The sequence below is a fragment of the Triticum aestivum genome, chromosome 4B (genome assembly GCF_018294505.1).
Source record: "Triticum aestivum cultivar Chinese Spring chromosome 4B, IWGSC CS RefSeq v2.1, whole genome shotgun sequence".
Lineage (NCBI taxonomy): Eukaryota > Viridiplantae > Streptophyta > Magnoliopsida > Poales > Poaceae > Triticum > Triticum aestivum.
In genome coordinates, this window is record NC_057804.1 from 35,637,770 (window position 1) to 35,709,858 (window position 72,089).

The 72,089-nt window shown below is 45.6% G+C and overlaps 2 protein-coding genes across 2 annotated transcripts; one reads left to right on the plus strand and one right to left on the minus strand.

Moving 5' to 3' along the window:
* Positions 1-1,250: 1,250 nt before the first annotated feature.
* On the plus strand, positions 1,251-3,251 carry LOC123090848 (zinc finger protein CONSTANS-LIKE 16). The gene is made up of 2 exons (XM_044512201.1): positions 1,251-2,333; positions 2,441-3,251. The coding sequence occupies exons 1-2, from the start codon at positions 1,371-1,373 to the stop codon at positions 2,711-2,713; spliced, it is 1,236 nt and encodes a 411-aa protein (XP_044368136.1). The 5' UTR covers positions 1,251-1,370; the 3' UTR covers positions 2,714-3,251.
* Positions 3,252-8,373: 5,122 nt separating this feature from the next.
* Positions 8,374-31,382, minus strand: LOC123090849 (phosphatidylinositol 4-kinase alpha 1). Its single transcript, XM_044512202.1, has 26 exons — positions 30,462-31,382; positions 29,986-30,327; positions 29,735-29,896; positions 28,033-28,203; positions 27,759-27,917; positions 27,534-27,661; positions 26,397-26,697; positions 25,710-25,878; positions 20,552-20,763; positions 19,663-19,821; positions 19,398-19,580; positions 18,364-18,840; positions 17,929-18,288; positions 16,362-16,576; positions 15,530-15,698; positions 14,908-15,044; positions 14,663-14,816; positions 13,342-13,608; positions 13,030-13,107; positions 12,827-12,874; positions 11,957-12,129; positions 11,641-11,836; positions 10,187-10,327; positions 9,843-10,051; positions 9,604-9,765; positions 8,374-8,910 (listed from the first exon to the last, which is right to left on the minus strand). Exons 1-26 carry the CDS (start codon positions 31,200-31,202, stop codon positions 8,652-8,654), a joined length of 5,772 nt encoding a protein of 1,923 aa, XP_044368137.1. The 5' UTR covers positions 31,203-31,382; the 3' UTR covers positions 8,374-8,651.
* Positions 31,383-72,089: the final 40,707 nt, after the last annotated feature.

Sequence of the window (72,089 nt, forward strand, 5' to 3'; positions counted from 1 at the left end):
TTCTCTACCTTAAATCCTTCTTTTAAACCACCATTGCATTTAAACCACCATTGCATTTAAACCACCATTATACTTCTTGAAAAATAGGAGGATAAACATTTGTCTCTGCATCAATCATGCATGTCCATTAATAAAACCATTATATATTAATTTTGTGTGAAGGATGATTTGCTAGCTAATTGTCTTTTGGTGATAATTTAGGCTTGTTTTTTTTGCGAATAATAATTTAGGCTTGGTTGTAAGCGTGAAACTCCGAATGCCTGATTTTCCAAGATTGTGTTTCTCTTGCATTAAAGGGTTCACGTGGTTTGTAGGATTTTTGCACTATTCCTATAGGATTTCTTGCTGCGGGATTTTTACCTTTGTGCGGCGTTCATTTTATGGGAATGGAGGCACTATATTTCTTTTTTTTATTTTGCTTTTTTTTATCTATTGACCTAAAGCATCATAGCTCAATTTCAAATATGAAGTTGCTTTCTTAGGATTATGTCCAAAACTGTGGCTTCTGTGACTTAGGTCCAGTTCTTTTGGTAGCCTTTTTAGGTTTATAGAATAAGTTGCCTCCTACCCAGCTTATTCTATAAGCCTAACAAAAAATATTTTTTAAAGCCTACTAGTTAAGTCTTAATTAGTAGGCTTCTAAACAATTAAATTTAGTTAGGCTTCAAGAATAAAGTGGGTAGGGAGTAGTTTATTCTAGAAGCCAGCAAAAGAACTGGCCTTAGCGTGTGAGTGTAATCTCGTGCACTCTCCTTCGCTTCACAAAGAGTCTTATGTATCAACTTGTCGAGTCAAGCTAACTGTACCTTGGCGCCCTAACAAGTTTGAAACTTGTTCGAAAAAGATTCCAAAAAAGGGCTCATTTCAAAAGAGAAAAAGATCATGATTCTACGCGGGTTGATGATGAGTCACCAGCGATCAGCACCATCACAAGCTGCAGCCCCATGGTCGTCGCCCATCCCCCACGGGGCCCGCCGGAAATCCAAACGGCGTGACAGCTCGCCCAATAGAATTCATCCTCTCCGGATTCCGCGCGCCCGCCAGCCAATCAGCTTCGAGATAACCACCTCCCTGGGTCCCGCCCCTCCCCTCCAGCCCACTCCCGTCGGGCCACGTCGTCGAAAAGGCCCTGCCAGGCCCACCGGCCCGCCCTTTTACCCGAATCACCCACACACGAACCCACGGGCGCTGCAGCGTGGGCCAGGGGTCGCCGTCCGGGCTCGCGGTTTAATAGAGGAAAAGGGCTCCGACCTCTCACCCCACACTGCTCTGGGTTAAGCGCTCGCTTAACTCTACTGAGCTAGTGTCAGCGGGGCAGGCGCGAGGGTGCGTAGCTAGCTCGGTCGCTCGTGTCTGACCTGACGAGATCGATGGCGAGCGCCGGCGCGGCGATCGGAGCGCGCGCGGCCCGCGCCTGCGACGGCTGCATGCGGCGGCGGGCGCGGTGGCACTGCGCCGCGGACGACGCCTACCTGTGCCAGGCGTGCGACGCCTCCGTCCACTCGGCCAACCCGCTCGCGCGGCGCCACCACCGGGTGCGCCTCCCCTCCTCGTCCTCGCCGGCGGCCACCTCCTCCCTCCAGCACGCCGACCCCGACGAGCCCGCGTGGCTGCACGGGCTCAAGCGCCGGCCGCGCACGCCGCGGTCCAAGCCCGGGACGGTGGGCAAGCACGGCGCGCCCGCCGCCGCGAAGGCCGCGGCTGCCTCGGCGGTCCCCGATCTCGAGGCGGAGGACTCCGGCTCCGGCATCGTGGGTGACAACGACGACGTCCACGGCGTGGAGGTCGACGACGAGGATCTCCTGTACCGCGTCCCGGTGTTCGACCCCATGCTCGCCGAGCTCTACAACCCCATGCCGGTCGACGAGTTCCGGGAGCCTCTCGAGCAGAAGCCCGCCGTCTGCTGCTTCTCGTCGCTTGCCAAGCAGCCGTCGTCGGAGTACGCCTCGGGCGTGGCCGGGGCGGCAGACGGGTTCACCGGTTTCGACGTCGTGCCGGACATGGAGCTCGCCAGCTTCGCCGCGGACATGGAGAGCCTGCTCATGGGAGGAGTAGAAGAGGGGTTCGACGACCTGCGGTTCTTGGACGAAGAGAAGCCCCAGCTGAACCTTGACTTCGACATGGCGGACTTCGATGATCAGAGCACCGCGGCGCCGGCGCCGGAGCAAGAGTCGTTAGAGGACAGGAAAAGGAAGCGGTCGGACTCGGGGATGATACTTAAGCTCGACTACGAGAGGGTCATCGACTCCTGGGCCCATGACGGCGGCTCGCCGTGGTTCTACGGCGAGCGCCCCCACATCGACCCCAGTGATGATTCCTGGCTGGAGTTACCGGTAAGCACTTGTCCTTGCTCCTAACATGTGATCTATGCACTTATTTCACTTCTGTACACATAAACTTGTCGTCTAATCAAGCTCGATCTGTTGCTTGGCATGGACAGGCGGGGAGCCGGGGGTTCGGGCTCGGCGCAGCGGTGACGGCGGTGACCGGCGGCGAGCGGGAGGCGCGGGTGTCGCGGTACCGGGAGAAGCGGCGGACGCGGCTGTTCGCCAAGAAGATCCGGTACGAGGTGCGCAAGCTCAACGCCGAGAAGCGGCCGCGGATGAAGGGCCGGTTCGTGAAGCGCACCGCGCTGCCACCGCTGCCGCCGCGGCCGCCGATGGTGCTCGCGGGCCACGGCCACGGCGGCGCGCACGGGCGCTTCCGTTTTTGAAAGCAAGCGCTCGACCGTTCGTCCGTGGATGCAGATGCATGCATGCATGCATGCCTGTGCATGCTCGAACGATAATCCGCTAATAAAATACTACTTCACCTACGTAGCTCTCGTTTTTTCTTGCTAGTTTTGAGCAGAAACCTCACCACGTACGTACGACTGAATATACACTTGTAGAATTTCATGTGCAAAGTATAGTAGCTATGTACCACAAGTCTTTGTATATACGCTCAATGGTTTAGGGTTGTTGTTGTTACTTTCGTCGTTTTTGTAAGGAATGTGTACTGATTACAACGGTTGTACTGTAGATGTTGATCTCAAAACGTAGGAGATACATTCATGGTACGATAGAGTTAGGGTAAGGGCTTGTAACTGAGAATGGTAGAGAGGAAGATCAAGCCTAGTTCGTGTATGTCAATGCATGCCTTCAAGCCTTCCATTCCTGATGTGTTGGGTAGCCTCGAACCAGGGCACAATCTATGAATCACAATCACAATGTGCTTATTTACAAGTCTACATATATATATGGTGTTTTCTACTGGTGTAAAGGTTGCATGACTTTTTTTTCCTCGATCGAAGGCTTGTACCATTATTTGGATCTAAACGTCTTGACACTTTGTATGTAGATATATATGAAATTTTTCGCTAGCTTTGCATCTAGTAGCTATAGACTGAAGAGCATGCCACTCACATATCTTAACGCCTCTTGGATTCAAACAATTTCTAAGGGCTCATTCGGTTTATAGGATTTCCGATCATAGAAACAGGAAAAGTAATGATTAGGGTGGCCTCTGTTCCTTAGGCTTTGGTTCAATAATGGTAAACACAACCGTAATCGGAATGGGATTGCGTAGGATGTACTTCACATATTTGTCGGAAATCCTCAGCGTAATTTATAATCTCCACATATTTATTTTGCTGTGACAATGCATCGAAAACTGCTAAACCAGCTCTTTGGATCGTCTCTTTGAAATTCACGGAAATTTGAAGAGAGATGAGGTTCATGCAACCAATCTCGTGTTACAATTCTTTCAAAATTCCTCCGGTTTGAGTTATCCAGTAGGATGTCTATTTATACAACCTGATTCATATGGTCATAGGGGTATCCATAAGAAAAATTCTAATGAATTAAAATCCTAACCCTTTGCTTCAACAAGTACATGGTCATAGGGGTATCCATAAGAAAATTTCTAATGAATTAAAATCCTAACCTTTGCTTCAACAAGTAAATTCAGATCATGTTACCAATCAACTTCTGCGATGTGGTGTATAGGTTATTTCAAAAATGGTTGATGCTCGCTTGAAGATAATTCTATCAGATATCATCAGCCCAACTCAGAGTGCTTTTGTGCCTAGAAGAATGATTACAGAAAATATTTTAGTGGCAAATGAGTGTTCCCACACAATAAAGAAGAAAAGGGCGGGTAAAGAAGGCTTGTGTGCTATCAAACTGGACATGCACAAAGCATATGGCCGAGTGGAATGGTGCTTTTTGAAGGAAAATTTGTTGAAACTGAGATTCGAAGAAAATTGGGTGGATTTGTGTACCTCTGTGGAGTACCGAGTTCGTTTTAATGTTGAAGAGACTGAGAGTTTTAAACCTACTAGAGGATTGAGGCAGGGGGGGTCCTCTCTATCCCTACTTGTTCTTGTTATGTACGGAGGGCTTGACCTCCCTCTTAGCTAACACGGAGAAGGGTGATATTTCCGGTATTAAGGTTAGCCGAGACGCCCCTTCAATTTCCAATCTGATCTTTGCCGATGACTCTTTGATCCTTATGCGAGCCAACACCATGAATGTGGAGGCTTTGAGCTTAGTTATGGATTCTTATTGTGCCGCCTCTGGGCAAATGGTAAGTGTCAAAAAATCTAACATATTTTTAGCCCCAATGCAAACGTGGAAGACAAGGCGCAAATTTGTACTATTTTGAATATTCTCACTGAAGCACTCAATGATAAATATTTGGGTTTGCCTGCCAATGTGGGTATGGACAAAAGTGGTTGTTTTATTTTCCTGGTTGATAAATTATTATGAAAAATAGTGCATGGAAAGAAAAAGTATTATCTCCTGAGGGAGGGAAATTTTGCTCAAACCTGTTGTACAAGCTATTCCCACCTATGCCATTTTTGTCTTTAAAGTTCCTACAAAAATTTGCAAAGGAATCATTGATGCGATGTCGCAATTTTGGTGGGGTGACGAGGACAATCAAAAAAGGATGCATTGGATGGCGTGGTGAAAGATGTGTGTTCCAAAAGACCAAGGATATATGGGCTTTAGAGATATAAATTGTTTTAATCTGGCATTGTTAGCTAAACAAGCTTGACGTCGTTTGGATAATCCTGATTCCTTAGGTGCAGAAATCTTGAGAGCCAAGTATTTCCCTGAGGGTGCTTTGATGAACGCAAGTTTAAGAAAGGGCTCCTCTTTCACGTGGCAAACATTATGGTGCGAGTCAACTCTCTCAGAAATGGTTATATATGGTGAGTTAGAAATGGACAAACTATTGATATTTGGCGAAATGCTTAGGTCCCGAATTGTGCAAATAGGAAAATTATTACTCCTAGACGAGGGCACCTTCTGCCAAAGGTTTATTATGATCCTATTGATCCCGTCATGAATTTTTGAGATGAAGATTTGATGAGACAAACGTTGTGGCCAATTGATGCTCAACGAGTCCTTGTGATTCCCCTCCCTATGCATAATATGCCGGATTTCATTGCTTGAATACAAAAAAATGGTTTATTCACTGCTCGATCAGCTTATTCGAAGGAATGGAAACAACAACACGGGAGGAAATTGCAATACACAAATGGTATGGGTAGAAGCAAGGTCAATCCTATTTGGGGTAAGATCTGGAAATTAGCTTGTCCAGCAAAGGTAAAAATATTTATTTGGTGTACAAATCCTCGCATGTCGTGTTATGCTTGCCAATGGACACATGAAAGTTTTGCCCATTTGCCCATCATGCTCGAATGGGCCAAAGGATATAAAACATGTTGTTTTTGTGTCGGAAGGCAAAAAAAGTGTGGGATAAGTTGGGGATGTACAAGGCGATTAAGAAAGCTTGTGCTATTGATCATGCGGGAGAGGCAGTACTTGAATTACTACTCATGTCACAGCAAGAACTATCTATTTTGGGCCTTAATGCGCGTGAATTGATCGCTATAACTTCTTGGCATTTATGATGTGATAGATGTAAGTTGGTTCATGAGGGTGAGTTTCAAGAGGGGCGTACGAAACCTCGATGGGGATTCAAGTTATAACAGCAAACTATGTAACTGCCCACTCCCCTAATACTACTAGGAGAAATGGAGGATGGAGCAGACCTCCTAAGGGGTTTGTTAAGCTGAATGTGGATGCTCATGATTTGCTTAGGGGCACAATCGGTGATGTAATCAGGGATAACAAAGGAAAATTCATTGTTGAAGGAAATTGGAAGATTGATTGGTGTGCTGATGTTCTGACAGCGGAAGCGTTGGCGCTTAGGTTTGACTTATTATGGCACAAAAGGCAGGCTGCAATCGTCTCATGATTAACTCTGATAACATGGAAGTTATTGACACGATGAAGAACAGAGGACATTCTGCAGGAGTGGCGACGGCAGTTTTTGATGATTGTTGTTTTATGGCAGGTGATTTTTCTCTTACTAGTTTTGAACGTTGTAATAGGGAAGCGAATAAAGTAGCTCATGAATGGACGTGAAGTATCTGCTCCCGAGCTCAAATGCACCCTGATGAATAGTAAAAGAAAAGTAAAATAATTCAAAATATTCTGAAATTATTTTGTGGTAAATTTTGACAAAAAATTTGTATGCTTGCAAAATTTCAAACACGAAAGCACATTCGAGGAAGTCATGAAAAAAGCGATGCTCCAAACATGCTAGTTTTGAAAACATTTTGGAGTACTTTTTGTTTGCCACAACTTCCACGAATGTCATTTCATGCTGAAATTTGTTAAACATACAAAACATTTTTAAAATTTTATCATCATTTTTTTAGAATTTTTTCTATATATTTTTTATTTTCTTGTGGTGCATTTGAGCTCGAGATCAGAATAGGACTTTCGCTCATGAACTTGCTAGGTTCGTGAAATGTTCCATGACAAGGGATTGGTTCGAAAAGCCTATGAAAATATTGTACCTTTTCTTATAGACAATGTAACCATTGTTTCTAATTAATAGAGGTGTTGTTTTTCAAAAAAAAAAGATCATGTTACCACGCATTCACTTCCATGATGTAGACTTGTACGATTCCCATGGTTATATCAGTATAGCACACACTACTGATATGGAGGAGAAAAGAACGACCATCATATTCCCTTTAACGAAGAGAGCGAGAGAAAGCCCAGCAACGAAAGTGGTTATGCCCCTAAAACTAGGATAACAGAGCCACCAAAAATGAACGCGAGAAAGGCAATATATATTCTTAATGGCATCTCTGGATGAGATGTAGGTACATCAAATAAGACACAGGTGCGATATTTATGTCAAAGCACAAACGAAATTTTGGTTCGCTCAGCACTCTCCAGCCTGTCTTGCTAGTAAAGCTAAATTGAAGATCTCCATGTCACGGAAGCCAAGACCCCCAAGATGCTTTCGTCTCACCATGATATCCCATGCAATCCAACTCGGCTTCCATTTTCCCACTTTACTTCCCCACCAGAATTGGCGGATGATGGATGTGATGTTCTCACGGAGACCTTGGGTTAACCTGAAACAAGCCATGGAAAACACTGGCAGAGCTTGGACAACGGCCTTGATCAATATCTCTTTACCAACAGAGGATAAGAGTTTCTCCATCCATCCCTTGACTTTCTCCCGGACTCGATCTCTAAGGTATTTAAATGTGCCCATCTTGGACTGCCCTACATTCGTAGGCATTCCCAAATATCGTTCACTCGATGTACTTGATATTTTGCCTCTTCTGTTGTGGACACCCTTTGCTGAAAAAGATTGATGACTTATCTTGATTTATTCTTTGACCAGAAGCGTTGCAATAAATATCCAATAGGTTTGATACCATTGTAGCCCCCTCTTCACTTGCCCTGAATAGCAACAGGCTATCGTCTGCAAAGAGAAGGTGGTTCACAGTCGAAGCTGTCGGCACCACCTTAATTCCACTGAGCACTGACGATTGAGAACTGAGTTTTAAGAGGCACGAAAGGCCCTCTGCCGCTATCAAAAACAAGTAAGGGGAGGTAAGGGGATATCGGATCTCCTTGTCGAATACTACATGTTGGTTTAAAAGATTCCAACTTCTCTCCATTAAACAGGACTCAACCGAAGTATAGCACACACTACTGATATGGAGGAGAAAAGAACGACCATCATATTCCCTTTAACAAAGACAGCGAGAGAAAGCCCAGCACCGAAAGTTCTTATGCCCCTAAAACTAGGATAACAGGGCCACCAAAAATGAACGCGAGAAAGGCAATATATATTCTTAGTGGCATCTCTGGATGAGATGTAGGTACATCAAATAAGACACAGGTGCAATATTTATGTCAAAGCGCAAATGAAATTGTGGTATTTTGTCAAAAAAAAAATCTTACACTACTTCTGGACGGGGAGAAAAATGACATACCAAATCCTTCTCAAACAAAACAAAAAGTGACAGATGAAATTGCACAACCTCATCCAGAGAATATGTCGACGACGTGATAAAATCAAGAAACAAATATATGGACTGCAGAAGACAAAGAATTGAATCTGCTGCTCTGTTACAAAAAGACCCGGTGAACTGATGATACTATTGGGCTTACTTACTAGGAGTAGCTAGACTGTCTTTCAATAGGAAAATACATCACACCTCTGTTAAACATACATTCTCAGTTCTCTCGGTACAAAGGAACTGCTCAATATAACTCTACATGCTGGAGTTAGTGTGCTACATACAATTGATGTACACGACCCATACCATTTACAAAATGGGAAATTAACTATTTCTCAATACCTTGCTGCAAGTATTGAATCAAATCGTACCCAGCGGTGGTCCATTTGTTGTAGGCATCGACACATGTCCGTACCATGAAATTGGCTGCCTCGCGCTCATTCATCTCTGGATGAAACCGCTTCCGAAGATTAGCAATGGGCTCTCCCCTGCTAAAGCAAGGGAGTCCACTGTCCACCATCAACTGTACTGTAGTTACAATGCCATTCATGTGTCTCCTTCCCGCTAGGTATCCCTTGACACACAGTCTGGACAGACAACATTGTAATCAGAACAATGCAGTGCAAGGTGAAGGTCAATGCAGTCCATGGATTCTTACAAACTACGCTTCATATAGTGTTCAGTATCGTTTTCCAAACAACATAGAAAGTTTGCAGACGGACAATCTCCCTCCACAAATTCATACTGAGAGGGATAGCTACAGTTTGCATAACTTTATGTACAAAAGGTCGCCCAACTTTGTTTCCCTCCCCTTACATTTTCTAGGCATAATTTTCTCTACAAAATGTCTCAACCTATAGTTTCTATGCATAATTTTATCTACATAGGTCATGACTTTCTTGCCTAGCTCCCTCACCCTCGTGGTGGAAAAAGTGTATCAAACTTGCATAAATTGCAAAGACATGATGTGCTGGCCCTTAACCTATACTCCCCCCGTTCCTAAATACTCCCTCCATCCCATAATATAAGAACGTTTTTGACACTAATGTAGTGTTAAAAACGTTCTTATATTTTGGGACAGAGGGAGTATATCTTTTTAGAGATTTCAATTGAGACTATATACGGATGTATATAGACATATTTTAGTGTAGATTCACTCATTTTGCTCCGTATGTAGTCCGCACTGGAATCTCTAAAAAGACTTATATATAGGAACAGAGGGAGTATTAAAGAGTCACTCCCAATTACAGTTTGCTAGAACTGTGAAAAAAATTGCATACCTGAGAAACTGATTCCAGGTGTCACTCTTCATAGTTCCAGATGGATCAAGCAATTGAGTCATCTCATGGCTTAGCTTGAAATGTGCACTCTCAAACCCCATGTTACCTCCAGGGGAAATCTCCAAAATAAATCCGAAATCAATATGAACTAGTCTCCCCTGGCTGCATAAGCAAGGTGATGGTTAAGTGATAATTCCAGCTTTACGCGGTCAATTAATTATATAGGACTAAGTTAGAACCTATCAAAGAGAAGATTGCCATTATGCCGATCCTTCGGTTGAAGAAGCAGGCTGGCAACAGCATATCCAGCACTACTAACAATAAACATTTGACGTGCAGCTTCAAAAGAAGGTGACCCTACAGGGCCATAATCTTGCTGAAATATTTCTAATAAACCACCATCAGTTGTTTCACCCATTTGATTTCTACTCCGAGTATTTGGGACAACCTGCAGCATGCTCAGGTTAAGATGTATGAACCATACAGGAAAGCAAGAACAACAGCCAATAACTCTTTCCAAGACCACTAGTTGGTTCCGTAGTCCATAGGGTGAAAAATGAAACAATTGCAGGTCTATGCTGACCTCAATTATGCCTCGTTCAGGGCCAGTGGGCAAAACACCATAGGGAAAGAGATACAGGTTTAATCCGACTGCTTCAAATATGTCCCTTAATAGGGCAATAACTTGAAGGGCCAGCACATCCTGCCTACAGTCATCACCAACCTGACATAGCATAAAAAGTTGCTTGTAAGAACTGTCAAGCACAGTGAACAATATAAGATTACCAGGATCGGATGAAAAATTAAGACATTATCGGAAAGACGTCGTAGACATACTACCTTTTCAAAGTCCTGAACTACAAGTCAACTAAAATGAACTTGACCTCACTTTTAATTAGTTTACACTCGACCGAAGTAATTTGTGTACCTTTATCATTATGCCTACAATATTGTTTATGGTGTAAATCATAATGACGCAATTAATCAAGGTCATTTTAGTATTTCACCATGTTACCTATAGTCCACATGATAACAATATTGTGGCAATGATAAAAGTGTATTTACTAACTGTCATGTCAAAGGAACTATTACGGTCTGTTGCCAGCAAAATCAGAATGAGAAATGAGCCATGTTGATAGCTACTCCCTCCGCTCGGAATTACTTGTCGCGAAAATGGATGTATCTAGACGTATTTTAGTTCTAGATACATCCATTTTCGAGACAAGTAATTCCGAACGGAGGGAGTAGCTTTTAGTTGCACAAAACCACGACAGCAGCACAGAAAGGCTGTAATCAAGCCTAAAAAATAAATTGTGTACAACTGCACCCAGAAAGCATATGTTTGTTTCAGTAGGGCATGCACGCGCGTGTGCATGGGTGTGGTGGTGTGAGTGTCTGCAGTCTGCACTTGTAACTTGTTTAGAGAACATGCGATAAGTAGTTGCATATCACGTATAAGTACCCAGGTGACAATGAAATGAAACTAATAATGAGATTATCAGCAGTGAACAATGTGACTGAAACATGGTGGGAACTTTCAGTGGTAACTTTGTAAAATTGCCCACCCGATTTTGCAGAGGTGAAGATATTTCTCAGGTCAAGGTTCCTACCACAATTGATGTACCTCAACAAATTTAGCACTCTTTTTTTCCTAACCTCAAGCTGTACGTTTTTGTATCAAGAGGATGCAAGACACCAAAAAAACACTGTACAGTTCCCATGGGAGCCTCTGATCATACTTGAGAAGACTGTTCCCAACTGCCGCAGGTTGTACAGTGGTTTCAATTATGCTGGTCATCAGCTTATGACATGATTTGAAAATCAACACTAAGCTTTCCAGGTCCTTGCTATATAGGCACACATCGGTAAAACCTTGGTATGGAGTCAGCAATCTCATTGTCCTTCCAAAGACGGAAATGTGAGCTGAGGTTTATGTTCCCATAATAATAGATAAATACACATGACCCAGAATTATAGGTTTACGCCCATGAAAGAAATTAGTTGCGCAGATTTCATTGCGACAAAAGAATTATTTACCTTAAAAATGCAAGCCTGTGGCATTACATCATTTGGGTTCCCGTCACGATCAATCACGTTAAAAGTAATCATTATTGGAACTTTTGCAGCAGACTGGAGAGGAATACCACTGTCCAGCTGTATGCCCCGTACTAACTTGTTTGTTGCAGTAGGTAGATAGAGGTCGTCACCTGGAATAGTAATCTTCTCCAGCTCCCTGCATGAAGAATTCAAAATGATGAGTTCACTAGCACAAATTTCCAGATGAGAAGAAGTTCTCTTGGTAGTAGGGTCTTAGTTCTTCAACAAAACACAAGAATGAAATTTCTATAAATACCTTTTAATACCAGCTCTTCGCTCTTCCTTGGGGAGAGGGAAAAGAACACCAGAAATCGAGGTGACCTTGTCAAAAAAATCAAACTCTCTTTCAAACATGTCCCGAGCTTCCTGAGTGAAACCGTCAACAATTTTCTCCCTAACAGCAGGAAGCAAGGACTGGAATGCATTGGGCTGAAAAAAAGAAGAAATGTTTAACATTATACACATTACCTTCAAAGCTTGCAATGTGCTTTGGCAAAACAGCACACATTACTATGACTAAGTTACAAGATAAGAAATGACCAAGACAAGATTTTACTCAGAAAATGTTGTGCACTAGGCTAGAAGAGGCACTTGGCCTTGGAAGCAAGTTAGATATATAGAGATCACGGGGATCCTCTCACTAACTTGGTGCTGGGTGGGCCATATACAGTACGTACAAAACAGAAAAGCATCAGACTAACAGGGCGACTGACATACAAGACATAGAGTCCTATGTTCATGCCTACTGTAAGTCTGAATATAATATGGATTCTTCCCATTCAAAATAACATTGCACGACTTAACTGTTCAATCCATCATTTATTCACCACTACAACAGCTTTACTTGCAAAAATGATGGAAGTTAATTTCATGAAGCGCATGAGTCAAAAGTAAACAAACATTTCATAAAATCTTTCAGGTGCCTTATCAAATAAGCATAATCCTGATTACAAACTAACATTCTTGCTGTCCCTCAAGCTTATTAATTTATGGGGAACCAACCGTTACAAGGAACTTCCATAAAGGGGCTGTAATGGATTTTTTGGGTAATGCAACAGGATACTTTGAAACCCAAAGGACAATGAAAGGAAGATTCCAGCTATAGAAAGATGACAAGGTGTTGTACCTTTGGGGCAGCTCCTTCCTTTTCATTGTCATCTTCCTCACATTCCCCCTGGAATTTCCAGTTTGCAAATGAACAATAAAGTCAGCGAAGAATTTCCCAGTAGGAATATGTTAGAGAATAAAATAAAATTTATATCTTCATTTGAACAAACACAAGTTCCCATAATTTTAGAAATATAGAAAATACAAACTAAATAATTTCACCTGCAGATGCCATATTAAGATGTGAGCAAATATATTACTTCTTCGAGCAGCTCCAAGCAAGTATCCTTCAACTAATTTCTGATGAGATAAAAGGCAAGGAAAAAAAGAGAAGCACATTATTATTTTTAAGAAGGTGGCATGTCTTCTACAAGGAATAATAAATCAAAATGCAGATTTAATTGTTACTACCTCCGATCCAAAATAAGTGTCGAGTTAGTTCAAAACTCAAAACAACGACACTTATTTTGGATCGGAGGGGGTAGTATTTTTTTCTGGTCTGCACTGATAGAAACACATGGAAGAAATTCTCACCCCATCATCGTATCTGAGAGACTGTACCAACTGTGGCATAAAAAAGGTGACAGTCTCAGGTGGATAAGTCTCCATGACACGAAGAACATATGCCATAACACGGGGATGTCCTTTATAAGGAGAGGTAAAAAACTCCAATGCCTGCGTAACAGAACACGGAGCCCAGTGTGGAAGTTGCTGTAACAGTGCTGAGTTTTCGTCCACTGCCTTTGGAGTGATGAAAAACGGTAATGCTTCAGGAATTGTACGGAGCTCCAGTATGTGTGTCTGCAAAGACAAAAAAAATGATATGGCAATTCACCCTTATCCCTGAAACTGAACAGTTGGTAGGGCTAAAAGATGCTCAATATAGAATGAAGCACTTATTTTTAAACACGGATGAAGCACATTAGACGCTTCATTTAATGGTCACATGCATTGAAGCATAAGCTTAATAATGTGAGAGCATCCACTAGTTACAAACTTCCAGTATTGAAGTATAATCATTGAAACTGAGTCTGATCGACGGTCTTCCTAGCAAACCAGACCAGACAGTACTTCGGCTCTGGTTGAACCGGTCTGGTTCGGTTTTAATGACTATGGTTAAAGGTAAGGGGAAAGTAATCTAGAAAAATGTAAGATAATGACAAGAAAATAAAAGGCTGAAAATGCTGAGTGCAAGCATCACACAGTGCACTTATCCTCAGATAAGATTTTTCTCATGCCATTTAAATATCCAGATGTCACGCCCAAAAGAAACTGAAACCATAATAGCCCAAGCCAGCAGTATGTTACATTAGGTATCATGATTAACAAGACATAACTGCCAGTTCGTCATTTTACCACAATATGAATTTTACCTCCATAGGTAAGGCAGCCAACATAACATTGTCACATATCTATCCTTGTACTTATACATTTTTCTGTAGTTGATACATTCAAGATACCCTAACTAATTCATTTCTGATTTGCCATTTGACTACATACTAATAAGACATAATGCATGGGGGCAAACAGATCACAGCAATGCCCTTAAAATAGTGGCAACTCTGGTTAGGCAGTGATTAACATTATTGCATGTTATTCTAAATTAAGTATATTCATGACTACATTTCACTGACTAATTTACAAATCTTTAAGAGTAGATAAGTATGAAAGATGACATCTTCAGCTAACATCAAGTTGCGAAATGCAACAAGAGATAAATATTACATTTCCTGTGAATGAATGCCTGCAGTATAGATGAAATGCGGAGATATTCCAAAAAATAACTTAAATGTGAAGAAAGGGACACAATGGAGAACTATATCTGAAAGGCAGCAGCTATAGGCAAGAACCATACCTGTACCAACTGAGTAATTTCAGACTGCAATGTTGCATTTGTCGGAAACCTCATAGGCATAGAGAGTGCAATTCGAGGATCAACAGCAAAAGCAGTTCTGCAGTGATCAATCCATTTGTCTGAGCTAATTTTGCCACGAAATGTTGATGTGTCTCTGCCCAGAATATAATATGCAACACATGTGAGTTTAAACTCATAACACAAATAAGAAACAATAGATAACATAATATCACAGTAGTAGTTACTTTGTGTTTATTGGTTGTGCCCAGACTTCAAGCCTGTCCGCCTCATTCTGAGAAAGCATCAAAAGTAATTGCTTACGCTTTTCTTTCGCAGTTGCATAGTTATCCACAGAACCCCACACTGGGTGGATCTGATCCGCCTGCCACCAAGAGAAAACAAGAGAAATGTTAAGCTTTTCACATAGATAATAGAAGTGAATGCCACAGCACCCCAATGGGCACATGCATGCAAGGAGGGCAGCAACAGCAATATTAACTTATTAAGCGTAGCAGCAAATTAGGTCCATGCATTAGGTTATATATTACTTTGTTAGTCACATTCAACAATCCATCTTTATCTACTGCTTGCATTCAATATTCAATTGGTCATCATATGTAAAAACTCCTATAAGTAGAGTCGATCTAGTTCAATTTTACCAAGAAAAGAATAAACTGGTAGCCATCTCTCTTTCTGTCTCTGTGGCGCACCTTCCCTCCTGCCACACTCCTCCCTCTCTCCCTCCCAGAAGCTCTCCTCTCTCCACCAAGTTATCTCCCCGTGTTTTATATCACAAGCACAAGACAACTGGATATGCATTTTATGTTCGGTGGGGAAGGGCAGAGAGATAGAGGAGGACTATCATACCGTGTTAAGTTCACCTTCACGTCCCTGTGGCTTCGAACCAGAATCAGTGGAACTGGTATTTTGCAGATTGTGCACAAATATTGAAACAGACTGGGCCTCTCTCTGAGCAAAACTTTTGTTTGGAGACTCATAAAATTCAGGTGCATAAGCAAACCATCCCAAAGCAGCACTGCAAGAAAAGACAGGACAAGCAAACTATATTATCAGGTACCATAACATAATGGGAGGAAACAGAAAAGATGCAAACTTGCATATCATTACATAAGCACGACGCATAAAAACAAATTTTGAATATTACATTAACACGTTTAATGAAGAGGTAGACGACGCATACAGAATACTCAACTGCACAGTATCAAGCTAATAACAAGAGATAAGTGTCCTAATCACATGTTCATAAAGTATTTTGTTGAATTACCAATGTAACTTTTAACAACTGTAGCAATTGTATAGTACTACTATCCACCTTGTGACGAATGATCTTCTCAACTCCCTAAACTTGCTAATGCTTGCACGTTTGCTCATAATCTCATGTAATTAACAGTATAAAGCGTTGTGGTATCTAGTCAGCTTGAGAATCATGTGGCATTCAGTTCTCGTCTTTCTCAAATGCATTATCTCTCTCTTAATTACACCCTTTATTCCCAACCTTCCCATCCTAATTGACTCTGACATCTTCCTCTTAACATGATTTCCAAATAAATATTATTTGCACCAATATGATTGAAAGATATAGAAAGCAGCAAACCAAATTTTGCAGCAGAAATATCGTAAAATACACTGAAGAGCAATATAGTAAGACAAGGAAACTGTGTAACGAATTGATTATTACCGGTATACTCTGTCCTCTAACAACTGAAGCCCCATATTACATTTCTGCAAGTTAAATTGATCCTGGCACGAGCAAAAGTTCAGACCAAGTTGCATCGCGGTAAAGAAAGTGCCAGTAGCAGCAGGATGGTGAGAAAAATGAGTTGGAGACTTCATCATCCCTTGCAGCATACGGCCTAGAAGTAGAAGTTGCTCAATGCTATCATGCCGAACCACCTGTTTAAATAACACGCACACAAGGTAGCTGATTAAACAGCACAACAAGAGAACAGCGGATGTATGAGACCTAGCTAGGAATCAATCAAAACATTGCACAAAGGGTCAATAATGAATCTTCATTTTATCCTATAGAACATCACAAGGCGACTCTTATTTTGGACCACAAAAAATGCAAGCAACTTTAATTATGTACTGACGATAAAAGACATCAAGTTTTGCACTTTTAGTACATACATAAAGATGGTTTGAAGACGTAGTACGAGGGTAAGCAGCATTTGCTGATAATATGCAGAGAACAAATCAATCGCTCATGGAATGTTAAAGATTCTAGTTCCACAAGAAAAAATATCAGGGCATTAAATGATACTCCCTCTGTTACAGAATATAAGGTGCATCAACTTTCATGGAAGTCAAACATTTGTATGTTTGACCAAGATTATAGAATAAAATATCAACATTTGCGATACCTAATAGATAAACTATGACAATACTTTTCATGATGTATCAAATTATAAAAAATTGGTATTGCATACATTGATTTTTTTTCTAGAAAATTGGTCAAACATGGACAGGTTTGACTTTTGAAAAACTAATACACCTTATATTTCAGAACGGTGGGAGTAGTAACTTAATTGCTTGCGAAGATGTGGTTTAGAAATGCAACACATTTGCAGACTACCAAAAGTACCGCTAGACCATAAACACAAAAATATTACCCTACGGACAACCCTATATACAAAATGTACAATTCTGATCAGTTTGAAGCATGTCTCGGCGCATTAATGAAAATTTAGATACTACTTGTGGTATAATCGACATATACTTCTGCCAACAGGAGAACTGAAACCATTTAAACTGTTTATTATTCGGCGCTGACTGGTGTCAAATATAGAAGTTCTACACCAGATAAATTAATCCTGAGATAGGTGACAAGTAAATACCAGGGGAGAAATTTCCTTTATATAACTGCAACTTTCCTTATTTTAAATTATTTTAGAAAGGCAGAATTTTCTTATGCATTATTTGTTTTTCTTCTCCCTCACATATTTCCCTCCATATTATTTGGTCTGTCAAAATAGAACGTGTGAAGAACCCCTCTCTGCAGCAGCGGGTTTAAAAAAAAGTCATGAGTTATAGTATATCAGTAGATCTTCAGCGGTGTCTGTCATGATCCAAACAAGACACAAACTGAACACGCAAATTATACATCACAATACATTGTCATATAAGGTTCAACAGCTGTAGCATAAGAACAAGTGGAGTTTGGTTGCATGCACAACATCTTAGACAGGCAAAGAAAACAACTGTAGAAAATCACAAGGCAAACAATGAAAAAGTCTGGTTATAACCTCAAAGCGATCAATAAAGAAGCCGAGCCAGAGCCTATGGGCAATTATTGCTTCAACTGGATCCTTTTCTGGTGGTGCCTCAGGTTCACCAGGAATAAGATGTGGCCTCAATTTTGCATCAGGCCCGCAGTACTTCATATCAGATGCAAACAAACCACGTTTTGTATCCATTGTCCACAGCCATGCATCAACAAGTTCCGCAAGCACAAGAGGACCTAAAGAAGGTGCTGCAGAAACTAGCCACGTCCAGATATAAATTCCAGTCTCCATTGCATCAGGGGTAGAAATATAAGCAGGGCACCAGCATAGAAGTCGTATAAGCTGAGAAAACCCTTCCAGATTCGTTCGAGAATCAGATACCTGTATTACACATTAGAATACAATCAAAGCCAAGAACTAAGGAAGTAACAAACCACCTAGGTGCAAACAAATTACCAGATGATCAAGAAGTAATGCTGTAGCCTGAGAACAAGTTTCACGAAATTGTGAATTATCTATTGGTTGTTTTTCCGCCGTAACAACAAAGTCCTGAAGAAGCCGAACAAATTTGGACAGAAAAACTTCATCAAATGACTGTGGGGCCTGCCCAGACTGTGTACCAGGAGGAGACACACCCATGTTTAAGCCGCCCATAGTACTGAACAGCCTTCTCATACCAGCAATCTCCCCTGCATGGTTACATTTCACAGTTGCACTCACTACTGCAGTTGACAGTACTTCCAGGGTGATGTCAGGTGCTTCTTTTCTCGCTCCTGATGCTGCTGCAGCAGAATCCATAACTGCTGGGATATTAGCAGTCCTGATGCCATTCCAATCATTCTTTCCAATACAAATACGTATCTCGGATAAAAGTGAGACAACATCTGCTGTATGCTGTGTTCTTTGTGCACCACTCGGCTTGCAAAAGTTTTCCTAAACAATACCATTAAAAATATTAACAATCAATATATGCATTGGGTGGTGGGAAAACAAAGAGTACAAACTTTATATGCCAGCTTAATGATGCCTCTGGCACAAAGCTTGTGCAATAAACGATTCAAGAAAGGCTGTCATAGAAGTATAGTGCCGTGACTAAATCCTGAACCCTAAAATAATCCAGCAGTTGGTGCTCACAAGCATTTTGTATTGAGAAACTATAATTGGGTATGCAAACGAGGATAAAGAAGGAATTTCGTAGTCACAAGGCGAGAGGAAGAATAGATAAAAGAGGCGACACTTACTGCTTTAAGAGTATAGATTGTTTACGAAAATAGTGTGCAAACTGAAAAGCATGCTGCACCAAATATCTAATGAAATAAAAAACAATGATGTTTCAGTCAAAGTAAAACTGTGCCCTACAAGTGACCTGCAACCTTAACATTTACACGGCAATGACCATCTTCTAACAACAAATCATGCATCAGCTTCATACAAAGTAAGAATAATGGTGCTCAAAAAGCCAAGGCCAAATAATGTTATATTGACTGAACCTGTATTAGGCCTTGAGTGGTACATGGAGCATATGAAAGAGCACTTGTTATCCATTCCCTAGCAATCTTCTGATATAGTGAGCGTATAGTGGCAACCCAAGCAGGATCACTGACAGGACCAGAAGTCAACTCATTATGAACAGATATTAGAAGTAAATCCAAGCATGAGGAGTTCCACAGAACCTGAAAGTTCAGTATACTAGTGTCATCAGTGTGGCTCAAAACAAATAACTAAAACATGAGAAGCCAAATCAAAGCACCTAACCTGTGGAAATTTTTCCTTTAGCTGAGTTAACAACTTAACACTCAAATCACGAACATGTTCATCTCTTTGTGACATGCTCTTTATAAGGAAGCCAGCATGAACAGAAAGAACAGATTCTCTCACATTAGATTCTTCGCCTATGTCAGACGTACGTTCCTCCTGGGAACATAAAATACACTTAATCTGGTGCACGGTTACAGCCTTACAGATTACAAATTTCTCATCTCTCTAAAGATAAAATAACAGTAGTATAATTCGACAGATGAACTACAGTCCAAAATGCAAAGTCGATGAACGGAGAACGGATAACACCAATGCAGATCAAATTCCTAATGTTGTACTCCCTCCATCCCAAAATTCTTGTCTTAGATTTGCCTAGATACGGATGTATCTAATACTAAAACGTGACTCGATACATCCGTATTTAGACAAAACTAATACAAGAATTTTGGGACGGAGCGAGTATGATGCAACATCTAGAGCCGATTTAAAACCTTGGAACAAGATGCAAGTAATGTTTGATGTCTCATACTGCCCAAAGGAAAACTAAAACATCTGTCTGCCGGTGCATCTTTGTGCATCTTTTCTAACAACTGGGTGTCTCAACAAGAATCCTAGATATGATAACATGCATCTGAAACACTAGGGAATGTAAGTGCCTGGCAAAAGCTGTCAAGGATGCAACAATGGCGTAGAATGTGTGTTTACAACAGAAAGCTGTAAGCCTTTTTTTACTTATAAAAATCGAAGTTGCCATGAGATAGGGAGTGATTTGATTCAACAGAAAACAACAGAGGACATAGCACATGACGGGATACAAAGACAACAGAACAAATGATTACATATTCAGATATTCTCCACAGATTGCTAATTAAAGTATGAAACATACCAGCCATGACAACATTGTTTCAAAAGCTCTGTGCACAACTGCCGTCAAACACTGAGTTACTGCTGGTGTCAAGTTGGGAGTAAGCAGATACTCAAACACACAACCGAACGAACTATTTGATTTATTCAATGTAGCTGAAAGTATGCCACCACTGCCGCTAAAACGCAATATCTCAAGGAAAGCAACTGCGAGGAGATATGTAGCTTTAACTCCTGAAAATGAAAAAATAATGTAAAAACAAATTAGTGGGATACTTCACAAAATTCCATCTCTCATGTGTACCATTCATGCGAATAAAGCCAGGGGAATGCAAATCCCGATAATTCAGAACAAGAGGGAGGGCAGTGGCGAACATTTTTTTTATTTTCTTTTAAACTGCAGATTTGCACTTGTGAAAGTTAATCCCTGTAGAGAGCAAAACAATAGCAAGAAGCAGTGGTTGGAGGTGTAAATTGTGCAAGTGCAGCAAACGGAACATAACAGGATGTACCTGTTGCACTATAATGAACTATAATTATGAGAAGAGAGGTTGGCTCTACAGGTAACTTCTGTAAGACCCGCTTTGTGATAATATTTTCAAAATAAATTGCACCGTGGATCCCTTCTTTTATGGTTCTCTCACTTGGGTTCAAAAAATGCAAACTCATCCTAGTAGGTCTCACTTGTAGGTCTCGCAGAAATCTGCATGTTAGACTGTTAGTTCAATCATCCAAATATGTGGACATTGAAGCGTTTCCCAGCTCTCTGATCTTTGTCATGTTCTGCACGTCATCCAGTATAGCAGTTGTGGGCCACCAAGGTGTGTCAAGCCATGGCATCTGGATCGTCAGACATTGATGGGGAGGATTGGGCATGGCCAGTTGTGGGCCACCAAGGTGTGTCAAGCCATGGCATCTGGTTCGTCAGACACATTGATGGGGAGGATTGGGCATGGCTTCCACCTGATATACTGCTCAAACTACACGAGGGCTGTGGGGCTGCACATTCTGGTAGCTCAACTAGCACATAGATATATGGGCCATTTGGCTAGTAAACTGCCAGGAATATTGTGAAACATAGGGACTTAATGAGACAGCCCTGCATGTTAGAGCATGTCCAATGCCGTCCATCAAAACGGACACCCTAATCGTCCGCGGACACGTCCGGACGTGTCCACGGACAGCGCTAGCGGAGCCGGACATCCAACCCTATACACATCAAATGTCCAACTGCTGGATCTGCGTCGGCTGGGCCTACGACTGCTGGCTGTCCGGCCTCTGAGTGTTCGTCTGCTCGGTGTTCACCTCCGGCCAGGAGTCGTCCACTTGCCGTCTTCGTAGCCACCTCCTCATCATCCACCATCGCGCCCGGCTGAGACATTCCGGCAAACAGAGACCGGGCACCGACGGGCGTGGAAGCGGGCATCCGCGAACGGACAAGCGCCGGCGACTGCGACTTTCTGAAGTTGTACTCCCCGTTGAGGTCGATGTTGTACGAGACGTGATGGCCGGCGCTGATGGTACGCGCGGGCTGCTGCTGACCGAGTAGTGATGGCAATGGGTTTTACCCACGTACCCTTTGGGTAAAAACCCTATTATTAGGGTAAGGTATGGGATAAAAAGTTACCCATGGGTATACAAATAGGAAAATCTGAAACCCATCGGGTAGAGCGGGTACGGGTATGGAACCGTATAACCCATACCTATATACCCATGTAGCCATATTAACAAGGATGGCCAAATTATGTCACACTTCGTGAATTTATGAACTCAAAATGCATCACTATGTGTTGCTATTTATGACTGTAATGTTGTTTTGATGTGTTGTTGTTTACGAGAAAGTGAAGTTGTTTATTAAATGTGTTGTTCTTTATGATGTGTTGTTTATAAATTGTGACTATTTGTTGCTTTTTATGGATGTGAGTTGTACAAATTGATGCTTTGCAAACATGGTTAACTCTACCCACGGGTATAGTCAAGGATGATGGGTAAGCTCAAGGGGGGTGGGTAAAGGTATGGGGTGGCTCCACCCGTACCCAAACCCTGTGGGTGCCTTGTGTGGCGGCAAAGTAATATGGCGGAATCATCTGCGCCGGACAGGGCGGAAAAGATTGCACGACCGGCACCCGCCGAGTCGCACGCTTTATCGGACGCCTAACTGGGTGACCGGCCGCTGGCAAAGCATCCTCCCTCTTCCTCTGTTTGTGGCGGCGGGTGGTGCGTGTCATCGTGTTGACCTTGCGGGCAACCAGCACAGATGAATCCTCCGCCTCAAGGCCCGTCGGGAATACGAACATCTCCGTCGGTACCTCATCCGGCTCCATCGTGACGGTGGACGGCGAAACGAGTGGCAACTGGAGTAGGTGGCGACGGTGATCAGAGTGGAGACAGTGGGGAAAGGGCAGGCTTTCGTGCGGAAACAATGCAGGAAATGTCCAAATGCATAGGCTCCGCCTCGCTTTTCTGCGGGCCAGGTGTATCGGAGTCCAAGGTGGCAGCTGTCCGAACGTCTGCAAACCTCTCCCAAGTTTTTTTCGAGAGAACGCAAAGGACCTTTGCGTTCTATGTTTTTAAAGCGGTAAAGCGTCATAAGGCGAAGGAGGGCCGCTCTGACGCCTAAGCGCCAAGGCGAGGCGATAAGGCGAGGCAAGGCGACGCCTTAAACATTGCAGGAAAAGAGTTATCGTCTGTACGTATTAATAGTTTAATACTAGAAAAAGAGCAATGGCTGAGAGATGGGCCACTACTTATGCACCTCCCAGTGGCCCAAAAGCCCATCTAGTGGCCATATACACCCCCGTGACCTAATTCCACTATCTCCTTCCCTTCTTTCCCACCACAGCCGCCACAGCGCCACACCCTTCTGGTCCTCCCTCCTCTTCGCAGTCCTCCCTCCTCCAGTCCCCCCTCCTCTTCATGGCCCCACCCTTCTCCCTCACAGCAGCAAGCCCCAGGAGCAGCCACAACTAGGGCAGCCAGGAGCCTCCAGTCCTCCCTCCTCTTCATGGTGCCGGGAGACAGCGGGGCCGTCATCTCCAAGCCCCAGGAGCAGCCACAACTAGGGCAGCCACAGCCGTACACTTCATGTCTGTCTAAGGCGGGGTAGACGCCTTGCCATCCTGGGGCGCCTCGACGCTTAGGCGACGACAAGGCGACGCCTTAAAAACATAGTTTGCGTTTCATTGCACTAAAAAAATAGGTACAGGTACAATCCTCCTAGGAGGTGGGGTTTACAAAGAAACCTCCCCCGGGTTTGCTTCTGGTTGCAGGAATTCGGACGTGCGGATGTTTGATGTACGGTGTTGGACGGTACAAAGTGTCCGGACAGTGCGGTCCGGACGTTTATGGGCGGTTTGATGCACGGTGTTGGAAATGATGCCCTTAGGTACCTATAATGCATCACACTCATCCTATATACTTAAGAAGTTCATCCCCACTACAGGATTTATCTCTACATGCAGCCTACTCACATCAGCAATCTCTCCACATGAGCAAGTCTTGTCTTCCGTTTCTATTTGCATGATGCCACGTCGTGGCTTCCGTAATCAGCGTACGAGTATGTTTCTCTTTTTAAGACAGTCACCCAAGCCAAGCTATTGTTTCGTCTTCTGCCTTCAGTAACCGACCAGTCTTATAATCGCTAAATCCTTCAACAGTCAAGCCACCCATTCGTCTCCTAGTAGAAATTGCTCCTGCATAAAGCCCAATCCTCCTCACATGCTCCCTTGGCTCTCCCACGGTCCTGGTCAAGGTAATCACCCCATCTTCCATGCTCTCACCTTTTCTAGGACCGACTGATTAGTAGACGCTAACGACAGGATTTTATTAGTCCCATGGCCTCTGGCTTCTTCTCACTTCCGTCTGCCTTTCTTCTTCGAGGCGCATATACGTTGCATCAGACCACAGGAGGGGACTCGAGCTTCCTATCAGTTTCTACTTCATAGATAGGTTTGCGTTGTTTATGTGATCGGAGTTGTTTTATCACCGGCAAAAAAGAAGAGATGGTTTATCTCTAAATAACAGGGAATGCTTACAGCAAGTCTAATCGTCTAGGCTTTACCAATCCAGTAAGCAATCCGTCCAATTCGCCGTCCTTAGATAACAGCGGAAATAAAATTTTGTTACTATCCTGCTAATACTCTGCAATTCGTTGAGCTTATATCAGTGCAATTGATGAGATTTTATTCAATCAGTCGTGCTACAATTGTGATATAATTTACAGAATCTGCTACAAAATTTTACACATTTGAGTTTTTTTTGCGGGTACACATTTGAGTTTTCAAGGATATGAAGAGTCATCAGCTTCATGTCATCACCTTTCTTCTTCCATTCCCAGAGCCCTTGGACTCATGAGGAGGAACTGTGTAGGGATGTGGCTCATGGACCCAGATTATGATGGAGAAGGTGTGCTAGAGCTCAGTTACAGAGGCTACGTCGAGGTGCATGTGTATGGTGTACATCTGGTGCAGTTGTAGTAGAGGAGCAAGCCTAGGTAAGGTAGGGAAGTAGCATTTGCAATGGACATAAGCAGAATTTTTTTTTACTATACGTAGAAACAACACAGTGTCGTGGCAGCTGCGGTCCGTTTAAGGCACAGTAGCACGAGGAAATTGGAGAATGAGGAGTCCTGGGCTGCACACAATGGATAATACCAACATTATAATTTTTAAGAGGTCTCTCTCTCTCTCTCTCGTGGGCGCGCACACACACATTCACACATTTTCATAATATTTTTATTTGCATTTCCTCACTTGGACTATGATGGTAGTTCGTTGGTACAAATGTTAGATCGCTCAAACTAAATAGGTATTTTTGAGATATCCTGCTAAACTTAGATCACTCTAATTGATGTTTTGCAATATATTAGCAATCCAACACATTAGCAATGCGTTTATCGACTACAATATACTAATTTTCTACCCCGCAAAAAATATACTAATTTTCTATCCAATAAAGATTCAAATAAACATATATTTTCATATTTCTTTAGTGGTTACACTATTTTATCACTGTAAATCCTTCTTCTATGCGGCGCTACAAATTCCCGTAGCAACGCACGGGGCATCATCTAGTTTCTAGAGTTTCTTTGTTATATTTGATGGGAGGGCAATTTACATTTTCTGGAATCAAACAACTATCTGCATAAGCCGTAAAGCACTCAACAGAGAATAAACATTGACCTGAAATTGTACTCATTGCTGCTACCTCAACTCGACCCCCCAAAGCTGCAGAAAGTGCAGTTCTCTGTCCAACAGCTGCCTTTTCATCACCATTGCCACGACGACTGCCTGGATTATGCAGAGCATTTAACTCTAGCTCATCTTCAAGCCATTTCACTGAACTGACAACCTGAAATGTAAAAAGTATACATGTGAGATACGAAGTCACAAAGTAATTCTGAATTTTCCAGTAAATATTATATACCATTTAATTTATACAATCCCATGTATCATACTCTTACCAAATATTGTAGTATCCATATCCACAAAATACAATAAAAACAGGCCCCTTTTAATGAAAAGTGGTAGATTTATTTTCTAAGTTTTCCAAAACATCTAGACAAGCATCATACAAATTACAACTTCACAGTTAAATTGACAGATCCAAGTTTATTCCCTGAGCCTACGACAGTCCTTCCAGAGATAAAATGATATTTATTCATATATCGGCCTGCTAAAAGAAAGCTAACAATAATATGGGGAGCACAAAGAGCTGTATGCAAAGTATACATTATATGAACCACATCTGTCCCCCTTCCATTACAAGCTATGTATGCTCAGTGACAGGAAATGAATTCAAACAAGTTCAGACTCCTAACTGCAGTATAATAATACTGTTTCCCAGCTCTTTGGTCCTAAAAAACTTACCAGCGGCGGAGATCCTTGTGCAATGCGTTGCACTGCTACAGACCATTGGCTATTCCACATGTAGGGTCCAGCAACAGCTTGCAGGGCTACACAGCTCTCCCCAGTGTTTAACGGAGCGGAAGCAGGTTTTGTAGATGCCTGGTTGTTCTGTATCGGAGGAGCTAACCCAAACAAGACAATATAGAACCACAGGTTGCGAAACAATTTCAATAGAGATGGCTCGACAGAGGACACTGGATCAAAATCTGAACATATTTCAGCAACCGCAGGAAGTAACGGGCCCATCAAATCAGCACCACTCCTACAGCAATGACAATTACAGTAAGCACGGACAGTTAACTAGCACAAGCATAAGAGATGAAATAAAATTGTGTATGATAAATGAAGAGGGTACAAGAAAAGAATACCACGTACAGAATCAGGTGATACAACGTTAGTATTTTACAAATTAGTAGATGGATTTATAATTTTACATGAGAGCCATTTAACCTTCGCAGGGAAAGCTACAAGGCTAGATTGTTTCCTTCAGACTCTTCTATTTTCAAGAGGTGAGGGTCCCTACAGCTCCAGTCCAAAATTAAAATCAAGATGGCACGTAAAACATATTTACAAAACAAAATACCTGTAGAAAGTGTATACTCGATGACCAGAGTCTAGCAAAAAAATTGTGGCATTTAAACCAGAAAACAAAAATAAAATCCTAGGAAACTCATACAAAACCACAAACGAACAGAGACAGACACTCATGACTGTTCGTTCATTCACACCATGGTGAGTTAAGTATATCACAATCTAAGCAATACAACCTCCAGTCCATAATACTCCCTCCGTCCCAAAATAAGTGTCTTGAGCTTAGTACAAATTTGTACTAGAGCTAGTACAAAGTTGAGACACTTATTTTGGGACGGAGGGAGTAGATGTTATTTGACTTGAAAAAGGCCCAGTTTTTCAACTCGAAACTCTCCCTTAAGTCCAGTTTTCAACCCTGAACTCTACAACTGTCTTGAGTTACAACCTCAAACATACAAGAAAACATATTGGCGCCTAGCAAAAAGTGTGTACATCATTCAAGACTCAAAAACAAGATATATTTTAGCTTAAGAATAGAAAAATAAGATTGATGACAAAGCATCTCACCTCCCACTTTTAGATTCAGCGGCTAGCCCCACATCAGAGCACAGAGACAACAGCCTATGACGATAATCAGATCTGAGTTTTGTGCTAGTGAGGTTGGAAGCAACAAGTAAGAAACCTGCGGGGAGAGTCTAGAATTTTGTTGACACAGTTAGCATGGAACATGAATCAAAATTACAACTCTATGATAGTATATAATGTAAATTTCTTATTGGACTCATCACAGACCTCTGTTCGCTCAGCTGTTGCTTCTGATGGCAATGTGTTGTTCTCTGCAGCTCCTACAGCTTTAACCTTATCCAGGTAGCTTCTTGTCATCAATACAATGCTCTCACGGTATGATTTTTCAAAACCCAAGCATGCCACACGAGATATTGCATCTAACAACTGCAGTAGTTTAAATTAATTGATTACCATAAATGCTTTTGCTTAAACTTGAAACAGTATCATCAAAAGTGACACATGGTAAGTATGTTAATGGGTAAGAGACAAAATTCCATACTTTTAGACGCAATAAACTTGGAGATGAAGCGTCACCCTCCTCTAGATGTTCAATGAAAAGGGGCAAGATCATGTCTACAACTTCCCATCTTTTCAAGCATACACACAACTCAGCCAGAAGGCGTACTACATTAAGTCGCATCACCGGAACTGTGTCTTTTCCTTTACCATCCTGCAATAGATTCATGCCTCAGTAAACAACCAGCCATTGACAGTTAATCATGCTACCGTGATGCATATCTTTAGTCGCTACAGTTAGCCAGTGTAAGTCCCATAAAGGAAGACTGGCGGCAGCAGGGAAGCTTAATTTTTGCATAGAACACATTTTCCAAGTTCCAAGAATCTAAATTTCGGAATGACCCACCCTCAACAGTAAAACAAAGCAATGGGCAGAATTATGGTGCTTGTAATCTGCCATATCATGTATCAGCGACTCTGGTAGAAGAGATATTCCAAAATGTGCTAGATCCATCGCAAAAGACTCAACTAGCAAAATCAAAACAAAGATCATGTAGCTTGTTCTGCTTGCTGCTGGAAATTATTCTGATACCATGGGGAATATTGTCTTGATATATAACCTACCAGCACATCAGGTGATGACGCTGCAACTTTCTCCATGCACCCAAATAATGCAGCATACTATTACTAGGTTGAAATAAATTAAGGGTGGGTGCTTCCAGATTTCTGTGGTTGGATTAAATTAGCAGAAGGCTATATGACTATCCATTTCTTTGCTTACAGCACTAAAACACCCATGAGCCTAAATTTGGAAGAAGAAAAAGGAAAAAAACATAAGTGATTGGAGTTTTACCGCAAACATAATACTAGCTGGATACTCATGTTTTATGAAAGCCATGCAAACCTATGACTGATACTGCCTTCTCGTTATCTTTCATCTTAGTGAATGAGGAGAATCCAGGTTATCAGAATAAAAGTTTATCTGGTAGGCATATTAGTATTATCCCCTCCAGTTCAGAAAGAAGAGTTACAGGTAAAAGCTTCTTTAACATGACCAGTGCCATATATATTAATATCTAGATTGACAACTTTCCACAGGAAAATGACACCAGTCACCAGAATGTTCGTGATTAAAATCACTTTCCTAATAATAAATCTGTTATTATTTTTACTACCATACAACCATGAATATTGGCAGTCAAAATGAAAAAAATATGGACAACACGCTATGTAATAAATGTAAAGAAACAATACTAATTTTTGAACTGGTATAGAGCACATGGAAAGATTAATTGAAAACTCACAGGTCATGAGTCTACCACAACATAAAGAAGTTTATGGCCTCGTAGGAAAGAAGATAGCATCAATATTGTCTAGTCTAACCCAAATACAGAAAAAGTAAACACAGTTATAACTGTACAAATGATGCATCGTAGTATCTTGAAATTTTTGAAGATTTTAGGCGGACTGAGAGCACCAAATGCATGACCTTCTAGCTGTTTGCTGAGGTGATAAGTTCAGAAAACATCGCTTTTCAGTTCTCGGTTCTTCAATGTGCTGGCATGGTAACTTGTATATAAACAAGCATTTTATGTGACTGACACGTGCTGATTGGCAACAATTTTAAGCATCTTGCGCAAAGTGACATCAAGTAAGGTTGGCTTGTGCAGCTATGCCCTAAGGGTTGCAGGAAACCTTACTAGGGCATGGAATTTTCATGTGGTGACAAAAATTAAGAAGAATACCTCTTCCTCATAATCATTCCGTTCACGAACATATGCAGCTAAACGCATAATGAATGTGTCAACTAGAGCCCTATCCTTTGTCCAGCCAAACTCTATGACCTCACAGCTCAACTTCACCACTGCCTCGAACAAAGCGCCAGGGCTACAGCCCGTCATGTCAGCCTGCAAGGGAATGATTGATTTCACATTAGGCAACACCTCCATAAAAAAAAATCAGTAGTCCAAACAAGAGAAGCATGAGACCGACATACCTGCGAACATGTGCTGACAACAAGCGGTTTCAAGGGAATCAGCAGAACCGGCAGGAGCTGGCCCCCACGCGAGACTGTTATCTGGCTGATCCCATTGAGCAGAGTGCAAAAGAGCTCCTCACAAATCTTGAGTTTTCGCCAGGATGAGAGGATGCACGACTTGGTGGCTTCGATGAACCAAGCAAGAGTCTGCTGAAGCATATCCTTGGAAGCTTTGCTGTCAGCGTCCAAGACCGAGACACTCCGGACCAGAACCACCACCGCAGCTTGGCAACACGATAATTTGGTGTTTATCCTCACCCTCAGCTGTGCACCCTGCTCCTTCCAGTCCCGCTTCCTAATCTGCCAGCCATCACCTCAAGCATGATCAGACCGCAAGCAAACATCTAGCTCAACCATGTACACGCGCAAATGCGAATGGAGACACCGACAGGCGACATACAGATGAAGGGAGAGAAGAGAAGACACCGCCTCACCTTGAGAAAATCCGTGAGCGAACGGACCTGCCATGCGGCGGCATTCCTGACCTTGGCAACCTTGTCGGCCTCCAGCCCGCCCTCGCCCCCGAGCATCTGAACGATGAGCCTGAAGGCGACCTCCTTACGCTCGAGGGCCTCGATCTGCTCCCCCTCGAACCTCTGCACCGCCTCCTTGATCCCTCCATTCTCCTCCCCCGCCGCGTCCTCGCCCTTCCCCTTGGCCCTGGGCGGGGCCTCGTCGGAGCCGGGGAACTCGAGGAAGAGGCGCTGGGCGACGGGCGCGGTGTCGGCGGGGAGGAGGTGCGGGGGCTTGGCGGCGGCGGCGGAGAGGAAGGCCCGGGCGAGCGGCGCGGAGGCGGGGTCGGTGGCGTCGAGCGCGGCGAGGAGCGCGGCGGAGAGCGCGGAGGAGAGGGCGGGGGAGGCGGGCGCGGCGGTGAGGAAGGGGAGGAGCTTGGCGAGGAAGGGCGCGGGCGCGAAGGACTGCGGCCAGAAGGCCGGCGAGAGGAAGGCACGGGAGGCGAGGAAGGCGAGGAGCGGGGCCGGGGGCGGGCCGGCGCCCGCGGGGAGGAGGCGCGCGAGGGCGAGGAGCGAGTGGAGGTGCGCCCGGGCCGCGCGCTGCGGGGCGGAGGAGGGCGAGGGCGGGGCCGCGCAGCGGGAGGAGAGCCAGGTGAGCTTGTCGGCGAGGAGGAGATCCGGGTGCGCGGCCACCAGGTCGCAGAGCTCGTTCAGCGCCTCCATCGGGTTACCGCGGCGGCAATGCGGTCAGATCATGGGGGGAGGGGGTCGTCGCCGCTGCGGCCGCGACGCGGAGCAGATCGGGAGCGGGGGGAGACGCGGAGGAAGAGGAGGCGAGGGGTGGGGAGGGCGGAGACGGAGATGTGCGCCCCTCTCTTTTTTCTCTGACGCGAGAGTGATTGGTGGAGCCTGGCCTCTCTCTCTCTCTCTCTCGGGTTGGGTAGAAGTTTTTGGTCGCTCGGCGAAATGTTGGGGACGGCAGGAGAGGAAGGGGCGACCGGATCCGACCTTTTCTTTTCTTTTTCATTTTCTTTTTCTTTTTCATTTTCCTTTTCATGTTTTCACCCTGAAGACTTCCTGGTGGTTTTCGCCGCGCAAGAGCTGCGCAATCTGGCCACGGGCTCCGACTTCATCGAGCACGCTGGCTTCAAGCTCTTCTTCAAGCCATGGTTGCGCCAAGCTCAGGCCACCGCTAGGGTCATGAGGGTTTTGGTGGACATCATGATTGAGGGCATTCCTTCACATGCCTGGGAGTGGGAGACGGCGGCCAAGCTTCTTGGCGCTTCGTGTGACATTATCAGCCTTGCTCCGGAGACAGCAAATCGCGAGGATCTGTCGCTGTTCAAATTGTGGGCGTGGTGTCGTGACCCGGACCTCGTTCCTGTGCAGAAGATGATCTGGATCCCGGAGCCGCAGGTGGAGGAGGCGCGTCCGGCCGGCAGCCGCCTCTTGGAGTACCCGGCCCTGATCCACATCGCGCGCATGCGCGACTTCACCCCGCCGGAAAACTGGCCCCGGCCGGAGAGCTCAGATGGAAGCGGGCAAAGCGGGCCCCCGGACGAGTCGGGTGATTCCTTTGATGGTGGTGACACGGTTGTCATGCCATGGACGAGAGGGGTCCCGGATAGGCGTGGTGGTGGAGGTCCGGCGAGCTTCGCCGGAGCTGGTGGTGATGGCCGTACTTACTGTCAGGCTTTGGTGGGCCGGCTCGGGCAGTCAAGCTGGCGTTTGCCAGCGATGAAGGAAGCTTTTGGGGCCGAGCCCGCGCAGAAAAGCTGCGTGCTCCAGCTGTCTGCTGCGCCTACGCGGTGTCCCCCACAGGATGTCGTTCGGCCACTGCAAGGAGCGGCGCAAGTGGACAAGGATTCAAGCAGGCGGACTGAATTTTGGTAGGTGAGGTGGCGGGTTTCCATTGCTCGTCGGCTCCACAGGTCGCTGTCGCGGGGCGGGTCCCATTGACAGCCTGCACTGTTGTTCAAAGGGGCTAGTCCACCCCGACAGTTCAGGATCAGGTGATCCCTGCATCAGTGGACCATCCACCGCAGGTGGGCCTTCGCGCGGGTATCCAGGAGGATCCCGAGGCAAGTTCGGCCAATGAGGGCCAACAGGAGCAGGTGGCCATTGGCATAGATGACCAGATGGACCCCGAGGAGACCGGCACGGTCAGCCACGAGCCGGCCATGATTGGGGCAGGAGCGCTGGTGGCCACCCAGGGTGGGCCTGGCCCCGAGGAGATACGGGTCTGTCCCATCCCCCAGACCCCGCCTGTGTTTGTGGGGGCGACAACTGCTGGCTTGGATCTTCCCAAGGCCGACCGGGTGGCCCCGACACGCCTAGACCCACTTGAGCATGCGGCCAATGATGCTAGCCAGAGGGACATGATTGCGGTTCTGGAGGAGAAGGATGCGGGCCAATCAGGCGAGGATGGGGGGATTGTTGGGTAACGTAGTAATTTCAAAAAAATTCCTACGCACACGCAAGATCATGGTGATGGCATAGCAACGAGAGGGGAGAGTAATGTCCACGTACCCTCGTAGACCATAAGCGGAAGCGTTATGACAACGCGGTTGATGTAGTCGTACGTCTTCACGATCCGACCGATCCAAGCACCGAACGTACGGCACCTCCGAGTTCAGCACACGTTCAGCTCGATGACGATCCCCGGACTCCGATCCAGCAAAGTGTCGGGGATGAGTTCCGTCAGCACGACGGCGTGGTGACGATGATGATGTTCTACCGACGCAGGGCTTCGCCTAAGCACCGCAACGATATGACCGAGGTGGAATATGGTGGAGGGGGGCATCGCACACGGCTAAGGAACGATCACGAAGATCAACTTGTGTGTCTTGGGGTGCCCCCCTACTCCCGTATATAAAGGAGCAAGGGGGGAGGCCGGCCGGCCCTAGGGGCGCGCCAAGGAGGGGGGAATCATCCTCCTAGTGGGAGTAGGATTCCCCTTTCCTAGGCCCACTAGGAAGGAGGAAGGGGGAAGGAAATAGAGGGAGAGGGAGAGGGAAAGAGGGGTCGCGCCCCCCCTCCCTAGTCCAATTCGGACTCCCCATGGGGGGGGCGCCACCTCCTGGGCTACTGCCCTCTCTCTCCCCTCAGGCCCACTAAGGCCCAATACTTCCCCGGGGGGTTCCGGTAACCCCTCCGGCACTCCGGTTTTCTCCGAAATCACCCGGAACAATTCCGGTGTCCGAATATAGTCGTCCAATATATCAATCTTTATGTCTCGACCATTTCGAGACTCCTCGTCATGTCCGTGATCACATCCGGGACCCCAAACAACCTTCGGTACATCAAAACATATAAACTCATAATAAAACTGTCATCGTAACGTTAAGCGTGCGGACCCTACGGGTTCGAGAACTATGCAGACATGACCTAGAACTGTTTCTGGTCAATAACCAATAGTGGAACCTGGATGCTCATATTGGCTCCTACATATTCTACGAAGATCTTTATCGGTCAAACCGCATAACAACATACGTTGTTCCCTTTGTCATCGGTATGTTACTTGCCCAAGATTCGATCGTCGGTATCCAATACCTAGTTCAATCTCGTTACCGGCAAGTCTCTTTACTCATTACGTAATGCATCATTCCGTAACTAACTCATTAGCTACATTGCTTGCAAAGCTTATAGTGATGTGCATTATCGAGAGGGCCCAGAGATACCTCTCCGATAATCGGAGTGACAAAACCTAATCTCGAAATACGCCAACCCAACATGTACCTTTGGAGACACCTATAGTACTCCTTTATAATCACCCAGTTACATTGTGACGTTTGGTAGTACCCAAAGTGTTCCTCCGGCAAACGGGAGTTGCATAATCTCATAGTTACAGGAACATGTATAAGTCATGAAGAAAGCAATAGCAATATACTAAACGATCAAGTGCTAGGCTAACGGAATGGGTCATGTCAATCACATCATTCTCCTAATTATGTGATCCCGTTAATCAAATGACAACACATGTCTATGGTTAGGAAACATAACCATCTTTGATTAGTGAGCTAGTCAAGTAGAGGCATACTAGTGACGTTATGTTGGTCTATGTATTCACACATGTATTATGTTTCCGGTTAATACAATTCTAGCATGAATAATAAACATTTATCATGATATGAGGAAATAAATAATAACTTTATTATTGCCTCTAGGGCATATTTCCTTCAGTCAACATGTACCTTTGGAGCTTGCACACTTTGTTAGCTCCCTTTGGATCGACAAAACCTTCTGGCTGCATCATATACAACTCTTCTTCCAGAAACCCGTTCAGGAATGCAGTTTTGACATCCATCTGTCATATTTCATAATCATAAAATGCGGCAATCGCCAACATGATTCGGACAGACTTAAGCATCGCTACGGGTGAGAAGGTCTCATCATAGTCAATCCCTTGAACTTGTCGAAAACCTTTTGCGACAAGTCAAGCTTTTAGGCAGTAACATTACCATCAGCGTCAGTCTTCTTCTTAAAAATCCACTTATTTTCAATTGCTTGCCGATCATTGGGCAAGTCAACCAAAGTCCACACTTTGTTCTCATACATGGATCCCATCTCAGATTTCATGGCCTCAAGCCATTTTGCGGAATCTGGGCTCACCATCGCTTCTTCATAGTTCGTAGGTTCATCATGGTCTAGTAACATGACTTCCAGAACAGGATTAACATACCACTCTGGTGCGGTTTTTATTCTGGTTGATCTACAAGGCTCAGTAACAACTTGATCTGAAATTTCATGATCACCATCATTAACTTCCTCACTAATTGGTGTAGACGTCACAGGAACCAGTTTCTGTGATGAACCACTTTCCAATAAGGGAGCAGGCATAGTTACCTCATCAAATTCTACTTTCCTCCCACTCACTTCTTTCGAGAGAAACTCCTTCTCTAGAAAGGATCCATTCTTAGCAACAAATGTCTTGCCTTCGGATCTATGATAGAAGGTGCACCCAACTGTCTCCTTTGGGTATCCTATGAAGACACATTTTTTCGATTTAGGTTCGAGCTTATCAGGTTGAAGTTTTTTCACATAAGCATCGCAGCCCCAAACTTTCAGAAACGACAAATTTGGTTTCTTGCCAAACCATAGTTCATAAGGAGTCATCTCAACGGATTTTGATGGTGCCCTATTTAACGTGAATGCGGCCGTCTCTAAAGCATAACCCCAAAATGATAGCGGTAAATCGATAAGAGACATCATAGATCGCACCATATCTAGTAAAGTACGATTACGACGTTCGGACACACCATTACGTTGTGGTGTTCCAGGTGGCGTAAGTTGCGAAACTATTCCGCATTGTTTCAAATGTAAACCAAACTCGTAACTCAAATATTCTCCTCCACGATCAGATCGTAGAAACTTTATTTTCTTGTTACGATGATTTTCAACTTCACTCTGAAATTCTTTGAACTTTTCAAATGTTTCAGATTTATGCTTCATTAAGTAGATATACCCATATCTGCTTAAATCATCCGTGAAGGTGAGAAAATAACGATATCCGCCACGAGCTTCAACATTCATCGGACCACATACATCTGTATGTATGATTTCCAACAAATCTGTTGCTCTCTCCATAGTACCGGAGAACAGCGTTTTAGTCATCTTGCCCATGAGGCATGGTTCGCAAGTACCAAGTGATTCATAATCAAGAGGTTCCAAAAGTCCATCAGTATGGAGTTTCTTCATGCGCTTTACACCAATATTGTTGGGGAACGTAGCAGAAATTCAAAATTTTCCTACGTGTCACCAAGATCTATCTATGGAGAAACAAGCAACGAGGGGAAGGAGAGTGCATCTACATACCCTTGTAGATCGCTAAGCGGAAGCGTTCAAGAGAACGGGGTTGAAGGAGTCGTACTCGTCGTGATCCAAATCACCGGAGATCCTAGTGCCGAACGGACGGCACCTCCGTGTTCAACACACGTACAGCCCGGTGACGTCTCCCACGCCTTGATCCAGCAAGGAGAGAGGGAGAGGTTGAGGAAGACTCCATCCAGCAGCAGCACAACGGCGTGGTGGTGGTGGAGGAGCGTGGCAATCCTGCAGGGCTTCGCCAAGCACCTTCGGGAGAGGAGGAGGTGTCGCGGGAGGGAGGGAGGCGCCAGGGCTTCAGGTGCGGCCACCCCTCCCTCCCCTCCCTTTATATAGGGGCAAGGGAGAGGGGGGGGCGCAGCCTTGCCCCTTCCTCCAAGGAAGGGGTGCGGCCAAGGGGGGGAGGAGTCCATCCTCCCCAAGGCACCTCGGAGGTGCCTTCCCCCTTGAGGACTCTCCCCTTTTTCTTATATCTTGGCGTATGGGCCTCTTGGGGCTGGTGCCCTTGGCCCATATAGGCCAAGGTGCACCCCTACAGCCCATGTGGCCCCCGGGGCAGGTGGACCCCCCCGGTGGATCCCCGGACCCCTTTCGGCACTCCCGGTACAATACCGATAAAGTGCGAAACTTTTCCGGCGACCAAAATAAGACTTCCCATATATAAATCTTTACCTCCGGACCATTCCGGAACTCCTCGTGACGTCCGGGATCTCATCCGGGACTCCGAGCAACATTCGGTAACCACATACAAACTTCCTTTATAACCCTAGCGTCATCGAACCTTAAGTGTGTAGACCCTACGGATTCGGGAACCATGCATACATGACCGAGACAACTCTCCGGCCAATAACCAACAGCGGGATCTGGATACCCATGTTGGCTCCCACATGTTCCACGATGATCTCATCGGATGAACCATGATGTCAAGGACTCAATCAATCCCGTATACAATTCCCTTTGTCTAGCGGTATAGTACTTGCCCGAGATTCGATTGTCGGTATACCGATACCTTGTTCAATCTCGTTACCGGCAAGTCTCTTTACTCGTTCCGTAACACATCATCCCGTGATCAACCCCTTGGTCACATTGTGCACATTATGATGATGTCCTACCGAGTGGGCCCAGAGATACCTCTCCGTTTACACGGAGTGACAAATCCCAGTCTCGATTCGTGCCAACCCAACAGACACTTTCGGAGATACCTGTAATGCACCTTTATAGCCACCCAGTTACGTTGTGACGTTTGGTACACCCAAAGCATTCCTACGGTATCCGGGAGTTGCACAATCTCATGGTCTAAGGAAAAGATACTTGACATTAGAAAAGCTTTAGCATACGAACTACACGATCTTTGTGCTAGGCTTAGGATTGGGTCTTGTCCATCACATCATTCTCCTAATGATGTGATCCCGTTATCAATGACATCCAATGTCCATGGTCAGGAAACCGTAACCATCTATTGATCAACGAGCTAGTCAATTAGAGGCTTACTAGGGACATGGTGTTGTCTATGTATCCACACATGTATCTGAGTTTCCTATCAATACAATTATAGCATGGATAATAAACGATTATCATGAACAAGGAAATATAATAATAACTTATTTATTATTGCCTCTAGGGCATATTTCCAACAGTCTCCCACTTGCACTAGAGTCAATAATCTAGTTCACATCGCCATGTGATTAACACTCACAGGTCACATCGCCATGTGACCAACATTCAAAGAGTTTACTAGTGTCATTAAACTAGTTCACATCATCATGTGATTAAGGCTCAATGAATTCTGGGGTTTGATCATGTTTTGCTTGAGAGAGGTTTTAGTCAACGGGTCTGCAACATTCAGATCCGTATGTACTTCGCAAATCTCTAGGTCATATTGTAAACGCTGCTACCACTCTCCACTTGGAGCTATTCCAAATGGTTGCTCCACTATACGTATCCAGTTTGCTACTCAGAGTCATTCGGATAGGTGTTAAAGCTTGCATCGACGTAACCCTTTACGTCGAACTCTTTATCACCTCCATAATCGAGAAACAAATCCTTATTCCTCTAAGGATAAATTTGACCGCTATCTAGTGATCCACTCCTTGATCACCTTTGTACTCTCTTGCCAGACATGTAGCAAGGCACACATTAGGTGTGGTACTTAGCATAGCATACTGCAGAGCCTACGTCTAAAGCATAGGGGACGACCTTCGTCCTTTCTCTCTTTTCTGCCGTGGTCGAGCTTTAAGTCTTAACTTCATACCTTACATCTCAGGCAAGAACTCCTTCTTTGACTGATCCATCTTGAACACCTTCAAGATCATGTCAAGGTATATGCTCATTTGAAAGTACCATTAAGCGTTTTTGATCTATCCTCATAGATCTTGATGCTCAATGTTCAAGTAGCTTAATCCAGGTTTTCTATTGAAAAACACCTTTCAAATAACCCTATATGCTTTCTAGAAATTCTACATCATTTCTGATCATCAATATGTCAACAACATATACTTATCAGAAATTCTATAGTGCTCCCACTCACTTCTTTGGAAATACAAGTTTCTCATAAACTTTGTATAAACCTAAAATCTTTGATCATCTTATCAAAGTGCATATTCCAACTCCGAGATGCTTACTCCAGTCCTTAGAAGGATCGCTGGTGCTAGCATACCTTTTAGCATCCTTAGGATCGACAAAACCTTTCTGATTGTATCACATACAACCTTTCCTTACAAAAACTGGTAAGGAAACTCGTTTTGACATCCATCTGCCAGATTTCATAAATGCAGCTAATGCTAACATGATTCCGACGGACTTAAGCATCGCTACGGATGAGAAAATCTCATCGTAGTCAACTCCTTGAACTTGTGAAAAACTCTTCGCCACAAGTCGAGCTTCATAGACGGTGACATTACCGTCCACGTCCGTCTTCTTCTTAAAGATCCATTTATCTCAATGGCTTGCCAATCATTGGGCAAGTCCACCAAAGTCCATGCTTTGTTCTGATACATGGATCCTATCTCGGATTTCATGGTTTCTAACCATTTGTCGGAATTTGGGCCCACCATCGCTTCTCCATAGCTCGTAGGTTCATTGTTGTCTAGCAACATGTCCTTCAATACAGGATCACTGTACCACTCCGAAGCAGTACGCGTCCTTGTCATCCTACGAGGTTCGGTAGTGACTTGATCCAAAACTTCATGATCACTATCATAAGCTTCCACTTCAATTGGTGTAGGTGCCACAGGAACAACTTCCTGTGCCCTGCTACACACTTGTTAAAGTAATGGTTCAATAACCATATCAAGTCTCCACCATCCTCCCACTCAACTTTTCGAGACAAACTTTTCCTCGAGAAAGGACCCAGTTCAAGAAACAATCCCTATTGCTTTCGGATCTGAATTAGGAGGTATACCCAACTATTTTGGGTGTCCTATGAAGATGCATTTTATCCGCTTTGGGTTCGAGCTTATCAACCTGAAACTTTTTCACATAAGCGTCGCAGCCCCAAACCTTTAAGAAACGACAACTTAGGTTTCTCCAAACGGTGTCGTCTCACCGGAATTACGTGGTACCCTATTAAAGTGAGTGCGGTTGTCTCTAATGCCTAACCCATGAACGATAGTGGTAATTCGATAAGAGACGTCATGGTACGCACCATATCCAATAAGGTGCAACTATGATGTTCAGACACACCATCACACTATGGTGTTCCAAGCGCATTGTGAAACAATATCCACAATGTCTTAATTGCGTGCCAAAGCTCGTAACTCAGATATTCATCTCTATGATCATATCATAGACATTCTATCCTCTTGTCACGAAGATCTTAAACTTCACTCTGAAATTACTTGATCCATTCAATAATTCAGACTTGTGTTTCATCAAGTAAATATACTCAACATCTACTCGAATCATCTTGAAGTAAGAACATAACGATATTCACTGCATGCCTCAACACTCATTGGACTGCACACATCAAAATGTGTTGCTTCCAACAAGTTGCTATCTTGTTCCATTTTACTGAAACCGAGGCTTTTCAGTCATTTTGCCTATGTGGTATGATTTGCATATCTCAAGTGATTCAAAATCAAGTGAGTCCAAACGATCCATCTGCATGGAGTTTCTTCATGCGTATACACCAATAGACATGGTTCGCATGTCTCAAACTTTTCAAAAACGAGTGAGTCCAAAGATCCATCAACATGGAGCTTCTTCATGCGTTTTATACCAATATGACTTACATGGCAGTGCCACAAGTAAGTGGTACTATCATTACTATCTTATATCTTTTGGCATGAAAATGTGTATCACTACGATCGAGATTCAATAAACCATTCCTTTAGGTGCAGGACCATTGAAGGTATTATTCAAATAAATAGAGTAACCATTATTCTCCTTAAATGAATAACCGTATTGCGATAGACATAATCCAATCATGTCTATGCTCAACGCAAACACCAAATGACAATTATTTAGGTTCAATACTAATCTTGATGGTAGAGGGAGCGTGCGATGTTTGATCACATCAAACTTGGAAACACTTCCAACACATATCGTCAGCTCACCTTTAGCTAGTCTCCGTTTATTCCGTAGCTCTTTTATTTCGAGTTACTAACATCTTAGCAACCGAACCGGTATCTTAATACCTTGGTGCTACTAGGAGTACTAGTAAAGTACACATTAACATAATGTATATCCAATATACTTCTATCGACCTTGCCAGCCTTCTCATCTACCAAGTATCTAGGGTAATTCCGCTCTAGTGATTGTTCCCCTTATCATAGAAGCACTTAGTTTCGGGTTTGGGTTCAACCTTGGGTTTCTTCACTAGAGCAGCAGCTGTTTTGCCGTTTCATGAAGTATCCCTTCTTGCCCTTGCCCTTCTTAAAACTAGTGGTTTCACCAACCATCAACAATTGATGCTCCTTCTTGATTTCTACTTTCGCGGTGTCAAACATCGCGAATACCTCAAGGATCATCATATCTATCCTTGATATGTTATAGTTCATCACGAAGCTCTAGCAGCTTGGTGGCAATGACTTTGGAGAAACATCACTATCTCATCTGGAAGATCAACTCCCACTCGATTCAAGTGATTGTTGCACTCAGACAATCTGAGCACAAGCTCAATGATTGAGCTTTTCTCCGTTAGTTTGTAGGCTAAGAAAATCGTCGGAGGTCTCATACCTCTTGACGTGGGCACGAGCCTGAAATCCCAATTTCAGCCCTCGAAACATCTCATATGTTCCGTGACGTTTCGAAAACGTCTTTGGTGCCTCAACTCTAAACCGTTTATCTGAACTATCATGTAGTTATCAAAACGTGTATGTCCGATGTTCGCAACATCCACAAATGACGTTTGGGGTTCAGCACACTGAGTAGTGCATTAAGGACATAAGCTTTCTATTGTCCGCATAATCGCTACTGTCAACTTTCAATTATATTTTCTCTAGGAACATATCTAAACAGTGGAACTAAAGCACGAGCTTACGACATAATTTGCAAAGATCATTTGACTATGTTCAGGATAATTAAGTTCATCTTATGAACTCCCACTCAGATAGACATCCCTCTAGTCATCTAAGTGATTACATGATCCGAGTCAACTAGGCCGTGTCCGATCATCACGTGAGACGGACTAGTCATCATCGGTGAACATCTTCATGTTGATCGTATCTACTATACGACTCATGCTCAACCTTTCAGTCTCTTGTGTTCCGAGGCCATGTCTGTACATGCTAGGCTCGTCAAGTCAACCTAAGTGTTTCGCGTGTGTAAATCTGTCTTACACCCGTTGTATGTGAACGTAAGGATCCATCACACCCGATCATCACGTGGTGCTTAGAAACGACGAACTTTCGCAACGGTGCACAGTTAGGGGGAACACTTTCTTGAAATTTTAATGAGGGATCATCTTATTTACTACCGTCGTTCTAAGCAAATAAGATGCATAAACATGATAAACATCACATGCAATCAAATAGTGACATGATATGGCCAATATCATTTTGCTCCTTTTGATCTCCATCTTCGGGGCTCCATGATCATCATCGTCACCGGCATGACACCATGATCTCCATCATCGTGTCTTCATGAAGTTGTCTCGCCAACTATTACTTCTACTACTATGGATACCGGTTAGCAATGAAGTAAAGCAATTACATGGCGTTGTTCAATGACACGCAGGTCATACAATAAATAAAGACAACTCCTATGGCTCCTGCCGGTTGTCATACTCATCGACATGCAAGTCGTGAATCCTATTACAAGAACATGATCAATCTCATACATCACATATCATTCATCACATTCTTCTTGGCCATATTACATCACATAGCATACCCTGCAAAAGCAAGTTAGACGTCCTCTAATTGTTGTTTGCATGTTTTACGTGGCTGCTATGGGTTTCTAGCAAGAACGTTTCTTACCTACGCAAAACCACAACGTGATATGCCAATTGCTATTTACCCTTCATAAGGACCCTTTTCATCGAATCCATTCCGACTAAAGTGGGAGAGACTGGCACCCGCTAGCCACCTTATGCACCAAGTGCATGTCAGTCGGTGGAACCTGTCTCATGTAAGAGTACGTGTAAGGTCGGTTCGGGCCGCTTCATCCCACAATACCGTCGAAACAAGATTGGACTAGTAACGGTAAGCATATTGAACAAAATCAACGTCCACAACTACTTTGTGTTCTACTCGTGCAAAGAATCTACGCAATAGACCTAGCTCATGATGCCACTGTTGGGGAACGTAGCAGAAATTCAAAATTTTCCTACGTGTCACCAAGATATATCTATGGAGAAACCAGCAACGAGGGGAAGGAGAGTGCATCTACATACCCTTGTAGATCGCTAAGCGGAAGCGTTCAAGAGAACGGGGTTGAAGGAGTCGTACTCGTCGTGATCCAAATCACCGGAGATCCTAGTGCCGAACGGACGGCACCTCCGTGTTCAACACACGTACAGCCCGGTGACGTCTCCCACGCCTTGATCCAGCAAGGAGAGAGGGAGAGGTTGAGGAAGACTCCATCCAGCAGCAGCACAACGGCGTGGTGGTGGTGGAGGAGCGTGGCAATCCTGCAGGGCTTCGCCAAGCACCTTCGGGAGAGGAGGAGGTGTCGCGGGAGGGAGGGAGGCGCCAGGGCTTCAGGTGCGGCCACCCCTCCCTCCCCTCCCTTTATATAGGGGCAAGGGAGAGGGGAGAGGTGCAGCCTTGCCCCTTCCTCCAAGGAAGGGGTGCGGCCAAGGGGGGGAGGAGTCCATCCTCCCCAAGGCACCTCGGAGGTGCCTTCCCCCTTGAGGACTCTCCCCTTTTCTTATATCTTGGCGCATGGGCCTCTTGGGGCTGGTGCCCTTGGCCCATATAGGCCAAGGTGCACCCCCTACAGCCCATGTGGCCCCCCGGGGCAGGTGGACCCCCCCGGTGGACCCCTGGACCCCTTTCGGCACTCCCGGTACAATACCGATAAAGTGCGAAACTTTTCCGGCGACCAAAATAAGACTTCCCATATATAAATCTTTACCTCCGGACCATTCCGGAACTCCTCGTGACGTCCGGGATCTCATCCGGGACTCCGAACAACATTCGGTAACCACATACAAACTTCCTTTATAACCCTAGCGTCATCGAACCTTAAGTGTGTAGACCCTACGGGTTCGGGAACCATGCAAACATGACCGAGACAACTCTCCGGCCAATAACCAACAGCGGGATCTGGATACCCATGTTGGCTCCCACATGTTCCACGATGATCTCATCGGATGAACCACGATGTCAAGGACTCAATCAATCCCGTATACAATTCCCTTTGTCTAGCGGTATAGTACTTGCCCGAGATTCGATCGTCGGTATATCGATACCTTGTTCAATCTCGTTACCGGCAAGTCTCTTTACTCGTTCCGTAACACATCATCCCGTGATCAACCCCTTGGTCACATTGTGCACATTATGATGATGTCCTACCGAGTGGGCCCAGAGATACCTCTCCGTTTACACGGAGTGACAAATCCCAGTCTCGATCCGTGCCAACCCAACAGACACTTTCGGAGATACCTGTAATGCACCTTTATAGCCACCCAGTTATGTTGTGACGTTTGGTACACCCAAAGCATTCCTACGGTATCCGGGAGTTGCACAATCTCATTGTCTAAGGAAAAGATACTTGACATTAGAAAAGCTTTAGCATACGAACTACACGATCTTTGTGCTAGGCTTAGGATTGGGTCTTGTCCATCACATCATTCTCCTAATGATGTGATCCCATTATCAATGACATCCAATGTCCATGGTCAGGAAACCGTAACCATCTATTGATCAACGAGCTAGTCAACTAGAGGCTTACTAGGGACATGGTGTCGTCTATGTATCCACACATGTATCTGAGTTTCCTATCAATACAATTATAGCATGGATAATAAACGATTATCATGAACAAATAAATATAATAATAACTTATTTATTATTGCCTCTAGGGCATATTTCCAACAAATATGACCTAAACGGCAGTGCCACAAATAAGTTGCACTATCATTATCAACTCTGCTTCTTTTGGCTTCAACATTATGAATATGTGTATTACTACCGTCGAGATTCATCAAAAATAGACCACTCTTTAAGGGTGCATGACCATAAAAGATATTACTCATATAAACAGAACAACCATTATTCTCTGATTTAAATGAATAACCGTCTCGCATCAAACAAGATCCAGATATAATGTTCATGCTTAACGCTGGCACCAAATAACAATTATTCAGGTCTAAAACTAATCCCGAAGGTAGATGTAGAGGTAGCGTGCCAACTGCGATCACATCGACTTTGGAACCATTTCCCACGCGCATCGTCACCTCGTCCTTGGCCAGTGTTTGCTTATTCCGTAGTCCCTGTTTCGAGTTGCAAATATTAGCAACAGAACTAGTATCAAATACCCAGGTGCTACTGCGAGCTCTAGTAAGGTACACATCAATAACATGTATATCACATATACCTTTGTTCACCTTGCCATCCTTTTTATCCGCCAAATACTTGGGGCAGTTCCGCTTCCAGTGACCAGCTTGTTTGTAGTAGAAGCACTCAGTTTCAGGCTTAGGTCCAGACTTGGGTTTCTTCTCTTGAGCAGCAACTTGTTTGCTGTTCTTCTTGAAATTCCCTTTCTTCTTCCCTTTGCCCTTTTTTTTGAAACTAGTGGTCTTGTTGACCATCAACACTTGATGCTCCTTCTTGATTTCTACCTCCGCAGCTTTTAGCATTGCGAAGAGCTCGGGAATTTTCTTGTTCATCCCTTGCATATTATAGTTCATCACGAAGCTCTTGTAGCTTGGTGGCAGTGATTGGAGAATTCTGTCAATGACGCTATCATCCAGAAGATTAACTCCCAGTTGAATCAAGTGATTATTATACCCAAACATTTTGAGTATATGCTCACTGACAGAACTATTCTCCTCCATCTTGCAGCTATAGAACTTATTGGAGACTTCATATCTCTCAATCCGGGCATTTGCTTGAAATATTAACTTCAACTCCTGGAACATCTCATATGCTCCATGACGTTCAAAACGTCGTTGAAGACCCGGTTCTAAGCCGTAAAGCATGGCACACTGAACTATTGAGTAGTCATCAGCTTTGCTCTGCCAGACATTCATAACATCTGGTGTTGCTCCTGCAGCAGGCCTGGCACCCAGCGGTGCTTCCAGGACGTAATTCTTCTGTGCAGCAATGAGGATAATCCTCAAGTTACGGACCCAGTCCGTGTAATTGCTACCATCATCTTTCAACTTTGCTTTCTCAAGGAACGCATTAAAATTCAACGGAACAACAGCACGGGCCATCTATCTACAATCAACATAGACAAGCAAGATACTATCAGGTACTAAGTTCATGATAAATTTAAGTTCAGTTAATCATATTACTTAAGAACTCCCACTCAGACAGACATCTCTATAGTCATCTAAGTGATCACGTGATCCAAATCAACTAAACCATAACCGATCATCACGTGAGATGGAGTAGTTTTCAATGGTGAACATCATTATGTTGATCATATCTACTATATGATTCACGCTCGACCTTTCGGTCTCCATGTTCCGAGGCCATATCTGCATATGCTAGGCTCGTCAAGTTTAACCTAAGTATTCTGCGTGTGCAAAACTGGCTTGCACCCATTGTAGATGGACGTTGAGCTTATCACACCCGATCATCATGTGGTGTCTGGGCACGACGAACTTTGGCAATGGTGCATACTCAGGGAGAACACTTCTTGATAATTTAGTGAAAGATCATCTTAAAATGCTACCGTCAATCAAAGCAAGATAAGATGCATAAAGGATAAACATCACATGCAATCAATATAAGTGATATGATATGGCCATCATCATCTCGTGCTTGTGATCTCCATCTCCGAAGCACCATCATGATCACCATCGTCACCGTCATGATCACCATCGTCACCGTCATGATCACCATCGTCACCGGCGCGACACCTTGATCTCCATTGTAGCATCGTTGTCGTCTCGCCAATCTTATGCTTCTACGACTATCGCTACTGCTTAGTGATAAAGTAAAGCATTACAGGGCGATTGCATTGCATACAATAAAGCGACAACCATATGGCTCCTGCCAGTTGCCGATAACTCGGTTACAAAACATGATCATCTCATACAATAAAATATAGCATCACATCTTGACCATATCACATCACAACATGCCCTGCAAAAACAAGTTAGACGTCCTCTACTTTGTTGTTGCAAATTTTACGTGGCTACTACGGGCTTAGCAAGAACCGTTCTTACCTACGCATCAAAACCACAACGATAGTTTGTCAAGTTGGTGTTGTTTTAACCTTTGCAAGGACTGGGCGTAGCCACACTGGGTTCAACTAAAGTTGGAGAAACTGACACCCGCCAGCCACCTGTGTGCAAAGCACGTCGGTAGAACCAGTCTCGCATAAGCGTACGCGTAATGTCGGTCCGGGCCGCTTCATCCAACAATACCGCCGAACCAAAGTATGACATGCTGGTAAGCAGTATGACTTATATAGCCCACAACTCACTTGTGTTCTACTCGTGCATATAACATCAACGCATAAAACCTAGGCTCGGATGCCACTGTTGGGTAACGTAGTAAATTCAAAATTTTCCTACGCACACGCAAGATCATGGTGATGGCATAGCAACGAGAGGGGAGAGTAATGTCCACGTACCCTCGTAGACCGTAAGCGGAAGCGTTATGACAACGTGGTTGATGTAGTCGTACGTCTTCACGATCCGACCGGTCCAAGCACCGAACGTACGACACCTTCGAGTTCAGCACATGTTCAGCTCGATGACGATCCCCGGACTCCGATCCAGCAAAGTGTCAGGGATGAGTTCCGTCAGCATGACGGCGTGGTGACGATGATGATGTTCTACCGATGCAGGGCTTCGCCTAAGCACCGCAACGATATGACCGAGGTGGAATATGATGGAGGGGGCACCGCACACGGCTAAGGAACGATCACGAAGATCAACTTGTGTGTCTTGGGGTGCCCCCTGCCCCCGTATATAAAGGAGCAAGGGGGGAGGTCGGCCGGCCCTAGGGGGCGCGCCAAGGAGGGGGGAATCCTACTCCCACTAGGAGGAGGATTCCCCTTTCCTAGTCCCACTAGGAAGGAGGAAGGGGGAAGGAAAGAGAGGGAGAGGGAGAGGGAAAGAGGGGCCGCGCCCTCCTCCCTAGTCCAATTTGGACTCCCCATGGGGGGGCGCCACCTCCTGGGCTGCTGCCCTCTCTCTCCCCTCAGGCCCACTAAGGCTCAATACTTCCCCGGGGGGTTCCGGTAACCCCTCCGGCACTCCGGTTTTCTCCGAAATCACCCGGAACAATTCCGGTGTCCGAATATAGTCGTCCAATATATCAATCTTTATGTCTCAACCATTTCGAGACTCCTCGTCATGTCCGTGATCACATCTGGGACCCCGAACAACCTTCGGTACATAAAACATATAAACTCATAATAAAACCGTCATCGTAATGTTAAGCGTGCGGACCCTACGGGTTCGAGAACTATGCAGACATGACCTAGAACTGTTTCTGGTCAATAACCAATAGCGGAACCTGGATGCTCATATTGGCTGCTACATATTCTACAAAGATCTTTATCGGTCAAACCGCATAACAACATACGTTGTTCCCTTTGTCATCGGTATGTTACTTGCCCGAGATTCGATCGTCGGTATCCAATACCTAGTTCAATCTCGTTACCGGCAAGTCTCTTTACTCGTTACGTAATGCATCAGTCCGTAACTAACTCATTAGCTACATTGCTTGCAAGGCTTATAGTGATGTGCATTACCGAGAGGGCCTAGAGATACCTCTCCGACAATCGGAGTGACAAAACCTAATCTCGAAATACGCCAACCCAACATGTACCTTTGGAGACACTTGTAGTACTCCTTTATAATCACCCAGTTACGTTGTGACGTTTGGTAGTACCCAAAGTGTTCCTCCGGTAAACGGGAGTTGCATAATCTCATAGTTACAGGAACATGTATAAGTCATGAAGAAAGCAATAGCAATATACTAAATGATCAAGTGCTAGGCTAACGGAATGGGTCATGTCAATCACATCATTCTCCTAATTATGTAATCCCGTTAATCAAATGACAACACATGTCTATGGTTAGGAAACATAACCATCTTTGATTAATGAGCTAGTCAAGTAGAGGCATACTAGTGACGTTATGTTGGTCTATGTATTCACACATGTATTATGTTTCTGGTTAATACAATTCTAGCATGAATAATAAACATTTATCATGATATGACGAAATAAATAATAACTTTATTATTGCCTCTAGGGCATATTTCCTTCAGGGATCCCGGGGGATTTTTGCACCCCCATGCGTGTGGTAGCCAATCATGGCCAGGAGGTGGTTAGTGCTGCTGATAGGGCTTTACATGTGGCACCACAGGGAGTTAGGGCTGATTTTACAGCGGTTTCGAGCATAGCCCAGGACATGCAGATTGTCAGTTCGACATGCACCGAAGGCATGACTGCCAAGGAGGTGGAGGCCTTCTCCAAGCTCAAGTGGTTCTGCTCGTAGCTGATGAAAAAGTTGGCGCCACCCCTACTTCAGGAAGTTCAAGCCTCGTCCTTGAGGCCGGAGGCCATTCCCTTCATGCCGCGACGCAGCACGAGGGGGAACAAACATTCTGCGGTCAATAGAAACACCACGGTGACCAAGGCAGAGAATGTTCTCACGAGGGCACTTGGGATGGCGCCGGACGACATGGAATGAGGGGCTGGTGGAAGAGCTCTAAGGCATGTTTGAATCCCCGCTTCGGGATCAGCATGTCCGTGTCATTGCCGCTCTCTTCGGCAAGGTGACGCCCAGCGACGGCGACATGGAGAAGGAAACGACGCAGGAGGTGCTGGTCCATTGAGGTTGTTCGGTCCCGGAGTGTTACACTTCCTCATGGATTTAAACCCTCAGATTTTGTGTTGGAACGTGCGGGGCCTAAACAACCCAGCAAAGCATTCGGCGGTTAGGGAGTTTGTGCAGGCAGCCAAAGTGAATTTGATTTGCCTGCAGGAGACGAAGTTGGAGACTTTTAACCATTTTGATGTTATGCAATGTTTAGGTCTGTCCTTTGACAGTTATGACTATTTGCCGGCTTGTGAGATGAGGGGTGGGATCCTGTTGGCGTGGGGCTCCACGGTCATGGGCATTGACAGTTTCGTGCATGATACCAACTGTCTGTCCGGGTTAGTCCATAACAAAGATGGGTCAACTGGTGGATCACGGTAGTTTATGGCCCGCAAGGAGACGAACTAAAGCTTGAGTTTTTAGATGAGTTGAGGGCCAGAAGAGCCACCTGCCAAGGGTCGTGGATGGTCCTTGGCGACTTCAACATGATCCTTAGGGCTTCGGAGAAGAACAACCTAAATCTTAACAGGAGAATCATGCGTAAATTCAGAGAGTTTGTGGATGAGCAGGAGCTCAAAGAAGTCTACATGCATGGAAGAAGATTCACTTGGACGAACGAACGTGACTCTCCGACCATGACGAAAATTGATAGAGTGCTTGTGTTTGTGGACTGGGAGCTCACCTTCGCTGACTGCCTCTTGCAAGCTTTAGCGACTAATGTCTCGGATCATGTGCCACTCCATCTCTCTACGAGCGCTCCCTTCCATCCAAAGAAGCCCTTTCGCTTTGAGCTCTACTGGACAAAGCTTGAGGGCTTCGAGGAGGCTGTGAGGGAGGCCTGGGTTTGTGACGAGAGCATTGTTGATCCCTTCAAACGGTTGGATGCGCTGATGAGGAATGCGACTGTTGCGCTTCAGGCGTGGGGTCTGCGTAAGACGGGCAACATCAAAGTGCAAATGGCGGTGACCAACTACGTCATTCTGCTGCTGGATCATGCACAAGAGGCGAGGCAGCTCACGCATGCAGAGTTGTGGTTGAGGAGATCTCTAAAACTTGCGCTGTTGGGTCTAGCTTCTCTCGAGAGGACCATCGACAGACAGAGGTCCAGGATCAGATGGATTAGGAAGGGGGACGCCAACAAAAAGTTGTTCCAGGCGGTGGCTAATGGAAGGAGGTCAAAGAACTTCATCCCCCACATCAAGCATGGGGACGAGATCATCACGGATCCTGATCACAAAGGGGAGATCTTCACTGCTGCTTTCGAGAATTCACTAGGGCAGGCGCAGGCACGAGAGGCCGGCATTGATCTGGACTTCCTTGGTTATGAAGCTAGTGACCTGCATGAATTGGAGCAGATCTTCTCGGAGGACGAAGTTTGGGAAACCATTAAAGGGCTTCCCCCGGATCGGGCACCGGGCCCTGACGGCTACATAGGTGCCTTTTATCAGCGCGCATGGCCCATTATCAAGCGAGATGTCATGGCCGTCTTACTCAAGCTCTACGTGGGAGATTCTCGAGGATTTTGTAGACTGAACCGCGCGCACATCGTCCTGATCCCTAAAAAGGAAGATGCCAAAGAGATTGGAGATTACCGCCCCATTAGCCTCCCGCATAGCACTAGCAAGTTGTTTGCCAAGCTGTTGGCTAACAGGGTTAGAAGGAGAATGCCGGAGATCGTGGGTGCCAACCAGTCGGCATTCATCTCCGGTCGATCCTTGCACGACAACTTCCTCTTAGTAAGGCAAGTAGCGAGGAAGATTCATAACCGCAAGATCCCTGGAGTATTCCTCACGCTCGACATCTCGAAGGCCTTAGATTCCCTGTCTTGGCCTTTCCTTTTTGAGGTTCTTCGAGTCATTGGTTTTGGGCAGAAGTGGATTGCTTGGATTGATGCCCTTCTCCGCACGACGAACACCAAAGCGATAGTCAACGGAGTGCCAGGAAGGAGTTTCACTCATGCTAAAGGACTTAGACAAGGTGATCCGGTCTCACCCCTCCTGTTTGTCATCGCCATGGATGTGTTGTCAAGGATCATCAGCAAAGCAGCGACGGTGGGAGTTATTAGCTCATTCCTGGGGATATCGGCCATGCAGCGCCTATCCATATACGCTGACGACGTCGCGCTTTTCGTTAGACCTTTGGCGACTGATCTGCAGTTCGTCAGACAAGTGCTACAGATCTTCGGCCAGGCGTCAGGTCTAAGGGTGAACTATGTCAAGTCTTCGGCAATTCTTATCAGAGGAAACGATGCGGATCGCCGGCGTGTGGCCGATATGCTCCATTGCCAGGAGGGAGATTTTCCATGCAAATACTTGGGTCTGCAGCTCGCCATCAGGCAGCTGACCTGTGTGGAGTGGCAACCAATGCTAGACCATGCCAAACACTTTGTCCCAGCATGGCAACAAGGGCTCATCCAACGCCCTGGCAGGCTTATCCTTGTCAAATCTGTGATTGCTGCCAAACCGGTCCACCACTTCATGGTCACAGAGGTACCAGATTGGGTCTTTGATGAGCTGGACAGATGGATGAGGGCCTTCTTCTGGAAGGGGAAGGAGAAGGTCAATGGAGGACAGTGCCTCGTCGCGTGGAATTCTATCTGTCGTCCTACGGATTATGGAGGTTTGGGAATCAAATCCCTCAAGCAACAAGCCCTAGCGTTGAGAGTCCGTTGGGAGTGGCTGCACCGTACAGATCCTAATAGGCCATGGCAGGGCCTTCCCATGGTCACGGACAGCATGGCAAAGAGGGTCTTTGACAGCCTGGTGTGCATCAAGGTGGGTACGGGCAGCAGAGAAATGTTTTGGAGCGACCGATGGATACTTGGTTTCGCTGCCATTGACATCGCGCCGTTGATCTACGGACTGGTTGACACATGCACCCACTAGTAGAAAAAGGGTCAAACGTGAAGCACATTAGTGCCGGTTTGTATTTGAGCCGGCACAAATGTATACATTAGTGCCGGTTCCAACGGCTAGCCGGGCCGCTCTCATTAGTACTGGTTCGTGGCTAACCTTTAGCACCGGTCCGTGCCACGAACCGGTACTAATGAGAGTGGTGGCAGGATGTTGTCAGTCTGGGCCCCCTCCAGCACCTTTAGTACCGGTTCTTGGCACGAACCGGTACTAAAGGTTGTCCTACATAAACCCTTCGTCCACCCAAGCTCGCTCTGTTCTTCCCCTTTCCCCTCTACTCTCTGTTCTTCCCCTCTTCCTCTCGAGCTCATCACACATTTTGCCCAAAATTTGTCAAGATTTGAAGGCCCCCATCCATTCAAATGATCACAAAGGTTAGCAACTTTGTCCTTTCATCTCTCATTGCTATATTAGCTCTTGCAATGCTTTATATAGTTATTAATTTGTGAGTTTAGTAATTTGGGAGGAAATATATATATGTGCTAGTATTTGATTTATATGCAATTTGAGGTTAAAATAACACTTAGTTTGCATATGTAGGTGTGGTTTACTAGTGCCTTCTAAATCTCCGTCGTAACCACCGTCGATCGCCCGCACCGTCCCGTCGCCGGCACCACCTTGTGGTGAGCCTCTTGTTCATGAAATTTTATATAAAAAATTGATGTTTGTGTGATTTGGATATATAGTTACTCGTATAATAATTATCTTACCCGTACGTTGTTTGTTATACATAGTGCCATGGTTTTGATATCCGTCCCCGTCGGCCCTCGTCCTTGTTATGATTCGGATGTGGTATATTCTCTTTTAAAACTATTTGTTGCATTTCGTGTTTATGACAAATTATGCCCATCAAGTTGACATAGATATTTTTATCTAGGAGGTATGTGAACCGGAAATTCCAACCGACCCTATTGTCGAGAGGTTAAATTTAGTTGAAAGAGAAAACGAGTACTTGAAAGAAAAATTGAAAAGAATTGAGGGGGAGAAGATGGAATTGGAGTTGCATGTTGCCGATGTCATCGATGATCACAAGATCAAGAAGGAGAAAATGCGCTTGAAGATTAGAAAGATTAGAAAATATGCCATCGATAGTGAGGCTTGGTATCATTATGCTGTTGGATCAATTGTTACCTTAGTTGCGATCTTGATCGCATTTGTTGTTGCATTTAAATGCTTTAGCTAGAGAGTTATTTGTTTGTTGCATTTAAGTGTTGTATGAACTTTATGTATGAACTTGTATTAATTTGGTCTATTCGGTGTTGTGTAATGAAGATGAGCCGGCAATGGATGTACGATGACCGATGCTCTCCCCAGTTCGTTGAGGGCGTGCATACTTTTCTGCTTGCGGCTGAGGCAAACAAGCGGGCGGATGGTTTTATGCCTTGTCCATGTGCTGGCTGTAAGAATGGTCGCAATTACTCTACGTCAAGAACCATTCACGTCCACCTGTTTGAGTCCGGTTTCATGCCCCACTATAATGTTTGGACCAAGCACGGAGAAAGAGGGGTTATGATGGAAGACAATGAAGAAGAAGAGGACGACGACAGCTATCCTGGCCATGGGTTCCCTGAATACGATGATACAACAATGGGGGAAGAAGCTGAGCCGGTAATGCGGGAAGAAGCTGAGCCGGCAATGCGGGAAGAAGCTGAAGAAGAGGCATCAGATGAGCCCGTTGATGATCTAGGTCGGGCCATTGCCGATGCAAAGAGAAACTGCGCAAGTGATTTGGAGAAGAAGAAGTTGCAGCGCATGTTAGAGGATCACAAAAAATTGTTGTACCCGAATTGCGTAGGTGACAAGAAAAAGCTGGGCACCACACTGGAATTGCTGCAATGGAAGGCAGAGAATGGTGTATCTGACAAGGGATTTGGAAAGTTGCTGGTAATGATAAAGGATATGCTTCCAAAGGACAACGAATTGCCCGAGAGTACGTACGAAGCAAAGAAGGCTGTCTGCCCTCTAGGGTTAGAGGTGCAGAAGATACATGCATGCCCTAATGATTGCATCCTCTACCGCGGTGAGTACGAGGATTTGAACGCTTGCCCGGTATGTGGTGCATTGCGCTATAAGATCAGCCGCGATGAGCATGGTGATGTCGAGGGCGAGCGCCCCAGGAAGAAGATTCCTGCCAAGGTGATGTGGTATTCTCCTATAATACCACGGTTGAAACGTTTGTTCCAAAACAAAGAGCATGCCAAGGCGATGCGATGGCACAGAGAAGACCGTAAGAAAGACGGAAAGTTGAGAGTACCCGCTGACGGGTCGCAGTGGAGAAAAATCGAAAGAAAGTACGGGAAGGAGTTTGCAGATGACGCAAGGAGCGTATGGTTTGGTCTAAGCGCAGATGGCATTAATCCTTTTGGGGAGCAGAGCAGCAACCATAGCACCTGGCCTGTGACTCTATGTTTGTATAACCTTCCTCCTTGGTTGTGCATGAAGCGGAAGTTCATTATGATGCCAGTGCTCATCCAAGGCCCTAAACAACCCGGCAACGACATTGATGTGTATCTAAGGCCATTAGTTGAAGAACTCTTACAACTGTGGAATGGAACAGGTGTACGTGCATGGGATGAGCACAAACAGGAAGAATTTGACCTAAAGGCATTGCTGTTCGTGACCATCAATGATTGGCCTGCTCTCAGTAACCTTTCAGGACAGACAAACAAGGGATACCACGGATGCACGCACTGTTTGGATGATACCGACAGTATATATTTGAATAGTTGTAAGAAGAATGTGTACCTGGGACATCGTCGATTTCTTCCGAGCAGGCATCCCGTAAGAAAGAAAGGCAAGCATTTCAAAGGTGAGGCGGATCACCGGACGAAGCCTCGCCACCGTACTGGTGCTGATGTACATGATATGGTCAAGGATTTGAAGGTGATATTTGGAAAGGGTCCTGGCGGACAATCTGTTCCAAAGGACGCTGACGGACGCGCACCCATGTGGAAGAAGAAATCTATATTTTGGGACCTGCCATATTGGAAAGACCTAGAGGTCCGCTCCGCAATCGACGTGATGCACGTGACGAAGAATCTTTGCGTGACCCTGCTTGGCTTCTTGGGCGTGTATGGGAAGACAAAAGATACACCTGAGGCACGGGAGGACCAGCAACGTATGCACGGAGAAGACGGCATACATCAGGGTCATGCAAGCTACGCTCTTACCAAAGAAGAGAAGGAAATCTTCTTTGAATGCCTGCTCAGTATTAAGGTACCGTCTGGCTTCTCGTCGAATATAAAGGGAATAATAAACATGGCAGAGAAAAAGTTCCAGAACCTAAAGTCTCATGACTGCCACGTGATTATGACGCAACTGCTTCCGGTTGCATTGAGGGGGCTTCTACCGGAAAACGTTCGATTAGCCATTGTGAAGCTATGTGCATTTCTCAATGCAATCTCTCAGAAGGTAATCGATCCAGAAATCATACCAAGGTTACAGAATGATTTGGTGCAATGTCTTGTCAGTTTCGAGTTGGTGTTCCCACCATCCTTCTTCAACATCATGACACACGTCCTAGTTCACCTGTGCCAAGAGATTAACGTTTTGGGTCCTGTATTTCTACACAATATGTTCCCCTTTGAGAGGTTCATGGGAGTCTTAAAGAAATATGTTCATAACCGTGCTAGGCCAGAAGGAAGCATCTCCAAGGGCCATCAAAATGAGGAGGTCATTGAGTTTTGTATTGACTTTATTCCTGACCTTAAGCCGATTGGTGTTCCTGAATCGCGGCATAAGGGCAGACTGGATGGAAAAGGCACGCTAGGAGGGGAACAAATAATATGTATGGACGGACATTCTCTCACTGAAGCACACTACACAGTTCTACAGAATTCCGCCTTGGTGGCTCCGTATATGGATGAACACAAGAATTTGCTACGCTCCAAACACCCGGAGCGGTCTGATGACTGGATTACACGTGAACAAACCAGGAGTTTCGCCTGCTGGTTGCAGACACGTACCATGCATGACACCTCTATTGAAGATGACCTGTACTTGCTGTCCCAGTTACCATCTTCGAATATAATGACTTTCAAAGGGTACGAGATAAATGGTAATACATTTTACACGATCGCCCAAGATAAGAAGAGCACCAACCAAAACAGTGGTGTCCGCTTTGATGCAGAAACCAAGACGGGAAAGGAAACATATTATGGTTATATACAGGACATATGGGAACTTGACTATCGACGTGGTTTAAAGGTCCCTTTGTTTCGGTGCAAATGGGTCAATATGACACGAGGCGGGGTAACGGAAGACCCGCAGTACGGAATGACAACAGTGGATCTCAACAATCTTGCGTATGCAGACGAACCATTCGTCCTAGCCAATGATGTGGCACAGGTTTTCTATGTGAAGGACATGTCTACCAAGCCAAGAAAAAGAAAAGATAAGGAAGCGAATGCATCGTACGATGAGCCAAAGCGGCACATAGTTCTTTCTGGGAAGAGAAACATCGTGGGAGTGGATGACAAGACAGACAAGTCAGAAGATTATGAAAAGTTTGATGAAATTGCTCCATTCACAGTGAATATTGACCCGAGCATCCCGTTAAATGATGAAGATTTTCCATGGTTACGGCGCAAAGGGACACACGCGAAGAAAAAGTTTCACACCCAAAGATCTGGGATGTGATCGGCTTCACTAGCTATCATCACTTTCTTCTGTGTTTCGCACCGAGAGGGGAATCTCTGTAATAGTTAGGGTAGTTATGTGTTTTGGCATTTGAAACGCGAAGAAATTTTATGTGCAAACAAATTCTTTCATGCCTTTACTGATTTTTAAAGTTAAGTTATTCACAAACTAGTGATTCACACTAATTTCAAATAATTCAAAATTTAAACTATTCAAATTTGAAAACTACGGGCACTAACAGAAAGTTTGTAATTTTTTGTACCTAAAACAAAAATGTTCACAAAGAAACTCTAAATACACAAAAAAAACAACACAAAAATAAATAAAGCAAAAAAATAATAAAAAAAGCCCTAACAGAAAGTTTGTAATTTTTTGTACCTAAAACAAAAATGTTCACAAAGAAACTCTAAATACACAAAAAAACAACACAAAAATAAATAAAGCAAAAAATAAAATAAAAATAAGCCCGCCTACTAGGCCAGAGCGGCCTGCATACGACTAGAAACCCAACCTGTAGTTGGGCCAGGATGCAGGCCCGCAAAGGCCAAGTGGGCCCACAGGGCTGCAAAGAACACGTAGGCCCAGTAAGCCTGCTTTGGAGAGGAGCTCGAGAGAGTGACCGCACGGGGGTTTATAAACCAGTGCGGTCGCCCCTCGGCTAGCGAGGTGGGACTAAACTTGCCGCACCGCACCTGCGCCAGCGCACCCCCTTTAGTACCGGGTCGTGGCACAAACCGGTACTAAAGGGGGGGCCTTTAGTACCGGTTTGTGCCACCACCCGGTACTAAAGGGGGTCGCTTCCCGCCGCTTGGCCTGGCCAAAACAGGCCTTTAGTACCGGTTGGTGGCTCCAACCGGTACTAAAGGTGCCTTCTATATATACAACGGCTACGAAAATTTCAGTTTCCCTCTCTGTTCGTTCCTCTGTTTCCGTCTCCGTCGCCGTCGCCGCCGCCCTCGATCGTCTCCGTCGCCGCTCGTCTCCGTCGCCGCCCCCGTCCCCGTCGCCGCCCTCGTCTCCGTCGCCGCCTCGGGCCCGTCCCCGTCGCGCCGTCCCCGTCCCCGTCGCGCCGTCCCGCCGTCGCCTCGCCGTCGCCTCGCCGTCGCCTCGCCTCGCCGTCGCCTCACCGTCGTCGTCGCCCGCTGTGAGCCCTCCCCGAGCCCGTACACACACACACAAGCATGTTTAATTAATTTAGATAATTAGTCTTTAATTAGTTTAGATTATTTAGATTATTATTTTGTATGTTTAATTAGTTTAGATAATTAGTGTTTAATTAGTACACACACACACGTATTTTGTATTTTTAATTAGTTTAGATTATTTAGATTATTATTTTTTCACTATTATATATGTATGAATGCATGTTAATTAGATGGATATAATTAGTGTTTAATCAGTTAGAAATTAGTGTTATATAGAAATGTTAGAAATTAGTGTTATATAGAAATGTTAGAAATGTTAGAAATTTTAGTGTTATTTAGATTATTTAGATTATCATAATTAGTGTTATATAGAAATGTTAGAAATTTTAGTTATCAAAATCTAATCATTAAAAAATTGTTACTTTTGCGGGCATATAGCTAGTATTTGTTCTCAACGATGCCCGGCCCGCATCCTCGCCGTCGACCCGTCCGCGACGACGTCCAGCCGACCCATGTCCGGGACTGGGCTCCGCCGGGCTGGCACTGGGAGGTGCTGCCTGGAGGGGCGCGCCGCTTGATGAGGAACCCGGCCCCGGGTCCCGTCGTCGACCCTGATCTCGTTTGGTGGCGTTCGCGTGGGCCAGTTTCGGTGCGGAGGGACCCGGCCCCGCCGGAGGTGGTACGTCGCCGTGTCAGGGAGGAGGACGAGCACGTCCATCGCTACATGGTTGCGTTAGAGGGCGGCAGGTTCTCCAATACCTGGCAGTATCTTCGGGGATCTCACTTCAGCTATGATCCTGTGAGGGTTCCTTCTCTTTGGGTGTCCACCGCCCGCGCCGCAGGAACCGCGAGTGTCCTAGATTCTTCTGTAGTATTCGATCTTTAATTAGCTAGCCAGTGATGTACTATTCAATATTATATATTATTCGAGACGATGTATTCGAGATTATATCTATTATTCTAGACGAAGTATTCGAGATTATATCTATTATTCGAGACGATGTAATTTGAATACTAAATTGTTTTATATTTCTTTTGAATTAGTTAAATAAAAGCTATGGCAGACAATACCGACAGAGAGGGAGAACAGACCATGTTCGATATGATACGCGGGCCAAATGATGATCAGAATGAAGAAGATTATGACGGCTCCGAATTTCTAAACAACACCGGAGAGGGTGATATGATATTCGATCGCGACGACCGAATTGATGAAGTCATGAACTACGATTATGACGATGACGAAGAACATGTTGATCCTGAAACAACAAAGACCGGCGAGGTATATATATTTATATAAGCAGGTATCTGGTGATCATCACATGTTTTAAATGACTTGAAGATATATTAACGAATCGATCTTTGTTCTTTCAGCCATCCGGATCGAGCAAATCTTCAGGCAAAAGGACGAAACGAGGCCCGAACAAAAAGTTGAAGGAGGGCGTAAAGTACAATATCGAGGCAGTCAGACCTAATGGCGAACCATTAGCGCCTAAGAAGATTGCGGACAAGTTCATTCGTCAGTGCGGAGTTCTTGTGAAGGACCAACTCCCGATCTCCCTTCAAGAATGGAGAGAGCCAGCAAAAGACAAAAGACAAAAAGGCAAAGAGGACGCTGCTCCACGTTCAGATGTTACTTTTGTCGACAAGAATCAAAAAGATCTGCTTTGGGATACTCTCATGGAACATTTCACCCTACCAGATCATTTCACAGAAGCAGATGTGCAGAAAGTCAAGGACGCTGCTCTTAGGAAGATGGCGGTTGCATTCAAGAACCACAAGAATCGTGAATGGGACAAGTACGTCAAGGGAGGAAGGAAGACTCCAGTATTCGAGGGAACACTAGAGAACCAACGTGCTCATTGGGACGATTTCGTGAAATTCAAGGATTCGGAATTAGCTAAGGAACGGTCGAGAATAAACAAGAAGAATGCCGAAAAAAGGATAAGTTCCATAAGCTGGGGCCAGGTGGCTATGCGGTGGCAATGCCTAAGTGGGATAAGTCTGAGAAAGAGATGGAGGATGCAGGTGCCACTCCGGTTACTAAGAGCTGGCCCCCCAGGGTCAGGACTTGGTTCTATGCGCATGGGGGGGAGTTGGACCCGAAGACAGGCAATGTTTCGACGAGGGCAAGTCTGAAGGGAGCCGACGATGCGATACTTGTTGCAATAGAAGAGGCACGATCGGGGGTGTTCCAGCCCAACAGAGAGAACGACGAGCTTACGCGTGCCCTGGGAAATCCTGAACACCCGGGAAGAACACGAGGCAAGGGCGCTATTCCGTGGTATGAGGGGTTCTCAGACTGGAACACCGACTACAGAACCCGTGCGAGAAAGAAGATTGCGGAGGAGAAGAAGAGGAAGATGGAGGAGGAGCAGAGGAAGCGGGACTATGAACGCCTTCAAGGCCTAGAAGCAAGTCAAGCGGAATTGGTAGTCAAATTCCAGCGGCAGCAGGAGCAGATCGACTCACTTACCCAGCAAAGGGGGTCTCAGCAGCTGCAGCAGCTAGCGAATGATCCAGCATTGGATAGCACCGCCCCATCCATGCCGAGAAGCAGCGTGGGTTCCGCCCCGGACGACGCAATGCTGGGTAGATACCCCGTGGATGACATCACGGAGAACACTAGCTGCGAGCTACACGTCAAAATGAAGAACATATCCATGAAGGTGGCGGACGCCGTTGCTTTTACAAATCCCCCCGAGGCAACCTTCCATTGCAACCCGATTCCAGTGGGCTATGCTCGTGTCTTGGTTGATGAGGTGGTGGACCCATATTCGGAGCTAGAGCTTGACTATCCTGGAGGTGACGACGAGCGCTTTCTCGGAGACGCCAAACATCGTATCATCCTATGGAAAAAGGATTGCATCATCATTCGAAGGCCACCGACACCGCGTCAGCCGACTCCTCGTCGAAGTCCGCCACCGAGTCAGCAGTCTCCCGCTCCTGCAAGTCCACCAAGTCCGGCAAAGTGTCAGGCCACTCCTCCTCCAAGTCCGGCAAAGTGTCAGGCCACTCCTCCTCCTCCAAGTCCGCCACAGCGTCAGACATCCACTCCTCCTCCAAGTCCGGCACAACCTCAGGCCACTCCTCCTCCAAGTCCGGCACAGCTTCAGGCGGCCACTCCTCCTCGTCCAACTCAGCCCCGTCAGCCGTCTCCGCCGCCTCAGCAATCACAGAAGAGACACCCCGCAGCTATGGTGCGTAGCGGTACGAGTCGAGGTAGTACAGGAAGTACAGGCGGAGGCAAGCGATATAAATATGGTCCAAGCCTCACGCCTCTTCCGCAGAGGGCTTATGACAGGTCCGAGGAGGAAATCGCAGCCATATCGAAGTCCGAGGTGGAAGCCCATTTTGCACCGAAACCGCCACCGCCGCCAAGGGAGAAAGTGCCTGAGGAAACGATTGACCACTTCATTCGTATGGCTCAACCACCAGCTCCCAAGCCTGTTGACACAGACTATGAGCGCCACATCAGGAAGTTAAATCGAGCACGTCTACGTAAGGAGGCGAGCTCGGGATCGAGCAAACAAGAAGCAGCTGTCAAAAAATGCGGGAAAACCATTCCCCAGCTGGGAGAACAGGCGGCGCAATCGATCCCCTCGCTTGTTGTGCCAACAACACGTGACAGTACGCGCGCCCAATATTATTGTGGGCAAACAGTTTACGTTCCTGAGGTGGGCAATGTGGTAATAACGGAGGAGCATATAATGCAGGCTGAAGTTCTCAAAATCACTGTTGGACAACTCCTCGAGATCGAGCCCATGCCTGTGCTTAGAGAGGATGAAATAAAACGGAAATATGTCCGGGGCCAACCTTTGGTCGAGCCAGACAAGGTCAAGAACCTCCCAACGAGAATGTATGAATTGCACGAATGGTACATGAACATTACCAAGATTTCCGATCGATTGTCCCTCATGGTGAATGTCAAGAAGGAGCATTACTACCATGAGAAAGCTGTGTCCGTTGAGTATTCTGAACTGTTTCAGTTATACAATCAAGACGCACTCGACAAATCTATCGTCAGTTGCTATTGTCTGTAAGTGATTTCTTTCTGTAATTTAAGTCTCAAGCTAGCTGTAGTGATCCTTTTGATCAATCATTACCTGTAATTATCCTCACTATATTCTTTTCTGTGGTATTATATGCAGGATGAAGATGTATGAAATGAGAAAAGGTGGACGCTATGGCATTGGGTTCATTGACCCAAACACCGTTAATGAATACACATGGAAAATAGATGCACGTCATCAAAAGGCCGTAGAGGACAGCATGCTAGAGTTCTTGAAGCGCCTCAAATACAATGAAGATATACTACTTCCTTACAACTTCCAGTGAGTCACACTGTCTTGTACGACAAATTCTCTGTTTTTGCCTACTAGCTAGCTACATGTTTTTGCTTACATATGCCCGCTTAATTAAGACATGCAAACGTGTGTGCATGCAGATTTCACTGGGTCTTGTGTATCATTAAAGTTGACGCCGGAACAGTTGAAATACTGGACTCACTACTCAAAAAAAAACTGACTATAACATCTTGTTTGGGATAGTCAACAGGTAATTTCAATCATTATTAACTATATATCTTGGCCTATTTAGTTCGTCATTTCATGATATGAACTATTTAATAACCCCTTTATTCATTTTCTTTGTCGGCGGGCAGGGCTTGGGCAAGGTTCATCAGCGTCACGGAAGGCGAATGGAAACAAAAGCTTCAATGGGGAAGACCCAAGGTAAGTAATTAAGTAGTACTAGCTAGCTAGCTAGCTGCCATCTCTTTAATTATCATGCTTGATTAATTATTATCTGATCAAATTCCATTCTCGTAAAGGCCCTGAAGCAGGCGCAGGGGACTGATCTGTGTGCATTCTGCGTTTGCGAGAACATTCGCATGATGGCGTCCGAAAGGAGCAGATCTCAAAGACAGGAATGGGTACGCTTGTCAAAACACTATTCACAATTTTTACACCATTATCGATATCTAGTCACACAACTAATACACATGCATATTGATCTCCTTCTTAACAGTTCAGAGAGGTGCGGGAGAAGCTCCTAGAAACGGAGCGCGTAGAAGCACTTCAAGAGGAAATAGCGGGATTTTTGCTCGACCAGGTCATAAATCCGAAGGGAGAATACTATTACCCGCTACCGCCCTCATGAAAACCACTTCCAATTGTCATCGTGCTCCGAAGGCACCAATTAGGCTAATGCCACTGGCTCCGAAGGCAACATGCATATGTAGGAGAAATTGTATATAGCTATACATGTGTGTATGTGTGAATTAATTAATATGATGGTTTGTGAGACATTGATGATATATATATGCATAATTGGTTCTACTAGAAATTCTATATATATATATATATATATATATATATATATATGCATAACGTGTACAATGTGTAGTATCGTAAAATACCAGCAAACGAAAAAGAATTAAAATGGAAACACAAAATTAAATAAAAAAGAAATCATAAAACTAAAAACCCCCCAAACCTTATAGTCTTACCAACCGGTACTAAAGGGTTCTAGGCCCCTGGAGCTGGCTCGTGCCATGTGGTTTCCCTTTAGCACCGGTTCGTGCTGAACCGGTACTAAAGGGGGGGGGCTTTAGTGCCCACACTTTAGTGCCGGTTACGGAACCAACACTAAAGGGCCTTACGAACCGGTGCTATTGCCATGGTCTCGAGGGACGCCCACACTGATGACCTCTTCACTTGGTCTGCGGATGCTTCTGGAGTCTACACGACTCGTTCGGTATATCACAGACTTTGTTTCGGGATGGAGAAATCGTCCTTCGCCGCTTGCATTTGGCGGAGCTGGGCTCCCCTTAGATGCAAGATTTTCATGTGGCTGGCCATCCAACATCGCATCTGGACATCGGATCGTCGGGCCAGGCACGGTTTGCAGGCTCTGCCGTTGCCTTGCTACACCTGCCTTCAAGAGGAAGACAACGCTGAGCACATCCTCATGCAATGCGTTTTTGCGAGGGAGGTCTGGTCTTACGCCATCACAGATTGCAACATGGATATCCCGGCACCGGACGCTGGTAGCACGATGCTGGAGTGGTGGCTGCTTGCGAGGAGGCAGTTTCACCGTGCCGAGTGACGCGGGTTCAATACTATGGTCATGATCACGGCGTGGGCTCTCTGGAAGCAATGTAACGCGAGAGTCTTTGACAGGAGGCAGCAGATCGTGACGCCTACGCAACTATGGCATCATATTGTCGTCGAAGTTTTGGACCTCAAGAGAGCTGGGGTTGGAGTAGGAGGATTAGATCGTTTTGTGAGAGAGTAGCCTAGTGTGTTGTGTGGAGTCTCCTTGTAAGGATGTTCGCATCCTTTGCTAGCCTCTTGTATATCTCTTTCTTCCTTCTATAAAACTACGGTACACCATTGGCGTACTCTCGAAAAAAAATGTTTTTTGCAGATTTTTCTTTTTCATTTTGATTGCACCTAATTCGCGATCTTGTCTAGAAAAATGGTTGATAGGTTTGAGATTGCTTTTTTTAGGTAGATGTCGCCGCTTTATTAACTTAAACGAAGTTCGGAATCTCGTCCGCGATCACATCCATGCATTCTGGCGGCGATCCAAGCCAAATCTTACAAAGTTCTTCTCCTACCCCTAACTTAGCTAACTTATGCGCGGCAACATTCACGGAACGCCTAACCCACGAGACCCTAAAATCGACGAAACTTTGTAGCATGGTCTTGATCTCCTCCATCCAAGGCCCCGATGCAGACCGATTCTTTTCTGGGCTGTTGATGGACTGTACGAGAGCCTGGCAGTCCAGCTCTACATGTACCCTCTGTGCATTAATCTCTTGCGCGACCAAAAGAGCATGTATGCATGCCTTGATCTCCGCCACTTCAGGATCAGCCACTGTGGGGAAAAAGTGACTCACACAAGCGAGGAATCCCCCATTACTATCCCGTAGTACAGCACGTCCACCTCCTTTTCCACCATGCTTTGAAATTGCACCATCCGCATTTGCTTTGACCCATCCATCCTCTGGCACACTCCATCGCTGAATAATAGTTGTTTTTGTCATCCTTTCCGGCTTCGCATGGACTTCCCTCCACTCCTTCACAAAACAGCAGACTCGTTCTATGATTTCATGTGGGCCATCAATGTGTTTCCTATTCTTTGTGTCATTGCGCGCCAACCAAAGCGAATATAGTGCCTGGTTCATCATCTCCTTCTCGTCATCATGAGCATTTGCGGACCAACAAAGCAGCCAGTTTGCCAGCTCGCTCTGGGAGCCTGTGAAGATCGGTGGAGTAACCACCATGACTCCTTTTTCCGAGCGCAGCTGATCCCAAAACTGGACTGAATGTTGACACGACCAAAACCGGTGCATGATTGTCTCCTCACGTCCGCAAACAATGCAAAAAACACCTGGTTTGATTCGCCTTCGATGGAGCTCTGAACTTATAGCTAAACCATTGTGAATGACTTTCCACACGTGTATCCTTGCTTTACTCGAGGCACTTGTATCCCATAGCCCCAAAAAACCCTTATGCTTATTAACCGCGTAGTGGACGACTCCGGCTGTCCGGTTCGTGATTTGTTCCTCGCCATCCTCAGGTGATACGCTGAGCGCATAGTGAACTCACCGTTTTTGGTATAATTCCATGCTAAGTAGTCCTCCATGCCCGGGCCACCAATAGAAATTTGTTTGATGTCTATGGCGTCATCAGGAGAGAACATCTCATCCACTCGGTCCTGTTCCATGCACTACCATTTGGTAATAGTAGATCCGCCACCCTCGTTACACCGTGCATATACACAGCGCCCAGTGGCTGCATGCTGCCGCTCCTAGGGATCCAGTTGGCGTGGTGGATATTGATCTTGGAGCCGTCCCCCACTTGCCAAATCGACGAAAAAGGGTTTTCCCCCGCTTTGTATTCCAAAGCAACCAACCGATACAACCAAGGATAGGTGCTGGGGCGGAAGCAGCACAGACACACCCAAAAGAAACGAAAGAGAAACAACAAGAGAAAAGAATGCCGACAACGGCGGTTCGACGGAAACGGAGAAGCTTCACGACCACTGCGCCCACCGAAGATCTCCCACCAAGCTCCAAGGCTCCGAAGCACCGGTACCAATCAGCACCTCCAAGAAGGACCGCGACGAGGACGACGCTGTTGCCAAGGGTTTCCCCCGATACACGACGAGGCGAGAGGAAGGGTCGCCCCCGACGCCCTCCAGGAAGGTCCGGCGGCACCCACTGGCGTCGCCGCGTCGGTGTCGGACAGGCCGACAGGGGTTTCCCCCGATCCCAACCTTCACCTCGGGTGCTCCGGAGCCTGCCACCAAACCGACCACCATCTTGCGCCACCATGGTCAAGAAGCCTCCACGCCGTCTCACCACGGCACCACGAGGTGAGGCCTGCACGACGAGGAATAGGAGCCGGGACTAGGGGCCGCAGCACCGTCGGCACGCGGGAGGGCACAACCTCCGCCGTCAACGACGATAGCCGACCGGACACACAAGCAGGAGCCTACCAGGCCCATGTGCCCACAGGCCCGGCCGGGAACTCCATTCCCGGACAGCTCCCGCCATCGCGCTGCAGCTGGCACGCCATCGGCATCGCCGCCCCCCGTCCGAGCCTCTCCTCCGCCTCACCACACAGATGACGACGAAGCCACGCCAGGGACCGGCCCGCTAGGACCCAGATGAGGCCGGGAAGGCCCAGATCTGGGCCGGGGGCGCGGCGCCGGCCACCGCACGCCACCACGCCGCCCTGCTGCCAAGGGCAGCACCACCACCGCGCCTACCGCCGGCGACCGCGCCGGGTCGCCGGGTCGCCGCCAAGCCGAAGGACACCGCCGCTGCCCCCCCGTCCCGGACCAGGGAGACGCGCGCGCGGGGAGAGGAGGTCCTGCCGTAGCCGGCACCCCCCGGAAGGGCCGGATCCGGGCCGCGCGCCGGCGAGGGAGGCCGGATCCCGCCGGCGACGAGCGGGGAAGGGCGGCGGCGGCTAGGGTTGCGGGACGGGAGCGGGTCCGAGTCTCCGGCGGCAAACACTTTTAATATCAGAGCTTTGAGATTCCCCACTCGCCAAATCAGGCCATCACACAATAAGTCTCGACCATGGAGTATACTCCGGAAGGTGAAGGAACCCCCCGATGGGCAGGTCACCGTTATAATTGAGTTCTCTGGGAAATATCTTGCCTTAAGTACACGTGCACACAATGATTGTGGAAACTGCAGTATCCGCCATGCTTGCTTCGCTAGAAGGGCTTGATTAAAAGCCTCCGGATCGCGGAATCCCAACCCTCCATCTCGTTTAGCGGCACACATCTTCTCCCATGAGATCCAATGCACCTTTTTATCACCATTGGTTGCACCCCATCAGAATTTTGACGAGATCGAATTCAGGTTCCGACACATTTTCTTTGTGAGGTGAAAACAACTCATGGTGTAAGTAGGTGTCGCTTGGAGTACAGATTTGACAAGTACCTCTCTCGCAGCCTTTGATAACCCCTGGCCCTTCCAGCCACAAACCTTTCCTTTCGAGCTCTCTGTGACATATTTGAAAGTGCCATCTTCAGACCTTCCAACCAGTGTTAGGAGGCCCAAGTATCGTTCACTCAGAGCTTCATTGTCCACCCCCAAAATACCCTTTAGCTGCACCTTTGTGTCCTGTTGACTCCCCCTACCAAAGAATATGGAGGACTTCTGCAGATTAATACGTTGCCCGGACGCCTCCTCATAATTACCAAGGATTTCTTTCAGCGCCATCATATTGTCATTGGACCCTTCAAGGAAGACGATACTATCATCAGCAAACAAAAGATGTGTGATATGGGGGCCAGTGCTCCCAAAAGACACCCCTCTGATTCGCTGCTCTTCCTGCGCCCTTCTCAGTAAAGCAGAGAACCCCTCCACACAGAACAAGAAAAAATACGGTGATAGGGGATCACCCTGCCGGAGGCCTCGGGGCGGAGTAAAGCCCCTGGATAGTCCACCATTTAGCCTCACCGAAAATTTTGTCGTCGTCACACAACGCATAATCATGGAGATCCAATCCGGGGAAAATCCAGCACGAGCCAACATCTGCTCAAGAAAAATCCACTGGACCCCACCATAGGCCTTCATCATATCCAGTTTAACTGTGCACACATGTTTCTTCCTCCTCCTATTGCGAATAGCATGAACACACTCATATGCAACAAGGACATTCTCAGTAATCAACCGCCCTGGAACAAACGCACTTTGTTCCTCAGAAATAAAAAAAGGAAGGAAACACTTTAACATGTTTGCCAACACGTTCGTTGCAATTTTATATAGCACGTTACAAATACTTATTGGCCTAAACTGTGTTAACAACTCCGGTGAGTTGACTTTTGGGATCATCACAATAACAGTCTGCTTAACACACTTTTGTTGATCGGTTTTGCTCCATATGAATTCAACGGTATAACTTCTGTCACGCATAACCCACATTTGGTTGGTTAAATCATGATCAAAGTAAAAAAATTTGAAATGGATGTGTGCCTTATTCATTGAAACAGTGAATGACACATTGATGGGGGTGTTGTACTCCCTTCATCTACATACACTAGTAGAATGCCTGTACGTTGCTACGGTTAAATGATTGTAAATTAACTAAGGAGGCAACCATACGTCAGGTACTCGACAATACTCTCCACGTGAGTCACTTCTATTTATGGCCATTGTCGGTGTCAAAACCGGCGGATCTCGGGTAGGGGGTCCCGAACTGTGCGTCTAGGCGGATGGTAACAGGAGACAAGGGACACGATGTTTTACCCAGGTTCGGGCCCTCTTGATGGAGGTAAAACCCTACGTCCTGCTTGATTGATATTGATGATGTGGGTATTACAAGAGTAGATCTACCACGAGATCAAGGAGGCTAAACCCTAGAAGCTAGCCTATGGTATGATTGTTGCTCGTCCTACGGACTAAAGCCATCCGGTTTATATAGACACCGGAGAGGGCTAGGGTTACACAGAGTCGGTTACAATGGTAGGAGATCTACATATCCGTATTGCCAAGCTTGCCTTCCACGCCAAGGAAAGTCCCATCCGGACACGGGATGAAGTCTTCAATCTTGTATCTTCATAGTCTTGGAGTCCGGCCGATGATGATAGTTCGGCTATCCGGACACCCCCTAGTCCAGGACTCCCTCAGCCATCAAATCAATATCCAACGGTTAGGAACACGCTGCCACCTATTCATCATCTCCCTCCTTTCCCATGACGGTTACTCTTCTTCCATCGCGCCCTACCCAAGCCTAATTGCCTGCTTCCATCCCCGCAACCGGCGGCTATCACCTCCCTCCCCTCCCCTCGACCCCCACTAGTTTCCGCCCCGACCATCCTTGATGAACAACTCCAATGTCCCCCTCCCCCACCTGCACCCCCATGCGCCCTCACTGGTTAAGTCTCCAACTCGCTCCCGCTCGTGCATGTCTCGGCCTCGCTGTGGCCGGCTCTCCTCATGTCATCCTCGTCTTCGAACTCATGCAAAGCAGAAAGTTAGTGACACGACAACAATAAAAATCACACATGAGATTTAGCAAAACCGATAAAATCAAAGAATAAGCTCGCAGCGGCCATAAGCTCGCAGCGCCGTCAGCTTGTCGTCGTGGGCAGGTGGTCGCGGAGTGTCCAAGGTGCGGCGATCGTCTTGGCGCAACTCGCTCGAAGCACCGCTGGTCTTCGTTGGCGGGGCAGGCAGTGGCAATGCCGTGCGAGGGATCGCCCGTCCTCCCACCGTCGTGGAGAGAGGCACCGAAGGGTGTCGTTCGTCCTGCCGGAATGTGTCCACCACCTCTTCCTGTAAACAAGCAAGATCCACAACAGTATCCAGATTTTATGGGCGATGAAGAACAACAACAACACGTATATCACGTTGTAACCCTTCCATAAACTGGGTAACAAAAAATGCAGGATCCCAAGAAGTGTGGTGAGCTAACAGGTTATGCATAATTTGAGTAAATTTCTCAGCATATTCTGTGACTGTGCCCGTTTGCTTCAGCCTGTTAAACTGCCTAAGAAGACTAGTAAATATGCACGTGCAACGCACGTCTATTTGGACTAATAAGTGTGCACGTGCAACACGCGTCTATTTGGATTAACACATTATACTATACTTAATACAAGACAATTTATTCATAAATTTAAAATTTCCCTATAAAGTACACAATCTCTTATTCCCAACTCATACAAATAATTTGAAATATCATTTCTCCTTAATCAACATGTCTCCTGTATTAAAAGACCACCCACTTTTCCCAATGTATAAAACTCAAAATTATTTAGAAGATTTATCATGATTCTCCATATGCACACATTTATGCAAATATAATCACACATGAAAATATCACTTAGGACAAGCTAAGGAACCGTTTCAGTGCCAACAAACTCCAGTCAAGAATTATTATTACAATTGAGTGTCAACCATACAATAGCGGGAAGAGACCTCTATGGTTTGTTGAAAAGAGGAAGCCATTGTCACATAGAGAAGTGTAAAGATGTCTTGACTGCATAGAATCAGCTGTGAAACAAGACAAAAAAATGCTACTTGGACCATCCGATTCTACTATTACACCACAAGTGTTGTAACGTCTGGAAGCAAGAAAAGTGACTTACTTTATTATGAAAATAGAACATGTAAACCAAATAAAAATTACATTGATAAATTGTGTAATTATACTTGTTAATCACTGGACAAAAGCATTAATATGACAACTTGGAACAGTTACTTGAGTACTACACATTTCTTTAAGGGCTCAACATTCTAAAATTTTGACAATATAACAAATATCCTCTCAGTTTGTAGTAATAATGATACGTAGGCTACCACTTGTAAGAATAACAGTGGCAAAAAAGGGCCAACAAATGCCGGTTTAGAAAGAAAAAACTGCAGATATGCTTCCAATTTTAGCAACTCTAGTGGATAAAACATACCTTACCTCCCAAGTCAGGAAAATAGTCAAATGAAAAAATGTACTTCTTATAAGTAGTAGAGATGAAGTCATAAGGATCATGATTCAAGATATTCGGAGAAACATGGTTGGTCCCTCTGTATGATGCAAAGTCGTTGCAGTCAGTAGAAGAGTGACCTTCCCTCCAGGCAGAAGACGAAGGCGGCGACGGCACGTGTGCGTGTTCGGAGGAAGCCGCAGCTCCTCTTCGCATGTCTCCCATTGTGGCTCGCGTGGGTGGTGGACTGGTGACGACAGGCGACTCGCGATCGCGATTCCCTGATAGAAGACGATAGGATGCGCTCGCAATCAGGCGTGGACCTTATATTTTCCTCCATGGTGGAGTACAGTCAGTCAATGTAAATTGCTAAGTGCACATAGAGAACAGATTAGGTTAAGGCTAGCCGTTAGATTGAGTTTAGTGGGACTAATCATGCGGTGGTAATGTATCCATGTATTTTTGTGGGGTGCACTTAAAGAAGATTATGTTTGCTCTTTATAAGTAGTATAGATTATGAAATTCCTCTCTACCAAACTGAGTACATATGGCAGTGGCAAACTCTCCCCAAACCTGGTAGTGCAAGTGTGTTTGGGAAGATTGCAACCAAGTAAGAGCTCCATCTGTAAAATACATGGCGGCACAACTAATCCACGTGTCCGGACTAATCGTGCACACCCGGAAATACGCCTCGCATTTGAGGCGCCAAGCTCTAAGGTTCGTCCCATCGAACAGGGGAAATCGA

Coding starts and splice junctions, on each gene's coding strand:
- LOC123090848 (XM_044512201.1), top strand. CDS start 1,371: ATGGCGAGCGCCGGCGCGGCGATCGGAGCGCGCGCGGCCCGCGCCTGC. Junction 2,334..2,440: donor ATTCCTGGCTGGAGTTACCG/GTAAGCACTTGT, acceptor TGGCATGGACAG/GCGGGGAGCCGGGGGTTCGG.
- LOC123090849 (XM_044512202.1), bottom strand. CDS start 31,202: ATGGAGGCGCTGAACGAGCTCTGCGACCTGGTGGCCGCGCACCCGGAT. Junction 20,764..25,709: donor AGCAATGAGTACAATTTCAG/GTCAATGTTTAT, acceptor TTTCATTTTCAG/GAGTTAAAGCTACATATCTC. Junction 10,052..10,186: donor CTGAACGAGGCATAATTGAG/GTCAGCATAGAC, acceptor AGCATGCTGCAG/GTTGTCCCAAATACTCGGAG.